At 36.6% G+C, this 72,089-nt stretch overlaps 1 protein-coding gene, 2 long non-coding RNA genes and 10 other non-coding genes across 13 annotated transcripts; 2 read left to right on the top strand and 11 right to left on the bottom strand.

Annotated features, from left to right (window-relative positions):
- Positions 1-5,911: 5,911 nt before the first annotated feature.
- TRNAT-AGU (transfer RNA threonine (anticodon AGU)) lies at positions 5,912-5,985 on the bottom strand. Its single transcript has one exon. It is a non-coding gene; the product is annotated as a tRNA-Thr (tRNA).
- A 7,396-nt stretch (positions 5,986-13,381) lies between these two features.
- Positions 13,382-15,920, top strand: LOC145063030 (uncharacterized). Its single transcript, XR_013687809.1, has 2 exons — positions 13,382-13,584; positions 15,514-15,920. It is a non-coding gene; the product is annotated as an uncharacterized LOC145063030 (long non-coding RNA).
- On the bottom strand, positions 14,425-14,498 carry TRNAT-AGU (transfer RNA threonine (anticodon AGU)). The gene has a single exon. It is a non-coding gene; the product is annotated as a tRNA-Thr (tRNA).
- On the bottom strand, positions 14,865-14,938 carry TRNAT-AGU (transfer RNA threonine (anticodon AGU)). Its single transcript has one exon. It is a non-coding gene; the product is annotated as a tRNA-Thr (tRNA).
- On the bottom strand, positions 15,274-15,347 carry TRNAT-AGU (transfer RNA threonine (anticodon AGU)). The gene has a single exon. It is a non-coding gene; the product is annotated as a tRNA-Thr (tRNA).
- TRNAT-AGU (transfer RNA threonine (anticodon AGU)) lies at positions 15,693-15,766 on the bottom strand. The gene has a single exon. It is a non-coding gene; the product is annotated as a tRNA-Thr (tRNA).
- A 16,661-nt stretch (positions 15,921-32,581) lies between the features above and the next one.
- On the bottom strand, positions 32,582-32,655 carry TRNAT-AGU (transfer RNA threonine (anticodon AGU)). The gene has a single exon. It is a non-coding gene; the product is annotated as a tRNA-Thr (tRNA).
- Positions 32,656-36,834: 4,179 nt separating this feature from the next.
- LOC145063091 (uncharacterized) lies at positions 36,835-39,334 on the top strand. The gene is made up of 2 exons (XR_013687839.1): positions 36,835-36,999; positions 38,928-39,334. It is a non-coding gene; the product is annotated as an uncharacterized LOC145063091 (long non-coding RNA).
- Positions 37,839-37,912, bottom strand: TRNAT-AGU (transfer RNA threonine (anticodon AGU)). Its single transcript has one exon. It is a non-coding gene; the product is annotated as a tRNA-Thr (tRNA).
- On the bottom strand, positions 38,279-38,352 carry TRNAT-AGU (transfer RNA threonine (anticodon AGU)). Its single transcript has one exon. It is a non-coding gene; the product is annotated as a tRNA-Thr (tRNA).
- On the bottom strand, positions 38,688-38,761 carry TRNAT-AGU (transfer RNA threonine (anticodon AGU)). The gene has a single exon. It is a non-coding gene; the product is annotated as a tRNA-Thr (tRNA).
- TRNAT-AGU (transfer RNA threonine (anticodon AGU)) lies at positions 39,107-39,180 on the bottom strand. Its single transcript has one exon. It is a non-coding gene; the product is annotated as a tRNA-Thr (tRNA).
- A 13,183-nt stretch (positions 39,335-52,517) lies between the features above and the next one.
- LOC145063269 (Tetratricopeptide repeat (TPR)-like superfamily protein) lies at positions 52,518-55,807 on the bottom strand. Its single transcript, XM_079010858.1, has one exon. The coding sequence runs from the start codon at positions 55,617-55,619 to the stop codon at positions 52,557-52,559; it is 3,063 nt and encodes a 1,020-aa protein (XP_078866984.1). The 5' UTR covers positions 55,620-55,807; the 3' UTR covers positions 52,518-52,556.
- Between the last annotated feature and the right edge of the window lie 16,282 nt (positions 55,808-72,089).

The raw sequence follows: 72,089 nt of genomic DNA on the forward strand, positions 1-72,089 counted from the left end.
ATGCTTTGAATCCAAGACTAATAAACTTAGATCTAACATATTATAAACTGAATTAGGGTTTAGAGAATTACCTTTGATTGTTATATAGCAATAACAATCAATTCCTTGCTTGGATTGGCCTTAGAAAGCTTAGTGCCTCAAGTGCTGCACCTCTAATGGAGTCACAAACACCATGTGCAACTTGGATGAAGAGGAGAAGAAAGGAGGCTGCCCAAAAACGACTAGAAACCCTAGAGAATCAGTTATCCACGTTTTTGGAGCCTAAGGGGTCCTTTATATACTTGTGTGGGCTGCTAGGGTTTCAGTCAAAACCCTAATGGACAGCTTAAACTCTAAGCAGCCCATGGAACTTTCTGGATAAGGCCATGGACGAAAATATGATGGGCTTCCATCATAATTTCGTTCACCCCTTATTCCTTTAGCATTCCTTAGCCCAACAACTCAATTATCCAATAATTGCAGTCCAGTCCCCTAAATTTAATTAATCTCTTTTAGCCACAAAATTAATTATCAATTAATTCTTGACTAATATTAATTAAACAATATGATTTCTCCTTTAATATATTATTCTCATAATACATTAATAAATCATATTTAAACCCTTCTCTCCTTAAATCACCCTACATATTGCTATGGTGTAGGCAACCTAAAAGGATCATGCTCATAATCGGGTCAAGTACATACCAAAATAGTTATGGACTTAGACACTAATCCAACAGAGTTGACTTTGGCCAGGAGTAAAAGAGTCATTTTACCCCAATATAGTTATTAGTATTTGATTGAGTGTGTTTGTGGAATTGTAGCCGGGGAGATACCGGAGCAGCAACAGATAGCTTCCAGAGCCATACACTCAGCAGCCAGTTCACGAGGTGAGTTCCCTTCCAGTAGGAACGGGTCTAAGGCCACAATGCTGGCCCGTTCAATTAGTAATAGTTTTCGGACCTCGGTCTGATGCAGTAGTTAGTATGTTTGACGCCTTCGTGGCTCAGACAGGTTTGCGTGTTATGTGTTCCGGGTTATGGCCCGAAGCAGTATGCAGTATATGCTGTTGTTGTTGGAATAGTGTCTAAGGCTGCAACTATATTAGGCAAGTATTTGACCCGGTTGTGCATGGTCCTTTTGGGTTGCCTTCACCATAGCAACTTGACAGGATGATTTATTATGGGAGAAGAAATATTATTAATATATTATGAGAATAATATAAGGAATAATAATATTGTTATTTGATTAATATAAGTCATAAATTAATTAGGAATTAATTTGGTGACTTAAAGAGATTAATTGAATAAAGGGGCATAAACTGTCAATTGTATGATAGTTGTACTTTGGGCTATAAATCCCTTATGGATAAAGGGGGATGGTTTTAAGGACTATGGACAGACCTTGAAATCGTCCAAAGGCTTATCAATTAGGGTATTGGATTGCTTAGGGCTTAAGTTATCCAATTAGGGTTTAAGGGTGAAACCCTAGGAGCCTCACTAGTATAAATAGACCCTAGGGGTCAAGGGAAATCGGCACCTATGCTTTAGAAGAAACCCTGGCCGATTTTGATCCCATTTCCTCTCTCTCAAATCATCCTCTTGCTAGTTGGTGTTTGTAAGCCATTAGAGGAGTGACAATTGTGACTCTAAAGCTCCAAGGACAAGAATATCAAGCAAGTGATTCAAGGTAATCTTCTAATTCTGATTTCTTATTGTTATTATACTCTATTATCCATTAGAAGTCTTGGATTCAATGTATGTTCAATTAGAGAAACCTAGATCCAAGCATTAGGGTTTGCATGTGCACATAGGAATGTTCATATGGCTAAAACCCATCAATTGTGTTAGTTGATATGTTTATGCTATGCTATGTTCAGTAGTTCCGGACTTCGGTCCGATGCAGTTAGTTTCGGACTTCGGTCCGATGCAGGAGGCAGGGCCTTAGTTTTTCCGGACATCGGTCCGATGCAGTTTCCGGTCTTCGGTCCGATACAGAGGGCAAGACCCTGGTTAGTTCCGGACTTCGGTCCGATGCAGTGGGCAAGGCCTAGTAATTGTTATATGTTTGTATCGTATGTGGTAATTTAGGGGAGCTCACTAATCTTCGTGCTTACAGTTTCAGTTTTGGTTTCAGGTACTTCCGCAAGTAAAGGGAAGAGCTCGGGATGATGACATAGCACACACCACAGCTTCAGTTTTTGTCCTGGGAGATTGTTTTGATACTTAGTTTGAGTTGATACAGTTGTATCATGACATTTTATTATGGTTTGAGATATTTGACGTATGGTTTTATGATATGACGTTCAGCATATGATTTTTATTATTATTAAAACAAACTTTTTTTGAGTTGTATTTTGGGATGTTACAGTTTCACAGGCCCGTTTACTTTTTCGTGGCCCATTAGCCCATAGTATATAACGAAAAAAATTTTAGATTAGTCATTTTCCTTTTATTTTCTTTGGTTGACTACTTTTTTCTGTCAATGGAGCACCCGAAGAACAACCCGGTTTGTCTATCAAATTTTATCGTGTTTGTGATTAGGAGTAGGTTTTGTATGTGAGGTTAAATTTTTTTTGAATAAAATTAAAAAAGAAAATATAAAACCGTAGGTTTCATACGAAACCTACGGTGTAAAAGTGCCCAATGGACAGTTTGTGCAGTGTTGACTTGTACATCTTATAAAAAAAATTAAAACCATAAGTTTTTTTCACAAAACAGTAGACGAAACCCCAAAAACAGTAGATGTCACACCCCGAAACCGATGGCGGAAACGTTCCGGGGCGGAGGACGTCATGTAGTATCGCAACCAATGTACATAGTAAGCGTAGTAAACACAACCATTACATTACATAGAAATATTTACATTGTCTGAAAACAAAGTGTTACAAGTGTTATACATATATATCATATGAACAAAAGCTAAGACGAGTCTTCTATACGCTCCGTCTTCTCCAAAAGATCGCAGGGTACCTGTCTAATGTGGACATGAGAATACAAGCAGTTTAAAAATCAGCATAAAGCTGGTGAGTTCATAAGCGGTTTATTTTCGTAAAAGAACAAGTTTCCTTTGGTTTTTCTGAAAAAGTCGTTATCCAAGAAAATCTCATATTTTCTTATAAGCAAAGTTTAGTTATCCGTTTGTTACACATTGTGGTTAAGAACAGTTATGTTATCCCAAGAAAAACCCTTATTTTCCTAAAAGTCGTGGTTAGTTCTTGGTTCGGAATGCAATATACTAGTATCTATCATACTTGTAGTATTAGATAAGTATTCTGAAAGCCTGGTTATCCTATACACGAATGTCGAATATCTACTATACTTATCCGAAATTTCGAATCTTTGGAGACACTCAGAGACATACACTAGCTGTATATTCGAAGTTCTGGTGACATCCAAAGGCGTGTTTTAGACGTATTTCCGAAGCTCTGTCGATATCCAAAGGCGTATATTTTCGAAACTTTGTCGATATCCAAAGGCGTACTTTCGAATTATTTCCGAAACTTTGGCGACACTCAAGGCGTACACTAGTTGTATTTTCGAAGTTTTGGTGCTATCCAAAGGCGTGCACTAGCTGTACTTTCGAAGTTCTGGTACTATCCGGAGGCGTATTTTATTAGTAATAATCCTAATTTATGATTAGCATGAATCCTTCGTAAATTATAAAATGTAACATAGATTATAACATGTTATAAAGAAATCTACAATTAGTCTGGAAGCTAACTCTGCAAGTCAAACTGTTGGTTAATACGGTTTTTGATATTAAAAGCATACAAAATATGAACATTTGAACTGAAATAATAAGTTTGAGTACAAGATTTCCTTGTACTTTTGCTTGTATTCCCCCCTAAAAACATTTGAAAAACACAGAAAAAGGAGTAGGGGTATGAACTCACCGGTCGAGAATTGTGTCGGCTAGGATGCTAAGTGTCAGTTCAGGGCTTGATTACGCGTGAGGTTCCTATGTAATATGAAGAGATACATAATTGTATCTAATTAGACTTTGAAATACTATTTAGAATAGAATATACACTCCGAGGCACGAAAGCACTTCATTTCAAGTGTTAGGAGTGATCCGGGTAGCATATAAGGGTGTGTATGGCCTAGACATGGAGTTTGCTCTTCAAGAGTAAACTCCTAATGGAGATTACGACCCTAAGACCATATCCCCATGAGTTTACGACCGTAAACTCATGGGTGGTGGGTTCTTGGTGTTGGATTAGGTGTCTAAGCCCATAACTATAATTGGTATGTACTTGAATTGATAGCAGCACAATCCTTTTCGGTTGCCCTCAAACCTAGCAACCAGACAAGGAAATTATGAGAGGAGAGATATTAATTTATTATAAGATTAATAAATTAATATAAATGAATTTATTAATATGTTAAAAGATTAATATATTAATAAGAAATCATTATGTTTAATTAATTGTCAGCCAGAAATTAATTGGAATTAATTTTGGGGTTAAAAGAATTAATTACAAGGTGTAGGGACTAGTATGCAATTAACTGATAGTTGAATGGAAGGTTCCAGAACCCCCTTGGAAGGAGGTGGACGAAAACCCTAGGGGAAACCTTAGAGAATTCGTCCAAGGGGTCCAAGATAAGGCCCTTGGGTTTTGCTTAGGCCCTAAGCAAAGGATAACTAGGGTTTCCCCTAAACCCTAGATCCTTCAACTATTTAAGGAGCCTCCTGGTTCACATTTTCACACACTGATTTCTTTGGAAGAAACACTGGCCGAATTGCATACTCCCTCCCCTCTCTCCTCTACTTTCCTTCTTGCTAGTTTGGGTGTGATTCCATTAGAGGCATTACACTTGTGGTGCTAAGCTTCCAAGAAGATCAAGATCAAGATCAAGGGATTTGTCAATTGTTTGCTATAACAATTGAAAGGTATGTAACTCCTAACCCTAGTTTATTTTTTTCGAAAATAGTCACCTCCTCTAGGGTTCTTGTTTTGCAATTCAAAGTTATATGTTCAATAGTTAAAATATAGATCCAAAGTAGGTTGCATGTGAACTTAGGAATTGTTTTCTAGTTTATTTGTTTTACCTAAAACCCTTTAGTGGTATCAGAGCTATTGTTTGTTTTAAATTGAATTGCTATAATTGTTGAATTGCAAATTAGGGTTTATAGCTTTTAAACCCTAAAGGCCGTTTTTTTGATTTTTAGGGTTGTGGATCAAAGGGTTTTCGAAAACCCTAGCCTCATCCCTTGTGAATTTCGAAAATATGCTACAAATTTTAGGGTTTCTTGTTTTGGATAATTGTTACTTGATTAGATTAATTGGATAATTATCCTTACCCTATTTTTCGAAATTTAGAGGGATAAAGATTAGGATTAAATTGATTGTTTAATTTAATTGGATAATCCTTACAAGATTTAATAAATTAATTAAAAGTTAATTAATAGATAAACATTAAATCTAAATAATTGGTTTATTAAAATTTAAAATTTAATAGTTTAAATTTCGAAATTTATATAAACCTTTGGAGTTTTAAAATGTTTTAAAACACACCTTATATATATATATATATATATATATATATATATATATATATATATTATAATTAAAAGTCTAATATTATATATGTATAAGAATATGGTCAGTCAAATCGCTAGTATGCCTCATTCACGAAGCTAATCTATAAGGGGGGTATAAGGAAACTACCTATAAAATGGTAGTTGAATGGGTGTCCACTCTCACCCACCGCTTCCTTGATTAGTGGAGGGTCGTTAGCAGAACGGATTTGATAGGACAACTACTTCTCATTAAAAGTATAATGCTATTAAAGAAAGTACTAGAACATTATTTTTAAAATCCCAACTCTAGCTACTTTAGGAAAAATGTGAAAAGTATGATCCAGCAATTTTCAAGAAGTTTAGTGTTTGTTGTACACAAAAGGTTTTGTAGACAAAAAGAAAATAGAATTGCTCTCGTTGAGAGTCGAACTCAAGACCTCCCGCTTACTAAACGGGTGCTCTAACCAACTGAGCTACAAGAACTTTTTGCTTTACATTTTTATGATATCATCTTCATTCCTTGTGATATTTAGATTTTTTGCTTTTGATAATAGGAATCTGTTTTCCTTTTTCGTCTATATTGGTCTTTCATTGTTCACTCTTTTTGAACTCTCTTATGTGGACTTAAATTAGGTTTATAGATGAGTTTATTAAGGTCAATAACTGAGCCACGAGAGCTTTTTATTTTACTGTTGTACAATATATTTATTTTGTTAGTTGGATATCGATTAAACTACATTTTCACTCATTGTGATATTTTGATTTTTTGCTTTTGATAATAGGAATCTTTGAGATCTATTGTGTGGACTTAAATTATGTTTATGGATGAGTTTATTAAGGTCAACAATGTGACATCCCCAAAATCACGGCCATAAAAGACCGGTTTGTTTATGCTTTGTTTAAAAATCAGAGTACTTCATTTCATAAAAATGTTGCGGAATTTGTTCCCAGAAAAACATGGTAAATACGTTATTAAAACATTTTCGATGAAACATATTTATTTCATTTTAAAACGTTTGGGATGTCATCGTTAATATAGAAACATAAGCATAAACAAAACTTACAATTATTTTCACTAGTGATCTACATCTCTTTAAATCTCTCAGTGTGGTGTCACTTCATATCAACACCTGTGATATAAATAAACTGAGTGGGTCAGGTTGGGAAACCTGGTGAGTACATAGGGTTTTCAACCCACAATAATATAATTATTATTTTTAAACATCAAACAATCAACCCAATTACCCATTCCCGTTATCCTCACATTACGTCCCTAAAACATCTAACACAAGGGACCTAGTCAAAGGACTATCATTGGGATGGAGTATACCTGGTGAGCACACAGTTCACATAGTTCGAATAAACACACAGTTCGAATAAACACACAGTTCGGTTAAACACACAGTTCGAATAAACACCTACAGGTTGCGAGCCTGCTAGTGTTCCACTGGACTGTCTAGAATAGTCCGTGGTCGTCATCTATACTCCGCTAGATGACTAGATCATCAAGAACAGCTATAACGAGGCCTCTCATTATTTTATTTTGTCACACAGCAACTATTATATCTACCCGTGTTTTACCCAGCACATTATGTAGATATAAAATACATATACAGTTTGAATCACTGAAAACATGTATAAAACGTTCTTCCAATATAGATAGCAAGTATACAGATAATATACACACACAACGCGTAAAATACTTCATATCTATGTGTAAGCTGAAAGTAACTATGCACTCACCTGAGTAGGTGGTGACTCAGCACTCGGACAGCGCTTCGATACTCTCAAAACGATATTCCTTCGATAAAACCTAGTACCGATACCACTAGGGTTTAGTTTAACGATAACCGCGACAAATTAATTAGTCTGACTATTATTAAGCGTTAATTATTTTAAGGACCTAATAACATTCCTATAATTATTTGAAAGCTATATAAAAAATTGCGTAAGCGTAGCACACTTACAGCGAATTTTATCGAAAACCGGGACTTAATTGGAGCGACGTTTCAAAACCGAAAAACTCCTTTTTCTCGGGACTCCGGGAGCCTCGGGGCTTCCCTAGGGTGCTAAGGGTTTAACTAGGGCTTAGGGGACTCCAAAAGGGTTAGAGAGAGAAAGTAGTTTAGAGAGAGAAGTGAAAATGTGTGAAAAATCCGGAAGAATTCGCATGGTATTTATAGGGACCGAAGCTCGGATTTACGCTGGGCGTACCGAGGGTACGCTGGGCGTACTCCTCGGATAAGATCACCAGCTCGGACCCAGCTGTCTCGCACCCATCGGATAGATCAGATTGGACCTACGCGGGGCGTAACCTCTTCGGACGTGGGGCGTACTGCGAGGCTTCGTGGCATGATCCGAAGCGAGATCTGAATCATCATCCGACGGCCCACAACGTGCCACGTCATCAATCCTCATCAGCCTTCGCAAATTCGATTATAAACTTTAAAAATTCGTAACTTTCGCGTACGAGCTCCGTTTTCGACGTTCTTTATATCCACGCGAAGGTGGGAACGTACTCTACAACTTTCGTTTAGACTTCGTTGGCTAATTTTGGCTCGATTTTAATTTTTATATTATCAACGGGCCGGGACACGATTGGTCCGTTAAATCCTCATAACTTCTTCATCCGACATCCGTTTTCACCCATATTTTTCTCGTTACGCTACTCTCAACGAGACCTTCGATTCTCGTTTAGGTCGTGTCAGCTAAAAACCGCTCGATCTAATATTCGAATTTCGGGTTGTACACTGCTAGTCCGAAACTTCGAAAAATCATAACTTCTTCATACGAAGTCAGATTTGGGCGTTCTTTTTATCGATGTTCTTAGTTTAACATATTCTACGATTTCCGTTTAGATCGCTAAGGCTAAATCTCGCTCTATCGTAAATTTACTATTTACGCTTCCCGGTGCCGTGCCGGTTTTGCCGTAAAACTTTGACGGGCCATAACTTCTTCGTTATAACTCAGATTTCGGCGTTCTTTATATGTACGGAAACCTCGTGACATATACTACAACTTGGTTAAGATTATTATTATAAATAATCTTTTGTCGAAAAGGCGTTTTCGACTCCTATTGCCTCTATTTTGACTAGCCCGGATCTACGGGCGTTACAAACAAGCTGGAAGCATATGCCAAAAAAAAGGACATAAAATTCGCAAATTGAAGTATTTGGTGATCATTTGGGCCCTTTTTGTACTTGTGACCCTTGATATAAAAATGACCTAAAGTTACTATAAAGGTCAATTTTTCTTTGTTGTAATAAAACTTATTTCAATTTCAACAAAGATGTGTAGTATTTTTTTTACAGGGTGTTGCTATGCATGTAAAATATCTAGTCCACAACTATTTTCTAGAATGTTTCCGCATTTGTTTTTGTATAATGTTGATGTTTCAAGAAGTTTCAGTTGGTTATATTTTCTATGTTTTAAGGTGTTACGGAAAACACCAACTCCTACAATACATTTTTATTACAAATGAGGAATAATGTGGTTGTATGACAATCTTATCATTTTTATCTACATCAATTTAAGTTTGATGGTTGAAATCATGGTTGATTTTTCTGTTCAACTTTACATTTTTTTTTCTAGTATTAATGTAGTCTTTAAGTGTTGCCTTTTCTACACTATGGAAAAACATAACACAAGTGATCACATCATCTAGTTCCATGTGTTTCTGGTGCAATTTGGGAGTGATAACTTTTCTTTTTTTCAACAGGTATTCATCACCTTGCAACAACGTGGTAGTCTCATCATCCTTGTTGACGACAATCTTCAAATTAAAATCTTGGTGTTGTCGATTGTTGGTAAGCAAGGTTTAAGAGCATGAAATAAACCTTCTTATAGGAAAGGATATTTGTATATATTAAAATGAATGATTTTTCTTACTTGGTTGTTGTTTTTCAAGGGAAATGGTAAAGGGGTGAATTTCTACATTGGGTAATGACCCAATTGCATTTTCACAAGAAAAAAAATCAAGATCAAGGAGGAAAAAAGCTAAAATCACACTAATTATTGTCTTTATATATTATAAGATGTTTCTTTATTTTGGGGGTGTTTGTGTAAGCTTATTTTTTTGGGCTTAAGCTTATGAGCTTAATAGCTTAATAACTTATGAGCTTATTAGCTTATAAGATAAAAAATGTTTGGATTAGCTTATGACTTATAAGCTAATAAGCTCTTTTTAAAATAGTGTTTGTGTTATTTTATTTTTTGTAAAATGACCAAAATGGACATGCTTACCTTACACAATTGGAAATAGAGTTCTAGTGTTTTGGGAAAAGAAGAATAAGGGTAAATATGTAAATACATATAAATAAGCTCATGCTGTTGAAAAAAAAAAGTTGAATTGAAATGGCTTATGAAAATTGACTTAGTTTTAGGTAAAATAAGTTCATAAGCTTAAGCTAATAAGCTAAGCTAAATACTAATTTTTTCATAAGCCCAAAATATAAGTTCATAAGCTAAAAGCCTGAAAAATAAGCTAAAACAAACACCTTCTTATACTTCTTGGACCTTGTCTCCACCTCTAACAAGTTGCTAGTTGTGTGAGAGTTTTTTTTAATATATTGCCGATTCAAAATATATAAACGGAATACTTCTTAATAATGTTGTTATTTTGCCAAAATAAGATAAATGTTATCATTTAAGATAAATACCTCATTTATAATAGTAATAATAATAATAGTTATATATATATATATATATATATATATATATATATATATATATATATATATATATATATATATATATATATATATATATATATATATATATGGAAAAGTGAATATGTGACTGTCATGTATGTAATATTAGGTATAGAACTATCAAAATTGACTTCATTTTGATTAAAAAAACACAATGTTTTTCATTGTTAGCTTATTCTTATTGCTTTTGAACTCATATTATTTTTGATTTAATAATTTATCCTCAACATCTATGTATTTTAAATGTGTTGTTTATATTATTAGACCCCTAGAAGGCTACATAACTTTCTTTGACACCACATTATTAAGAAGTATTCCATTTTGAATTGCGGATTTAATTATTCCGGAATGAGATAACTACATGTTTTGTTTTGTGATTGTGGTAAATCCAAACCTAAGCATCCGACACTATATTTTTAAATAGTAAATCGAGAAGTGAGATAACCAAATGCATTACAATAACATAAAACAAAATAAAATACAATATGCAACATACACAACACATACTAATTGTTTTAGGAAAATAACAACATAAATAAATAAATAATATTTTCATATATGTCTAAACAAATACATTATAATATGCAACATAAACCCTAAACCATAAATAATAACGAAATGCTATACACTATGAAACATTCTTCAAAGCTAAAACCTAGGATTGTTCTAAATATATTTTAGGTTCGGGACGAGAGGAAAAAATAAGCCCTTAAAATATACAAATTTCATGAAGTTTTTATAACAGCTCAATAATTGAAAGAAAATTACTTTTGTTATCTTCTAAATTTAACATTTTCCATAAAAAAATTGGGCCCCTTTAAAAGATTGGCTCTAGACGGTCGCCCCTATCGCTCACCCTTTGGGACAGGTCCGCTAAAACCTAAACAATAGCTAAATACATTACCTTTTGTATGCATATTTGGTCTATATGTATTTGGTTACTTGAGGCCAAAATAACAGGATAGCTATGTCTTTTGCAAGAGATGTTTGGATTGTTTAAAATGCACCCTAAGCCAATTGTAATTATATATGGAATAAAAAAACAACCTTTGGCATGACGGCTTTTTAGATTCCATCCCGCTGATCAACAAGTTTTTTAGATTCATTATTTTAGTATTCCTAACATGTTTAAATAGAAAAGGCCATACATATATGTTAATGTCGAGTATAATACTCAAATAAAATGTCTGTCAGACATACACACATCAATCGAAACATGTATTTATGTATGGAATACAACGAATAAATATAGAATATGACGAACTATTTCGGGTTCATAGACAAACTAAAAAAACTTATAAATAACCAAGTAAACTAAAATATAAAAACATCATACATTGTCATTTTGATGAATATTTAATCAATCTAACCGTATTCAGAGTAAGAGTAAGATTGACATAATTTTCTTGAAAAAGAATGATGTTAACAAAAATGAAATCAACACTAAATAAGTCACAAAAGGACTGTTATGTAATAGTCTAGAACTATCGTCCGTAATAATTTGATGTCAGTTTCACAAACTTTGCAACATGTCCAGAACAATATGAATGAATATAATTCTAAACATGTAAGATTTTAGATTGTTCTTATGTCAAATCTTACAGACCTCAAAACCAACATTATTATTTCATAATATAGTATCTAGAAAGAAATATGTTATCTTTTTAAAATAAATTAAACTTATGATTATTTTTATTATTCGTTAAAGGTGGATTAAGATTTATAGGTTTCTGTTACCAATTAATTTTATGGAAAAAGAAAACACAAAATTGCAAAAATGGTCCCTGTGGTATGCATTTTTTGGGGGTTTTAGTCCAAACCATGACTTTTTTGTATTGGTGGTCCTTTTGAGGTAGTTTCGTTGCGTTTTTGGTCCCTTGGCAAAGTGAAATGATTGTAATACCCTTGGGGTATTTATTTTTTATTTTTCTTTCATTTTTTTTTAAATCTAATAGTTATTTTAATAATTAAAAAAAGGCCCACCTCTCTCTCTCTCTCTCTATATATATATATATATATATATATATATATATATATATATATATATATATATATATATATATATATATATCTTTCTCTCTAGACATGAGTTTCTTCATCCTTGAACCTTTAAGCACATCGATAACCTACAATTAAAAACATATACATCGGTCCAAACGATTACTAAAACCACTCAACCCCAAATGATAAGTTAACTAATTTCAAAAATCATATTTAGGGTTCCAAAGTTTTACCTTCAATTTCTTTCTGTCCAAATCATGAAGAATCAAGAAAATGTGAATGGTTGACCACCACAATCACAATCAGGACCTCCGACCGTCGGCCTCCATTGCAACAACCACCAGTGATAGTAGCGATACCGCAACCACCGTCATCGATCTACACCAGAAACAACAACAACAAGTTCGCTTCGTGCATGCATCACCTCCTTCCTGCCGCTATCTCAAATACGATCCTTCTATGTGTGTCTATTTCTCTCAGTAATTGCTAGATATCAAGATATCACCCAATTTCACCTCTATCTAGAAGGGGAGCCATAAATCACAAAAAATAGACTTTTTACACAGTGTGTGTGCATGTATGTTTGTACATACTTCATAGTTGCACTTTCTAAGCATTCTCCAAGATCTTGAGAAAAATTGGCTCGTCATTTGGGGGTTGTTGCAATATCAGACCCAAATTGTATAATTATTTTTAGATAAAAAGACGAGACTAACCAAATTCAAGAAAATCAATAGAAATGGAAACAAATAGAAGATGAATTTATGGAAGATTTGGACTTTTAAAGATTTAAAAGAGAGAAAAAAAACGGGGAAGAAATCATACAAGGGTGTATATTTACACATGATTTTGTGCTTGGTTTCTTCATGAGAGAGAGAGAGAGAGAGAGAGAGAGAGAGAGAGAGAGAGAGAGAGAGAGAGAGAGAGAGAGAGAGAGAGAGAGAGAGAGAGAGAGAGAGAGAGAGAGAGAGAGAGAGAGAGAGAGAGAGAGAGAGAGAGCTATTATTTTTTAATTGTTAAAATAAATAAATAAATATTAAATTTAAAATGAAAGAAAAATGATAAATAAATACCTCAAGATATTATAATTATTTTAATTTTCAGAATGACTATTTTTACATAGAAACTAATAACCAAAACTAAATCCCTAAAAAAAAAAAATGCATACATTAAGTTTTTGCATTTTTGTGGAAAGAAAATACTTCGTCGGTTCGTCCCCTGTTGCTTTTTCCCTCCAACGCCAAAAGGAAATTGTCTCCCTACTTTCTCAGTGAATTACAAATCTCTTGATCCAAGCAATTCTGATTCAGAAGCACTACGCTGATCGTTCATACAAATTTTACTTCACATGAAATCTTGATTTGATCCACAGGTATGTAATGTTTGAATTCATATACCATTGACTTACTTAGAGGAACCGATCGCGCATCTTTCAAGAATTTTCGATCCAAAGTTTTCTGCTATATTTTTCGGCCACCATCTCCCACAGTTGTTTTCAGTTTTGAATTTAGGGTTTATCACTGATCACTATTTTTCATATAGTCCTGGATTTAGGGTTTATTGTTGGTTAAGGATTTAGGGTTGATTTTTGATCGAGAATTTTTTCCTTTTGATTGCATATATATCAGTTGGATGTAGAGCTGTATATTCCACCTATGAACACTTTGGAACTAAATATGTTATCGTGTAGATGATGGAAACTAAGAAGATTTACAATTCAGATATCATCTCTTGACCATATCAGTTATATCATTGTAATTGATGTGATTACAAGATTATGTATATGTGATTGTTGTTCAAACATGTTTTTATTGCTATGATTAAGTAGGCATCTTAAATGTTAATAGTTAATATATTTGATTATATCCATAGGTAACGTAGAACCCCTTTTGGCTCTAGGGTAATGCTGCTGATTGAATTCTGTAAAATGGACCACTTTTATGTTTTGAGGCCGAATCTTTCATCAAGGACAAGTAGACACTTGCTCCACCATATGGCAGATATATGGATTCTAACATCTTCCTGAATCAAATGCTTCACATGAATGATGAATCTACTTAAGTCCTATACTCAAGTCTCAAACATACAACTATTAGGAAGCCATGGTCAAAAGTTTTAGAAATTTAAGCATAAATGAGCTACCGATTGTGTGGTAAAAGTGTAACACACATATGGTTTTGTAAAAAAAGAAAAAAAAAAAGAAAAAACAAATTGCTCTCGTTGAGAGTCGAACTCAAGACCTCCCGCTTACTAAACGGGTGCTCTAACCAACTGAGCTACGAGAGCTTTTTGCTTTACTATATTACACCAATTTTTCTAGTAATTAGATATGGAGTAAATTACATTTTGGTCCCTGTGCTTTGTTAAATTTATGGTTTTGGTCCAAAAAAGAAACCTTTCTTCCTTTTGGTAATGTATTTCACCGTTTCATAACATTTTGGCTTACTAGGGCATTTTGGTCTTTTCCTTGTGTTCTCTTTTCAAGATTTCCTATGTGGACTTAAATAAGGTATTTGTTAATATGTTCTTCCATGTCTTTATCTTCTTTCGTCTCCTCAGTAATAATGGCCACATGTTCATGTGAAAGAAGTATCTGGTGATAAAAAATATATAGTATATGGTTTTGAAAAAAGAAAAGAAAAAAAAACAATTTGCTCTCATTGAGAGTCGAACTCAAGACCTCCCGCTTACTAAACGGGTGCTCTAACCAACTGAGCTATGAGAGCTTCTTGCTTTACTATTTGGGATACAACATTTTTTTTTATAATAAGTAATTAGATAATATGGATGCATTTGTTTCATGGTTTTTAATTTTTAGCTTCATATGACACTCTGCCTATTGTGAAATTAAACTTAGCAATGTCACTTCAAAAGAAACCTAAGGATGCTGATTCTTGCATATGTTTTGAGGCTCTACATGTATTTAAGAATGTTTGTTTATGTCTTAATTCTCATTCAATTCAATTCAATTCAATTCTTGAGCATATATATATGAGCCACAGGTTGTGTGGGGAAAAAGATAAGGTTTTGTAAATAAGAATTAAAAAAAGAAAAAACAAATTGCTCTCGTTGAGAGTCGAACTCAAGACCTCCCGCTTACTAAACGGGTGCTCTAACCAACTGAGCTACGAGAGCTACTTGCTTTTCTTATTTTACAACATTTCTTATAGTAAAGGGTTAAAGTTGAAATGCTTAACCAACTAATTGATTTGTCCCAAATTGGTTGCTAAATGTTTCTTTCAAGCATTTAGGGTCCTTATACATCAATTTTTTTTGCACCATTTTAACAATCTATATGCAGTTTGCAACATTGCCAAAGTGGATAAAAAGAGCCTAGGATAAAGTGGCATTGATGGGTTTTCAAGCAATGTTAGAAGGTGGAAATTTGTAATGAAAGTTGAAACTTCAGCATATATGAGCCACTGGTTGTGTGAGAAAGAGATAAGGCTTTTTAAAAGGAAAAAAAAAGAGAGACAAATTTGCTCTCGTTGAGAGTCGAACTCAAGACCTCCCGCTTACTAAACGGGTGCTCTAACCAACTGAGCTACGAGAGCTTCTTGCCTTAATATTTCACAACATTTTTCTTTAAGAAGCGTTGGAAACCTTAGAGCATAGATGAGCCACCAGTTGGGTGGAAAACAGATATGGTTATGTAAACAAAGAATAATTATTTTATTCATATTCTATAGATTATCCTTTTCTACTTAATAGGTTTACATAACTATTCTACGATTTAAATGCCATTTGTTTTGTAATAATAACATTTATAGCCACGTGACAGTGTAATATTTATAAATAATCTAATACGAAGTTGGAACGGAATGAGAAGAACAATTGATGCCCTTCAATGATAATTCTTAAATTTTTTTATCAAATCCCAAAATATAAAAACTCAAAAGGCAAGTTTGGTATAAATACGTCAAAACATTTTCCGGCAGTTGTATCAAAGGAATGAGAATCATAGAAAATTGATTGAATATGTTTTGAGAACAATCGTATTTTACTATCTTTTGGTTTTTATTTATGTTTGGGGGTAAATAAACAATAAAGGAATATTTAATAATATTTAGTAAGGGAAAATAGTATTTTACTTCAGACATAACTATAATGAAAGAAAAATACGAGTTGGATTTAAGGACCAAATGCGTAATATTTACCAAATCACAAGACGATTTCATTAATTTACTCTTTAGTGTTTTCTACATTTTTGTTTGTTTTTTTTTTTCCTTTGGAATCATAATTATAATTTATAAGCACTCTAGAAATACATTTTTGCATAATTTCCGAACATCTCCAACATATTTTTATTCATACAAATTAAGCTGCAAAACTTTTAGCTATGGAAAATGATGAGACAGAATAAGTTGGTGAGACAATGTACGTCATCAGTGACGAGTCTAGAATAGAAAACAACGTGATTCACAAATTTTTCAATATACATTTTTCTGCACAAATTCAAAAAAATTATAGGTAAGCTAGGTCATAATTTTTTTTTTAAGATAAGTCCCTAAAAATTTTCAATAATAATTTTATATAAATTAAAATAATTAGGTGGGTCCTAGAACCCACCTTCATTATACCTAGCCTCGCCACTGTATGTTATCATAGGTCTAAATGATTATAAATGATGGTTATTAGGGTATTTCATCAATATAACTAATCATACTGATGCATCATATACAAGTATTGCATGTCAAGGGTACAAGTTTGATGACATTATCATTAATATGATCTGAGGCTCGGTAACATCATTGCCAAAATGATTTTATAGTCTTAAAATTGGACGAAGTTCACAAGGTTTTTGGGAAACTGGTCAATTAACAAACCGGATAGCTATGCGATGATGTAAATTCTATCACTAGATCATGGAATAAGTAGTTTCAGAGTGATTATTATTAACCATGCTATTGTTTTTACTCAGTTAACCATTTTTTACTCAGCTATGCTATTGTTTTGGAAATTGGAGGATGAAGTACATTGCTCAAATAAGCAAAATGAGGATTTCGGGGTCGTGTGATGACCTTACAGGGTCACGTAAGTTCCACAGAGTAGCTAAACATGTGCGTGTGAAATCTGATTAAATGAAGTAGAATATGATGCCATTAAATAAATGTACTTTTTGGAGAAAAAGGCGGAACATGGGTCATGTCCTATGGAACATGGTTGTGTCCCATGTTTTAAGTCCAGAAAAGAGTATATAACATGTCCCCAGTCAATCCTTACTCCTTATTAAAAAAAATATCATTATGCCATAATGTAAGTTGGGTTTATAGTCTTGATGAAGTCATGTTAGATCATGTTATTAACCATGTTAACTTTTTTACTCACTTAACCATTTTTAACTTATAGATTTAAGATATAATGGATTAATGGGAGTGTTTAGGATCGACTTTTCAAATCTTATATCTATTTGATTAACATCACGTATAATTTTGTTAGTTTAGATTTTTCCTCTAAAAGTAGCTGTTTTATGCCAACTTCTTATTTGTTTATTTTTTTTTCATACTTTTATGAAAAAAGATATAGTTTGTCCTTTAAAAACAATAATTCGTTACATATTGTTTTCCCTCTAAAACAAATAGGGAACTGTTTTTCTGATTTTACAAACCTCTCTTAATCCTAACAATTGTAGTTTAGAAACTCCTTATTGATAATTTATACAACTGTTCTTTATATCCATCTTGATTTGGTTGACAACTATTATGACGATGTTAAGAAGAACTGCATGCCCAACTTGATCAAAAGTGTTGAAATCTTGAGCATAGATGAATCAGTGGCTGTGTGACAAATAAATAAGGTTTTGTAAATAAGATTTTTTTTCTTGCAAAAAGTCCTAAAATTTTGGCATACTTTACGTTTAGTCCCAATTTTTTATGAAATAATCTAGAAAACCGGCTAACATTTTCAGTTTAATCCTTTTTTACATTTTCCAAACGCAACCTGCTAAGTGGAAATGTGGTTGATGTTTTTTTATTTTTAATAGAAAAGCCCCAAATGTTTGGGCCAATTTACGTTTAAGTCCCAAATTACTTTTTTACGGAAAAGTCTTGAAAGCTAGCTAAAATTTCCAGTTTAATCATTTTTTACATTTTTAGTTTAACTTGTTGAGGCAGTGTGCCAAGGTTTGTGGTTGATATGACATGGCGTGGCAACATGTCACGTCAGCGCCATTGCTTACTTAAAAAAATCAGTTTTATTTTGGGAGAAAAGAAGGGGAGGGGGACTCGAACCTGTGACCTCCTCTCCCTTCCTAAGGAAGGGCGCTAATGTGACATGCCACATCAGTTGCCATGTCAAGCCACCTCAACCATCCTTCCTCCTTGGCATGCCACCTAAGCATATTAAATTGAAATGTAAAACAGGGTTAAACTGAAAATGTTAACCCGTTTTTCAGGATATTATCTTAAAATAATAATTTGTGACTAAAACGTAAAATGGTCCAAAATTTTGGAACTTTTCTACAAAAAAAATCAACCACCTTTCCACCTTGGCTGCTCACCTCAACAGGTTACTTGATGAAAAGGTAAAAAATGGTTAAACTGTAATGTTAGCTAGTTTTCATGTCTTTCTCATAAAAAATTAATATGGGACTAAAACGTAAGGTGGACCAAAATTTTGGGACTTTTCTACAACAAGTCTAGGAAAAGGATAACTGTTTGCACTTGCTAAAGAGATGGAAATGGAAGAGCATAGAGGAAATGGAAGCAAACAATATTTAAAAAGAGCATATAATGCTTACTGGTGAATGTTTTAAAAATCATAATCAGTATGTTTTGCATTGAGAGTCGAAATGGTAGTAAAAAATATCTAAAAAGGCATAAAATTGCTAATATGTCTTTTATTTAAACAACAATTTTTTTTTAAAAAGCTAGCTAATTTTCAGAACCAAAAATAATTTTTATTATGCTTTGGAAATGATGATACTTTATTTGTGGAAAATTTTCAATATATAAAAAATATTTTGAGTACAAAATTGTCTTAAATAAAATTCTAAGGATGTCATAGTTAATACATATACATAAGTTACAGTGTAAAGACATAATGGTCCTGAACACCATTGCAAGCTTTCTTTTAATCACTCAAAATCCTAATCAAGTTCTAGTGGCTTGAGTCTTGATACCTATGATGCATACAAACTGAGTGAGTCAGGTTGTCAAACCTAGTGAGAAACATAGGGATTTTAATCTCACAATGTTATTATATATATATATATATATATATATATATATATATATATATCTTAACCCTACAAAACCAACTAATACTAAACAACATATATAAATAATTCCGATTTGGATATTTATAAAACCTCATACCCATACATACCCACCCTAATCGATCCTCACAGATCCTATTCCATAATTATCAGGAAGATAAACCATTTAGAAAGGACTTGACTATATCGCTAGGGGTTTCCTTGGCTAGAAAAAGTCACAAAGGCACTCGTGCCATCAAAGTATCTGAAGAATATGGTATCCCATTTCATCTACGTCTGTAGGTTATAAAACCACACTAGCAACGTAATTCATAAGACCATCTAGAATGATCAAGTGTTGTCATCTTACTATGAGAGATGACCAGGCATATCATTACAGTTGCCTGATCTGGACCCACCATTTATGGTCATCCAAAAAGGAATACAATTTGTACTCCAGTATGTATTTTTGTACCATCAAATCTGAAAGTGTCAAGGAACATAACTCTACTCTCCATTCCTAACTTACACACATGCCTTGAATAAGACTACCCGATATCAAACATAATTGAACTAGGTATCTATAATAAGTCCTACCTTATTAACGAGCAAAACTAGTAGACTCCCAATACAAATTTTGTTTAGACAACACTATCCTAATTTAGTGTATATATTTTAACACGAATAATTAGGTATTAATATACTTTTATCCCTTTCCTTTAATAATACCTCTATTATTATTATTATTATTATTATTATTATTATTATTATTATCATGCAATAAAAGATATATATCTCTTAACATATTTAGAACCATATCTCGTTCGCATATCATATATCATCAAATACATTTCTAACACATAATCCAGACAATAAACATATATCTCACATATAAACTTTTCACTATATATTTAATACTTTAATAAATACTTGTATTAAAACCATGTTCATGAAAGAGACTATGCATTCACCTGACTTATGTAGGTGATTGGAGAATTCTGCAGCGCTCCGCCAAACACCTTGACTTTTCCTTTGATGTGACCTAAGTACGATTTATACTGAGTATTACTCATGGTGACTAATGATAGTCTGTAACATCCAAATTTCCAAACCAATTTTTTCGTTTTTAAATTCATATAAAAACATTGTTCAGAAAAACCATCTCAAGAATTTAACAAACATCAAATACAGATCATCATCAAAATTTTAAAGTGTCCCAAAATATCCGAAATCATAAACTGCATGAAGCTTAGTAAGTTCCCCAAAATACCGCATACAACACAACACAAAATAAACATGTATATGTTATCAGCAACCATGGAGACTACCCGAAGTCTCATCGCACATAATAACACATAGACACAACTGGTCATTACATATATAAATGTATTCTACCACATAGGTAAGAATGGCGATGAGACTCACCTTGCGTAGATGAGTGATAGAACTCACACCTGAACTGCCAGAACTAGACTCCGCCTATTAATTACACCAATTAACCCTAATTAATAGTTAAGGTAATTTTCCATACTCCACTAATCCCAAGCCAAGTCTAATCCACATTTAGGGCAAAAGACCATTTTGCCTATTCCAAACCCAAACCCTCACCAATCCACCTAAGGCATAATTGGTCAAAAAGTCAAACGAAAGTCAAAGGTCAGCACTCTGACCGTTACATGTTGCATACTTAGCTCTACATTAGGGGTAGAGCGCAAGGCAGGAAAGGTTTAGGTTGACTACGTTAGGCGTAGCCAGAGTTATGCTCGACATACACGACTTACCTCAAAACTCAACTTTTAAGGTCTTAATCATTAAGACACTTTACCCCAACCTCATATCTGACCCTAAAAGATATCCTAATCCACAAAGCCTCTGACTTTATGCCTTTGCATGGATAAAGAAAGCTTAATCCCAAAACCTTAACATTTCACTTCACCAAAAACTCCATAACTCATGCATGGATAAAAGGAAAGAGCCAAGTTAGCATTTTTATGAGTCTATGTACCCTAAAATGTCTGAAAGGAGATCTCATATGCTCTGGAGTATTCCGTACTCACCATCTCCATCGAAGATCCAGTCCATAATCTCAACCGGCTTCAGGCTTCCGTAAAGACTTGGTGGTTTTGCACTCAAGAAGTTCTTATACCTTCGCCCATCCTTTTCCTTTCCCCTCTCCAGACCATTCCTTCGTTCACCTTGAGTCCCTACCTGAATCACTTGGCGGTTGTAGTTCCCTTCCTCCGACTGCTCGGGAATCGGCTCGGTTTGCTCAATGGGCATGGTAGGTTCGTCCCTATTTTCATGCAACATATGTCTCATTTCCTCCCTTTGTTCAGCTAACATAGCACGAATCATGGCTTGTACTCCAGCCATGGTGACTGGCTCAGGTGCAGCTCCCATTACAACAGGTATTTGCTCAATCACCGGGGGCTGTTGATTCCCATTTCCGTTTGCGTTCCTGACTCCGCTTCGGGTTCTAGACATTCGATCTATAGACGTTTGGTGTATAATGACGAGAATTAAGATAGGAAAAATTTTATTTACGACCGATGTGTAAATCTTCCTATTATTCTGAAAAGTTACATGCCAGTTCTAATACCGTATCTAAACGTTTAGAAATCTAAACATATAAAATTTCCAGATCCGGTCGGCAACAGACCATAGATCCGTTCAGACATTTATCATCATAAATCATTTAGCACATAAAAGCATGTTAGGCATTTTCACTAAATAAGCTAGTGCTTGTGTCTATTCAGTTGTATTACCAAAGACACACTCCTCACAATCATTGCTTAGAATTCTAAGTTTAAGTCTGGAAATAAATCCATATTCCTAGTTCGCTTAAACTAATGCTCTGATACCAACTGTGACATCCCCATTTTTACGGCCAGAAAAGACCGATTTTGTTTATGCTTTATAAAAATCAGAGTACCTCTTTTTAATAAAAATGTGCGAAATTTGTTTCCAGTGAAACATGTTAAATACGTTATCAGGGCATTTCTGAAAGAAAAGTATTTTTATTCATTTTAAAACATTTGGGATGTCATCGTCAATACAGAAACATAAGCATAAACAAAACTTACATTCATTATCACTAGTGATTTATATCTCCTTAATCTCTCAGTGTAATGTGACTTCATATCAACATCTGTGATATAAATAAACTGAGTGGGTCAGGTTAGGAAACCTGGTGAGTACATAGGGTTTTCAACCCACAATAATATAATTATTATGTTTAATCATCAAACAGTTAACCCAATTACCCATCCCCATTATCTTCTTTACTCTTAAGGATCTACCCTAAGAACCAGCTATTTCTCATTCATTCATTCCTAAGGATTATCCTAAGGAATAGGTACGAAGTCCATCGTTGTCAATGACACAACTGTCAAGCACAGCTGCTAGTTCTATCACTTAGGTGCAGCTGCCAGAATTGTGACATTTTATGTGAGGCGCAGCTACCAGTATTGTCCTTCGAGCACAGCTGCTAGGGTTATCTCGTTTATTCACAGTATTGTTTTCGAGAGTCCACTCACAATACATGTCAATGGGTTTTTAGAGTACACTGGTAAACACATCGTTCACAACACCTACAGGTTGCGAGCCTGCTAGTGTTCCACTGAACTGTCTAGAATAGTCCATGGTTGTCATCCATACTCTGCTAGATTATGGGGCCAACATTTGGGAACAAGGCTTCTCACATCGTCCACCTCTCACCCTTACCTCATGGTCTATATCACCTCTCAACTCATCATCCAGCTCATATTTCATCTACCCATGTTTTACCCAATATATTACGTAGATATAAATACATATACAGTTTAAATCATATAAAACTTGTATAAAATCGTTCATCCAACATAGATAGCAAGTATACATATAATTTGCACACATAACACATAGTTTATATAAAATACTTCATACCTATGTGTAATATGAAAGAGACCATGCACTCACTTGAAAAGGTGGTGATTCCGAACTCAGACAGCGCTTCGCTTCTTAAAAATAATTTCCTTTGACGAAACCTAGTATTATTACTACTAGAGTTTAGTCTATTATTCGTCGAGACTAATTAATAGTCTAGCTATTATTACTATTATATAAGCGTTAAACAATACTTATATAACCCATAATAATAGCCCAAGTACTTATTATAAGTTCCTAATAACGTTACTATAATTAAATAAAAGCTATATTAAAAATAGCGTAGGCGTAGCTCACTTACAACGGGTTTTATAGAAAATCGGGCTTTGCTTAGAGCAGCGTTCCTGAGCCGAAAAACTCTTCTTCTCGGAGCCGTCGAGCACTCCGGGGCTTCCGCCTCGTGCTAGGGAGGTTCCTTAGGCTTTTCGGGGGGTTTCGGGGCTAGAGAGAGGTTTTAAAGAGAGAGTAAAGAGAAGAAAGAATGGGAAAGGTGTGATGAAAATGAGGGTGGGAGAGGTTCTATTTATAGGGTGAAAATGGCCGAACTTGGTGCCACATGTCACCATCTAGTGGGAAGACTTGGGGAGAAAACAATGGCCAAGATTGTGCCACATCACCCATTTTCGCACAACACACTTTCGACTTCTAAAATTCGTGACTTTCACATACGACCTCCGTTTTTGACGTTCTTTATATCCACGCGTAGGTAAAAATAAGATCTACAACTTTCATTTTGACTTTGTCGGCTAATTTGTAACATCGATAAATTTTACACCAAACTTAAACTTTTTCAATCATAAATAAAAAAGAAACCGTAAAGCATCGTTTACAAAATGTTTCCAAATCATTTTCCATCAGAGTGTCCCAAAAATCATAACATAAGGATGAGGAGAGGTACGGTCACGCCTTCGCCTTTCCATGGACTCCTGAAGTACATGAAACAATAAACTGAAAACTGTAAGCCCGAGCGCTTAGTGAGCTACCCCCAAAACACCAATACCACACTGACAATACTATATCAGTAATAATCAATCAATCATCATGCATACTAGGCCATCGGCCTGACTGGACCGCCCTACCGGGCCTACAGCCTGTCTGAATCTATCTCGTGCCTTCGGCATGAATGGTCCGCCACGTGGGCCTACAGTCTCCCCGGACCGCTCATAGGGTATGTTGGCCTTCAGCACAAAGCAGGACCGCCTCAACCCAACCAACAAGCAAATAACCATGTGCGCATAGCTATCATATACTGGCATATACAAACATCAAGCATATCTATCTCACTGATCATAATCATAGAATTCTCCTGTAACTAGAGTACCGACCTATCAGGTCACTAACATACCAATCCCTACGGATCATAAAGCATAACATACTGTCTACCTCGATTCCGAACTAACAAATCATAACCACATGCAACATACCATAAAAATAACAACTAAAGGGCCGACCTTGGTGCCTTAGACCCTATCGATATAGTGAGGATAACTCACCTCACAGATGTCGACACGAAAGGTAAACTCCAACTCTCGGATCACTTGACACAGGTTCCACCACCTATCATCATAGTACATCATACTCATAAGTCCTTAACCTTACAAGGTACGCCATAAACCACTAGTCAACCCCTGGTCAAAGTCAAAGTCCTCAACCAAGGTCAACAGTCCATGTTGACCTTAACTCGCCGAGTACCCTTGGTTACTCGCCGAGTACCCTGAAGTACATTCCAACTCGCCGAGTCATCGGAGTGACTCGTCGAGTTCCTTTGATCCTCGATCAAACTTAAGGTCACATATCAAGTTCCCTCCTTGCAACTCGACAGATACACACGCATACATAATCTAGGGAAAACTCATCCGACTCGCCGAGTTGTTCTTCAACTCGTCGAGTCTTATGGTGATCTTCATCGGACTCGCCGAGTTGTTCATCCAACTCGTCGAGTTCACGGCCATCTTCATATGACTCGCCGAGTCACTTTGCGACTCGCCGAGTCCATTCAGTTCTTTTTCCATACAGATTTGATTTGAGCCATGCAGCGGCCCCAAATCACAGATCCAAGCTTCTAGGGCATACATATCACGTAAAGTTGCAAACTTTACGTGCATGCATGGCTATAAAGGCTCTAAATGTCTATTTTAAGTTCTTAATGAAGCTTCAAGTTTAAGAGGGACCTCAATCACAACCAATACAACAACTTTATGATTCTAGCATCCAAGGAGGGTCCAGATCTGAAGTTACAACCTCTGATCTAGCCCATAACCCATCCTTTCAACTTAATACTTCACCAAAAACCCTAAAACTCAACAATGGAAGAGATTCACAAGAAGAAAGGCGATTTGGTTACCTCCAGAAGATGATGACTGAGATAAGAGCTAATTTCCACACTTCACTTGCTCCAATAGCCTTCTCCTCTAAGCCTTCTCTCTCCAAAATCCTCTTTTCAAGCTTCAATAACACAATGGCACACACACATATTTGGGTTTTAAGGGCTCTCAAAGACTGCAAGGAGGTCAAAGGAGGTTGAGGCTCCTTTAAATAGGGGTGCAAACCCCGGGATTTAGGGTTTCATCTGCCAGCTCCTACTCGCCGAGTCCCAAAGTAGACTCGTCGAGTAGGTCACTTAACACGCGGTCCCACCACGCTGCTAATCGACGAGTAGGTCAACCGACTCGTCGAGTAGGGCTTCATCCAATAATTATTATGTAATTAATACCTGAGAATCGGGGCGTTACGTAATTCTCGTCCGATCTTAAATTTAACAGTACGAGGAGATTATACTATTAAATGTCCGCGTAAAATTGATAACTTCTACATACGGACTCTGCTTTTGTCTGTTTTTTAGCGTTGAGTTACTATTAATGAGATCTTCAATTCTCATTTAGGTCGCGTAGGCCAAAAACCGCTCGATCTAAAATTCGAGTTTCGGGTTGTGCACTGCTAAGCCAAATCTTAGAAAATTCATAACTTCCTCATACGAAGTCAGATTTGGGCGTTCTTTTTTTCTATGTTCTCGGTTTAACTTATACTATAACTTTTGTTTAGATTTATAAGGCTAAAAAGTCCTCCATCGTAAATTCACTATTTACGTCTCCCGGTGCCGTGTCGGTTTTGCCGTAAAACTTCGACGAGCCATAACTTCTTCGTTATAACTCGGATTTCAGCGTTCTTTATATGTACGGAACCCTTGAGAAATATTCTACAACTTTAAGATTATTCATTCTAAATAATCTTTTGTATTATCTTTAAATTGACTAGCCCGAATCTACAGATGTTACAATTATCTTCCCCTTAGGATGATTACGTCCCGGAATCATCAACGAAACAAGGCTCACATGATGACTCCATACGTTATCTCTTCATCCTAAGTAGTAAACGTAACTTTGATGTTTCTTCGAACGAGTATCTAACTCTAAGACTTCCTGACTGCAGGCAGTGCCCGATCTTGGACCCGCTCTCTATCTCATGTTGGACTTCCAATCATGATCTTCACGTCACGATCTCGATCTTTATTGGATACTTCTTCTTTAACAAGCTTGAGATAAGCTTTTTCCTACAATTATCATAATAGACCAATGGGTCATGTTCTAATGACCTCTCATCGTATGATGCATTGCTTGGTCTCAGGTCTTTTAGAATCAAATTCCGGAACAGACTATACCTTCCTTCATGTTCTAATCAAATCTTAAAAGGTAGCATTTCTAGCTACAAGCAACTATCACGATACCTCTACCGATCGATTTGATTATCTTTTATTTCAATCTTACCACTTAAGTCAAATGCTACATCAAATTTGGTTCTCTGAACCACGTAACATACTTATCGTAGTCAGACTCAATTAAATATGACCACTAGGGTCGGAATAAAAATCATCCTCTTAGTCATTACCGAAACGATGGTAATGACAAATTTAAATAAAACGGTATCAATTACTAGCTTCTTGGTAACCTTGTGACTTTCCCTGATCCAAGCGTGAGTCATGTGCTTCCGGTAGTATAGGCCTCTACTACCATTCACACCTACTCATACTCGTCCCAAGTATTGTATCGCAGTTTTTCCAAGTCACCATACAAGAAAACCACAAAACAACTTAACACATCAGATAACAAAATGAAGCTTTTATATTATTTCTTGAAACGATTACATAGGTGTTCAAGTTCACCATAGACTATGCCTCTACTAGGCTACATCATACGAAACTATGGCTACTGCATAATCCGATCTTCATGTAAGAAGTCCTCATTCTTGATTCCTCGCATTGTTGTCTACTTCATCGAGGATCATGTGGAATGCCCTTGGTTTCGGCGGTGTATTTGGTCTTACAGCTTCGTTTTTCTTTGGACAATTCTTTGAAATATGCCCATCATTTCCATATTCGTAGCACTTCTTGTTGTCTAATGTACAATATCTGGAATAGTGACCGGTCCTACCACACTTATAGCACATCACTTCTCCATCGCATTTTCCGAAGTGCTTCTTCTTGCACTTCTCACACCACTTGGCTCCATTCCTTCGGTCGTCCATGTTAGACTTCGAGAACTTTCCCTTATTATCAGGTCTTGAGGATCCTTCTAGCTTCCTCTTCTCGCCAACTTCAACTTTCTCCATACCCTTTTCTCTTATTTGGGTCTCAACATTCTTGGCTGCCCAGATGACGGCTTTCAAAGTGGTTGCTTGTTTGACCATTGGACCAAAGTCCGCTGGTAATCCATTGGCAAACCTGTTCACCTTGGAAAGTTCCGTTGGAACTAGATAAGGAACAAGCTTCATCTTCTCCGTAAAACTTGTAGCGTACTCGGTGACACTCATTTTTCCTTTCTTTAGGTTCTGAAACTCTTTGTGGATCTTTAGTAGATCCTGCTCAGAGCAGTACTGCATTTTTAGTTACACCAGGAAATCTTCCCAAGACATCTTACTTGCTTCTCCATTGGGCATTGTATCTGCCAATATCTTCCCCCAGCTCAAGACTCCGCTCTTCAGTTGCTTGACTGCAAATATGGTTTTCTGCTTGTTGCTATAGTCGCAACTCTCAAACACCATCTCCATCTTGGAGATCCAGTCCATAATCTCAACCGGCTTCAGGCTTCCGGAAAGACTTGGTGGTTTTGCACTCAAGAAGTTCTTATACCTTCGCCCATCCTTGTTGTTTCCGCTCTCCAGGCCATCCCTTCGTTCACCTTGAGTCCCTACTTGACTCACTTGGCGGCTGTAGTTCCCTTCCTCCGACTGCTCGGGAATCGACTCAGTTTGCTCAATGGGCATGGTAGGTTCGTCCCTATTTTCATGCAACATCTGTCTCATTTCCTCCATTTGTTCAGCTAACATAGCCCGAATCATGGGTTGTACTCCAGCCATGATGACTGGCTCAGGTGCAGCTCCCATTACAACATGTATTTGCTTAATCACCGAGGGCTTTTGATTCCCATTGCCATTTGCGTTCCCGACTCTGCTTCGGGTTTTAGTCATTCGATCTATAGACGTTTGGTGTATAATGACGAGAATTAAGATAGGAAAATTTTTATTTACGATCGACATGTAAATCTTCCTATTATTCTGAAAAGTTACATGTCAGTTCTAATACCGTATCTAAACGTTTAGAAATCTAAACATATAAAATTTCTAGATCCGGTCAGCAACAGACCATAGATCCGTTCAGACATTTAGCATCATAAATCATTTAACACATAAAAGCATGTTAGGCATTTTCACTAAATAAAGCTAGTGCTTGTGTCTATTCAGGTGTATTACCAAAGACACACTCCTCACAATCATTGCTTAAAATTCTAAGTTTAAGTCTAGAAATAAATCCATATTCCTAGTTCGCTTAAACTAATGCTCCGATACCAACTGTGACATCCCCATTTTTACGGCCAGAAAAGACCGATTTTGTTTATGCTTTATAAAAATCAGAGTTCCTCTTTTTAATAAAAATGTGCGGAATTTGTTACCAGTGAAACATGTTAAATACGTTATCAGGGCATTCCGAAAGAAAAATATTTTTAATCATTTTAAAACATTTGGGATGTCATCGTCAATACATAAACATAAGAATAAACATAACTTACATTCATTATCACTAGGGATTTATATCTCCTTAATCTCTCAGTGTAATGTGACTTCATATCAACACCTGTGATATAAATAAACTGAATGGGTCAGGTTGGGAAACCTGGTGAGTACATAAGGTTTTCAACCCACAATAATATAATTATTACGAGAAAATCGATAACTATCGCCGATTGAATTAGAAAAAAAAAATCCAATTAACTACTGATATCAAATGATTCCCAACCTACCATCAATAATTACAAGCGGAAGACAAATCAACACATCAAATAACTAAATTTGGATATATTAATATGATCAAAAGCGGACACTTATGAAGAAAAGGGGCGCTGATTTTTGGGGTTTTTGGTTGAAGGCGAAAGACGAGACGAAACGATGTGCAAAGAGAGTTCTTGAAAGAAAGACGGATGCCATTTGATCAGAAACCGAGAGAAGATTCTATAAACACCATATATGAACAAGCAGAATGCAAAATTGAGAAGCCCTTTTGTAATCGGTTGATCAAACAGTTGATGATCAACGTAGCAGCGGTGTTTCACTCTTTATCTCGCCACTCCACCCAAAGCATACTTGTTTTTGGTATGATGATGAATCGATGATGAAGAAAAGGGTTTGCAACGTGGCCCCTGTATTTTTGAGTTTTTGTTATAATTCTTTCTTTTTAGAGTAAACTTTAGAAACGGTCACTTAATTCTTTGTATTAACTTGTTATTCACTTTGATATAGGATTAATGATTTAAAAATTAAAATACTAAAATTTTAATTTGTATCCGTTCTTAAATCATATGATGAGATGTTATGATGTCTTTTCTCCGTTAATGTCGTTACAACCAATATTATGACAAACAAATAGTACTTAATCTGATTTTGGATTATTTATAATGTAATCAATATGTTATTAAATTTATATTTATATGTAATTGGTCACTTAATGTTTTTTGGTTTCATTATATCATTATAATGAATTTCATTCGGGTAATTTTGTCATATATAAACCTAATGTTAGAGTCATATATACTTATATGAACCAATCATGTCATATTGAATGTCATGGTGGATATCATGTAGGATGTAGTACCATTTTATTTGGTTGAAATTTACTTCAATGGTGTAATAAGAACTTAAAGAAAACTCAATGTCATATTGAATACAATTAAAAGGAAAAGTATATATATATATATATATATATATATATATATATATATATATATATATATATATATATATATATATATATATAACAAATTGTTTACCATTGGTTGCCATTTTATGACATTAATATTTTTTCTTAGTCACCGATCATCTTACAAAAGAAGTCAAGCTTCTATACTTCCTACCTTCCTATTAACCATTTTCCTAGGATTAAGGCTTTGTTAATGTTAGACCATCGCATATACCGGCCACGAGCTGATTCGTGGTTGACGTGGCAACGGTTGTGGTCCGTGCACACTACCCCGACCGGTAGTGGTCGGCTGTTATCGTTGCACTTCGTGGTGGGGAAGACGAGTGAGTATGACGAATAGAAATCCTTGAGCTTCTTTCTCTCTCTACATTTTAATATATATATATATATAATTTTAATAAAAAAAATAAGAGAGATATAATGATATGTATCTCAACTTTTTAGTGATTGAATGTTGTGTTGAGTTGCCACTCACCACTATAGTAATTAGTAGATGTTATAAGGGATGCCCTTAGTGTATAACTTTTTATCAAACAACAAAAATTTGTTAGATACACAAAACACCTAATATTCTATAGCCAAAACACATCTCATTAGAACTAATTATGTAACTTTAATTATTAAAATCTTAAAAATATGTTTGTGTCCTTGGAGTATTTTTTTTAAAGGATGGCGGTATTTCAGATAAAGTTCTATTAATATAAATAATTATATACAATTACACATTAGAAGGCCACACCTATTGAAATAAAAATATCCTTTTGAGAGCCTATACATGGAAACAAACTATTTATGACAAAGAAAACAAATAAAGGATGAAAGAAGCTCTAACCCCTAATTCAAATAGATAAAGAACTTAAATACAACAAAACAAAACCAAATCATAAAGACAAGGAGAAAAACAAACATTGGATGAATAATCAAGACGGTGTTCAGTGACAATATTTTAATTCTGTTGCGTTTTGAAAAAAAAAGTTCTTTAATGACTTGCTTTCCAATACTTTTTTTATAGATATAAATTACTAATTGCGAATAAGACAACACAAAAGTATAAAAGGCTTAATTGATACAAAATATGGTGGATTTTATCTAAAAAGATAAAAGTATTTTATATTTTATATATTTTATCCATAAAATATTATGAAAATAATACTTTTATTATTTGTTTATGTCAACTCTTATCTTCTTAGACTTATTCCTACAAATTAAATTAAACATCAATTATTTTTAGGTTACTTATAATCTTGTGCCCTATAATGGTAATAGAAACAAAAAACCAGATATCTTTGAGTTATTTAATAAAATATCATATATATATATATATATATATATATATATATATATATATATATATATATATATATAGCTATCTTTTAGTATTTTATAACAAAATAACCATATAGATTGTTTAAAAGGTTGTAAATTTTAGATTTTTTTTCTTACAACTTCCTATTTTTAACTGATATTCACAATATATGAAAAGTCACAACATTAGGTAGACAAACTAAATAGAAAAATATAAACAAATGATAATATAGTTTTTTTTTGAAAAGAACTAAATCACATCAAATAAACCTTCATGACCACAAAAACAAAAAAGCAATAACCGGATTAAAGCTCGGGTAGATAGATATCATCCACATCTCCCAAAATGTTTTACTTATTTTAACAAATTTTGTTTTCATAAATATTAATTTTTATTCAATCGTAAGATTTTCCAACCTCACAAAAATAAAATGAATGTCATGATTTTTTTAACAAATTCACAGCTAAAATTTCCGAGTTTCTTTTGTCTTCGTGGCAAAAATACATATTCGTATAAATTTCTAGACTTTATTTATTTATTTAAACATTTAAGTAATCATTTTATGAAAGATGAACGACCACTTTTCAAGATAACTCACCTGATAAAAAGTTGCTTTACAATTTACTTATATAACCATGATCAAGCAATTTTCAAGAAGTTTAGACAAAAGGTTTGGTAGACAAAAGGAAAAAACAATTTGCTCTTGTTGAGAGTCGAACTCAAGACCTCCCGCTTACTAAACGGGTGCTCTAACCAACTGAGCTACGAGAGCTTTTTGCTTCACTGTTTTATGATGTTTAATTTAATTGTTATACATCGATCAAACTACATTTTCATTCCTTGTGATAGTTTGATTTTTTGCTTTTGATAACAGGAATCTATTTTTCTTTTTCGTATCTATTGGTCTTTCATTGTCCACTCTCTTTGAACTCTCTTATGTGGACTTAAATTAGGTTTATGGATGAGTTTATTAAGGTCAATAACTGAGATACGAGAGCTTTTTGCTTTACTGTTTTACAATATATTTATTTTATTAGTTGGATATGGATTAAACTACATTTTCAGTCCTTGTGATGTTTTGAGTTTTTGCTTCTGATAACAGGAATCTTTGAACTCTCTTGTGTGGACTTAAATTAGGTTTATGGATGAGTTTATTAAGGTCAATAACTGAGATATGAGAGCTTTTGCTTTACTGTTTTACAATATATTTATTTTATTAGTTGGATATGGATTAAACTACATTTTCAGTCCTTGTGATGTTTTGAGTTTTTGCTTTTGATAACAGGAATCTTTGAACTCTCTTGTGTGGACTTAAATTAGGTTTATGGATGAGTTTATTAAGGTCAACAAACTGGAAGCATATGCCAAAAAAAGAGGACATAACGCTCATAAATTGAAGTATTTGGTGATCATTTGGGCCCTTTTTGTACTTGTGACCCTTAATTTAAAAATGACCTAAAGTTACTATAAAGGTCAATTTTTCTTTGTTGTAATAAAACATATTTCAATTTCAATAAAGATGTGTAGTATTTTCTACAGGGTGTTGTTGTGCATGTTAAATATCTAGTCCACAACTATTTTCTAGGATGTTTCCGCAGTTGGTTATATTTTCTATGTTTTAAGGTGTTACAGGAAACACAAACTCCTACAATTCATTTTTATTACAACTGAGGAATAACGTGGTTGTATGACTATCTTATCATTTTTATTTGCGTCAATTTAAGTTTGATGGCTGAAATCATGGTTGATTTTTTGTTCAACTTTGCATTTTTTCTAGTATTAATGTAGTCTTTAAGTGTTGCCTTTTCTACACTATGGAAAAGCATAACACAAGTGATCACATCATCTAGCTCCATGTGTTTCTGGTGCAATTTGGGAGTGTGATAAGTTTTGTTTTTCAACGGCTATTCATCATTTACTTTGCAACAACATGGTAGTCTCATCATCCTTGTTGACGACAATCTTTGAATCAAAATCTTGGTGTTGTCAATTGTTGGCAGACAAAGTTTAAGAGCATTAAATAAACCTTTTTGTAGGAAAGGATTTTTGTATAGATTAAGGGGGTGTTTGGCAAATCTTATTTAAAAAAATTTATGATTTTTTGACTTATAACTTATTTGGTAAAATAAGAAGTTTTTAATAAGTAAGGGGTATGTTACTTTATCACTTTTTGACTTATTAGAATTTACCAACAACTATAAGTTGTTTTTTACCCCAACATTCTTTTTGGCTTATACCGGTATCAAACCGGTAATAAGTCAAAAAGCTCATTTTTTAAGCTTTGCCAAATGTTTTTCCTTACTTGGTTGTTGTTTTTCAAGGGAATCCGTCAGGGGTGATTCTACATTGGGTAATGACCCAGTTGCATTTTCACAAGAAAAAATCAAGATCAAGGAGGAAAAAAGCTAGAATCACACTAATTATTGTCTTTATATATATATATATATATATATATATATATATATATATATATATATATATATATATATATATATTATATGATGTTTCTTTACTTAGGGGGTGTTTGTGTAAGTTTATTTTTTTGGGCTTAAGCTTTGTTAGCTTATAAAGTAAAAAAAGTTTGGATTAGCTTATGACTTATAAACTAATAAACTTTTTTTAAAACAATGTTTGGGTTAGTTTATTTTTTATAAAATGACCAAAATGGACATGCTTATATTACACAATTGAGAAAGAGAGTTCTAGTGTTTTGGGAAAAGAAGAATAAGAGTAAATATTTAAATACACATAAATAAGCTCATGCGTTGAAAAAAAAAGTTGAATTGAAATGACTTATGAAAATTGGCTTATTTTTAGGTAAAATAAGTTCATAAGCTTAAGCTAATAAGCTAACCAAAATACTATTTTTTTTATAAGCCCAAAATATAAGTTCATAAGCTAAAATAAGCTAAAAGCTTCAAAAATAAGCTAAAACAAACACCCTCTTATACTTCTTGTACCTTGTCTCCACCTCTAGCAAGTTGCTAATTGTGTGAGAGTTTTTTTTTTAATATATTGTTGATTCTATATATATATATATATATATATATATATATATATATATATATATATATATATATTAAACTAACTATTATTATTATTATTATTATAAATGAGGTATTTACCTTAAATGACAACATTATTAAGAAGTATGCCATTTTGGATTGCGGACTTAATTTTTCTCTTGGATCAGTCTAAGCATCTGCATCACCACTACGAATATAGGGATGTCAACGGGGGCAAACGGGGCGGGGGGTGCATCTCCCGCCCCCGCCCCCGAAATTTCCCCGTCCCCCCGCCCCCGCCCCCGCCCCGAGTCCCCTTTATTTACCTTAAATGACAACATTATTAAGAAGTATGCCATTTTGAATTGCGGACTTAATTTTTCTCTTGGATCAGTCTATGCATCTGTATCACCACTACGAATATAGGGATGTCAACGGGGGCAAACAGGGCGGGGAGTGCATCTCCCACCCCCGCCCCCGAGTCCCCTTTATTTACCTTAAATGACAACATTATTAAGAAGTATGTCATTTTGGATTGCGGACTTAATTTTTCTCTTTGATCAATCTAAGCATCTGCATCACCACTACGAATATAGGGATGTCAACGGGGGCAAACAGGGCGGGGAGTGCATCTCCCGCCCTCGCCCCCGAAATTTCCCTGTCACCCCGCCCCTGCCCCCGCCCCCCGTTTCCCCGCCCCCGATTGATTTTGGGCTACTTTTTTTTTTGTCTAAAAGAAGTTGTTATTTAGGCTTAAAAATTTTATATGTTAAAAATTATACTAACAGCTTAAAAACATGTTTTTTGATGAATTTTGGAAGCTCAAAATCATGTTATAGGTTATTATATTTATATAATTAATATATGTAAATATATGTGTAATTTATTAACGGGGTCCCTATGGGGATTTCGGGACGGGATTGCCTACCCCCGCCCCCGAAATTAAAATGGGGGTTAACCTTGCCCCCGCCCCCGATTTTTTAAAAAAAATCTCCCAAACGGGACGGGGCCCCCACGGGAACGGGGTCCCACGGAACTTTTTGACATCCCTATACGAATAGACCACCTGGTCGCCGGAGATAGAGACCTCATCGGAGCACGGGAATATCAGATCTCCTTCTTCTTTCTAAGTCTGGAAACGACGCCGACAATGAAAGAAAGGATTCTGATTGTTACTGGAGTTTTGTTGCAAGTTTATTTCTTGTTCTTCAAAGATAATTCCAAGAGGAGACTGTGCTTGAGATTCAAAATCATTTGATTCCCATCCTCAGTAACCAAGGCTCAATCACCATTATTGAATGCTTAACGTCCCCAAACTTCAAGTCGCTAGAGATGGTGACACTGTGGGTTCTTGATCTTCTTCTCTGGTGACCTTTGATTTCCCTAGCCCACTATGTCTTACTCTCACCCATAGATCTGATCCATTTATACTTCACCGACACTTGATTTTTGCAAGTGGGTTTTTAGATTTGAGGTTTGGATTTTCCGATTTGATGTGGTTTGATTTTAAGGTTTCGGGTTTTAGATTTGTTGTTTGATTTTGAGATTTCTAGAAGAGGGAATGATAGATGACATGATATAAGGGATGACTAGAGTTTGCTGGTGACCGGAGATGGCTGGTGGTCGGAGGTGGTTGATGGACTGTGGTGGTAGATGTTACAGGAGAAATGCGGAAATGGAAGGGGGTTGGGGATATTTGTTTTTTTTTTTTTTTTTTTTTTTTTATAATTTAAAACTGATAAATAAATAAAAGAAAATAAAAAAAATTATTAAGGGAAAAATAGTCATTTCATGTCAATAGGGACGAAACATGCAAGTTGTAGATAAACGAGGGTCGGTCCGAGTTAATTTTTGAAAATAGAGACTAATCAGGCTTTCTATGCACCCCAGGGACTACCGGTGTAATTTACCCAAAATAATACTGTATTTAAAGAACACTTCTTCGTCGGTTCGTCCCCTGTTGCTTTTTCCCTCCAACGCCAAAAGGAAATTGTCTCCCTACTTTCTCAGTGAATTACAAATCTCTTGATCCAAGCAATTCTGATTCAGAAGCACTACGCTGATCGTTCATACAAATTTTACTTCACATGAAATCTTGATTTGATCCACAGGTATGTAATGTTTGAATTCATATACCATTGACTTACTTAGAGGAACCGATCGCGCATCTTTCAAGAATTTTCGATCCAAAGTTTTCTGCTATATTTTTCGGCCACCATCTCCCACAGTTGTTTTCAGTTTTGAATTTAGGGTTTATCACTGATCACTATTTTTCATATAGTCCTGGATTTAGGGTTTATTGTTGGTTAAGGATTTAGGGTTGATTTTTGATCGAGAATTTTTTCCTTTTGATTGCATATATATCAGTTGGATGTAGAGCTGTATATTCCACCTATGAACACTTTGGAACTAAATATGTTATCGTGTAGATGATGGAAACTAAGAAGATTTACAATTCAGATATCATCTCTTGACCATATCAGTTATATCATTGTAATTGATGTGATTACAAGATTATGTATATGTGATTGTTGTTCAAACATGTTTTTATTGCTATGATTAAGTAGGCATCTTAAATGTTAATAGTTAATATATTTGATTATATCCATAGGTAACGTAGAACCCCTTTTGGCTCTAGGGTAATGCTGCTGATTGAATTCTGTAAAATGGACCACTTTTATGTTTTGAGGCCGAATCTTTCATCAAGGACAAGTAGACACTTGCTCCACCATATGGCAGATATATGGATTCTAACATCTTCCTGAATCAAATGCTTCACATGAATGATGAATCTACTTAAGTCCTATACTCAAGTCTCAAACATACAACTATTAGGAAGCCATGGTCAAAAGTTTTAGAAATTTAAGCATAAATGAGCTACCGATTGTGTGGTAAAAGTGTAACACACATATGGTTTTGTAAAAAAAGAAAAAAAAAAGAAAAAACAAATTGCTCTCGTTGAGAGTCGAACTCAAGACCTCCCGCTTACTAAACGGGTGCTCTAACCAACTGAGCTACGAGAGCTTTTTGCTTTACTATATTACACCAATTTTTCTAGTAATTAGATATGGAGTAAATTACATTTTGGTCCCTGTGCTTTGTTAAATTTATGGTTTTGGTCCAAAAAAGAAACCTTTCTTCCTTTTGGTAATGTATTTCACCGTTTCATAACATTTTGGCTTACTAGGGCATTTTGGTCTTTTCCTTGTGTTCTCTTTTCAAGATTTCCTATGTGGACTTAAATAAGGTATTTGTTAATATGTTCTTCCATGTCTTTATCTTCTTTCGTCTCCTCAGTAATAATGGCCACATGTTCATGTGAAAGAAGTATCTGGTGATAAAAAATATATAGTATATGGTTTTGAAAAAAGAAAAGAAAAAAAAACAATTTGCTCTCATTGAGAGTCGAACTCAAGACCTCCCGCTTACTAAACGGGTGCTCTAACCAACTGAGCTATGAGAGCTTCTTGCTTTACTATTTGGGATACAACATTTTTTTTTATAATAAGTAATTAGATAATATGGATGCATTTGTTTCATGGTTTTTAATTTTTAGCTTCATATGACACTCTGCCTATTGTGAAATTAAACTTAGCAATGTCACTTCAAAAGAAACCTAAGGATGCTGATTCTTGCATATGTTTTGAGGCTCTACATGTATTTAAGAATGTTTGTTTATGTCTTAATTCTCATTCAATTCAATTCAATTCAATTCTTGAGCATATATATATGAGCCACAGGTTGTGTGGGGAAAAAGATAAGGTTTTGTAAATAAGAATTAAAAAAAGAAAAAACAAATTGCTCTCGTTGAGAGTCGAACTCAAGACCTCCCGCTTACTAAACGGGTGCTCTAACCAACTGAGCTACGAGAGCTACTTGCTTTTCTTATTTTACAACATTTCTTATAGTAAAGGGTTAAAGTTGAAATGCTTAACCAACTAATTGATTTGTCCCAAATTGGTTGCTAAATGTTTCTTTCAAGCATTTAGGGTCCTTATACATCAATTTTTTTTGCACCATTTTAACAATCTATATGCAGTTTGCAACATTGCCAAAGTGGATAAAAAGAGCCTAGGATAAAGTGGCATTGATGGGTTTTCAAGCAATGTTAGAAGGTGGAAATTTGTAATGAAAGTTGAAACTTCAGCATATATGAGCCACTGGTTGTGTGAGAAAGAGATAAGGCTTTTTAAAAGGAAAAAAAAAGAGAGACAAATTTGCTCTCGTTGAGAGTCGAACTCAAGACCTCCCGCTTACTAAACGGGTGCTCTAACCAACTGAGCTACGAGAGCTTCTTGCCTTAATATTTCACAACATTTTTCTTTAAGAAGCGTTGGAAACCTTAGAGCATAGATGAGCCACCAGTTGGGTGGAAAACAGATATGGTTATGTAAACAAAGAATAATTATTTTATTCATATTCTATAGATTATCCTTTTCTACTTAATAGGTTTACATAACTATTCTACGATTTAAATGCCATTTGTTTTGTAATAATAACATTTATAGCCACGTGACAGTGTAATATTTATAAATAATCTAATACGAAGTTGGAACGGAATGAGAAGAACAATTGATGCCCTTCAATGATAATTCTTAAATTTTTTTATCAAATCCCAAAATATAAAAACTCAAAAGGCAAGTTTGGTATAAATACGTCAAAACATTTTCCGGCAGTTGTATCAAAGGAATGAGAATCATAGAAAATTGATTGAATATGTTTTGAGAACAATCGTATTTTACTATCTTTTGGTTTTTATTTATGTTTGGGGGTAAATAAACAATAAAGGAATATTTAATAATATTTAGTAAGGGAAAATAGTATTTTACTTCAGACATAACTATAATGAAAGAAAAATACGAGTTGGATTTAAGGACCAAATGCGTAATATTTACCAAATCACAAGACGATTTCATTAATTTACTCTTTAGTGTTTTCTACATTTTTGTTTGTTTTTTTTTTTCCTTTGGAATCATAATTATAATTTATAAGCACTCTAGAAATACATTTTTGCATAATTTCCGAACATCTCCAACATATTTTTATTCATACAAATTAAGCTGCAAAACTTTTAGCTATGGAAAATGATGAGACAGAATAAGTTGGTGAGACAATGTACGTCATCAGTGACGAGTCTAGAATAGAAAACAACGTGATTCACAAATTTTTCAATATACATTTTTCTGCACAAATTCAAAAAAATTATAGGTAAGCTAGGTCATAATTTTTTTTTTAAGATAAGTCCCTAAAAATTTTCAATAATAATTTTATATAAATTAAAATAATTAGGTGGGTCCTAGAACCCACCTTCATTATACCTAGCCTCGCCACTGTATGTTATCATAGGTCTAAATGATTATAAATGATGGTTATTAGGGTATTTCATCAATATAACTAATCATACTGATGCATCATATACAAGTATTGCATGTCAAGGGTACAAGTTTGATGACATTATCATTAATATGATCTGAGGCTCGGTAACATCATTGCCAAAATGATTTTATAGTCTTAAAATTGGACGAAGTTCACAAGGTTTTTGGGAAACTGGTCAATTAACAAACCGGATAGCTATGCGATGATGTAAATTCTATCACTAGATCATGGAATAAGTAGTTTCAGAGTGATTATTATTAACCATGCTATTGTTTTTACTCAGTTAACCATTTTTTACTCAGCTATGCTATTGTTTTGGAAATTGGAGGATGAAGTACATTGCTCAAATAAGCAAAATGAGGATTTCGGGGTCGTGTGATGACCTTACAGGGTCACGTAAGTTCCACAGAGTAGCTAAACATGTGCGTGTGAAATCTGATTAAATGAAGTAGAATATGATGCCATTAAATAAATGTACTTTTTGGAGAAAAAGGCGGAACATGGGTCATGTCCTATGGAACATGGTTGTGTCCCATGTTTTAAGTCCAGAAAAGAGTATATAACATGTCCCCAGTCAATCCTTACTCCTTATTAAAAAAAATATCATTATGCCATAATGTAAGTTGGGTTTATAGTCTTGATGAAGTCATGTTAGATCATGTTATTAACCATGTTAACTTTTTTACTCACTTAACCATTTTTAACTTATAGATTTAAGATATAATGGATTAATGGGAGTGTTTAGGATCGACTTTTCAAATCTTATATCTATTTGATTAACATCACGTATAATTTTGTTAGTTTAGATTTTTCCTCTAAAAGTAGCTGTTTTATGCCAACTTCTTATTTGTTTATTTTTTTTTCATACTTTTATGAAAAAAGATATAGTTTGTCCTTTAAAAACAATAATTCGTTACATATTGTTTTCCCTCTAAAACAAATAGGGAACTGTTTTTCTGATTTTACAAACCTCTCTTAATCCTAACAATTGTAGTTTAGAAACTCCTTATTGATAATTTATACAACTGTTCTTTATATCCATCTTGATTTGGTTGACAACTATTATGACGATGTTAAGAAGAACTGCATGCCCAACTTGATCAAAAGTGTTGAAATCTTGAGCATAGATGAATCAGTGGCTGTGTGACAAATAAATAAGGTTTTGTAAATAAGATTTTTTTTCTTGCAAAAAGTCCTAAAATTTTGGCATACTTTACGTTTAGTCCCAATTTTTTATGAAATAATCTAGAAAACCGGCTAACATTTTCAGTTTAATCCTTTTTTACATTTTCCAAACGCAACCTGCTAAGTGGAAATGTGGTTGATGTTTTTTTATTTTTAATAGAAAAGCCCCAAATGTTTGGGCCAATTTACGTTTAAGTCCCAAATTACTTTTTTACGGAAAAGTCTTGAAAGCTAGCTAAAATTTCCAGTTTAATCATTTTTTACATTTTTAGTTTAACTTGTTGAGGCAGTGTGCCAAGGTTTGTGGTTGATATGACATGGCGTGGCAACATGTCACGTCAGCGCCATTGCTTACTTAAAAAAATCAGTTTTATTTTGGGAGAAAAGAAGGGGAGGGGGACTCGAACCTGTGACCTCCTCTCCCTTCCTAAGGAAGGGCGCTAATGTGACATGCCACATCAGTTGCCATGTCAAGCCACCTCAACCATCCTTCCTCCTTGGCATGCCACCTAAGCATATTAAATTGAAATGTAAAACAGGGTTAAACTGAAAATGTTAACCCGTTTTTCAGGATATTATCTTAAAATAATAATTTGTGACTAAAACGTAAAATGGTCCAAAATTTTGGAACTTTTCTACAAAAAAAATCAACCACCTTTCCACCTTGGCTGCTCACCTCAACAGGTTACTTGATGAAAAGGTAAAAAATGGTTAAACTGTAATGTTAGCTAGTTTTCATGTCTTTCTCATAAAAAATTAATATGGGACTAAAACGTAAGGTGGACCAAAATTTTGGGACTTTTCTACAACAAGTCTAGGAAAAGGATAACTGTTTGCACTTGCTAAAGAGATGGAAATGGAAGAGCATAGAGGAAATGGAAGCAAACAATATTTAAAAAGAGCATATAATGCTTACTGGTGAATGTTTTAAAAATCATAATCAGTATGTTTTGCATTGAGAGTCGAAATGGTAGTAAAAAATATCTAAAAAGGCATAAAATTGCTAATATGTCTTTTATTTAAACAACAATTTTTTTTTAAAAAGCTAGCTAATTTTCAGAACCAAAAATAATTTTTATTATGCTTTGGAAATGATGATACTTTATTTGTGGAAAATTTTCAATATATAAAAAATATTTTGAGTACAAAATTGTCTTAAATAAAATTCTAAGGATGTCATAGTTAATACATATACATAAGTTACAGTGTAAAGACATAATGGTCCTGAACACCATTGCAAGCTTTCTTTTAATCACTCAAAATCCTAATCAAGTTCTAGTGGCTTGAGTCTTGATACCTATGATGCATACAAACTGAGTGAGTCAGGTTGTCAAACCTAGTGAGAAACATAGGGATTTTAATCTCACAATGTTATTATATATATATATATATATATATATATATATATATATATATCTTAACCCTACAAAACCAACTAATACTAAACAACATATATAAATAATTCCGATTTGGATATTTATAAAACCTCATACCCATACATACCCACCCTAATCGATCCTCACAGATCCTATTCCATAATTATCAGGAAGATAAACCATTTAGAAAGGACTTGACTATATCGCTAGGGGTTTCCTTGGCTAGAAAAAGTCACAAAGGCACTCGTGCCATCAAAGTATCTGAAGAATATGGTATCCCATTTCATCTACGTCTGTAGGTTATAAAACCACACTAGCAACGTAATTCATAAGACCATCTAGAATGATCAAGTGTTGTCATCTTACTATGAGAGATGACCAGGCATATCATTACAGTTGCCTGATCTGGACCCACCATTTATGGTCATCCAAAAAGGAATACAATTTGTACTCCAGTATGTATTTTTGTACCATCAAATCTGAAAGTGTCAAGGAACATAACTCTACTCTCCATTCCTAACTTACACACATGCCTTGAATAAGACTACCCGATATCAAACATAATTGAACTAGGTATCTATAATAAGTCCTACCTTATTAACGAGCAAAACTAGTAGACTCCCAATACAAATTTTGTTTAGACAACACTATCCTAATTTAGTGTATATATTTTAACACGAATAATTAGGTATTAATATACTTTTATCCCTTTCCTTTAATAATACCTCTATTATTATTATTATTATTATTATTATTATTATTATTATTATTATCATGCAATAAAAGATATATATCTCTTAACATATTTAGAACCATATCTCGTTCGCATATCATATATCATCAAATACATTTCTAACACATAATCCAGACAATAAACATATATCTCACATATAAACTTTTCACTATATATTTAATACTTTAATAAATACTTGTATTAAAACCATGTTCATGAAAGAGACTATGCATTCACCTGACTTATGTAGGTGATTGGAGAATTCTGCAGCGCTCCGCCAAACACCTTGACTTTTCCTTTGATGTGACCTAAGTACGATTTATACTGAGTATTACTCATGGTGACTAATGATAGTCTGTAACATCCAAATTTCCAAACCAATTTTTTCGTTTTTAAATTCATATAAAAACATTGTTCAGAAAAACCATCTCAAGAATTTAACAAACATCAAATACAGATCATCATCAAAATTTTAAAGTGTCCCAAAATATCCGAAATCATAAACTGCATGAAGCTTAGTAAGTTCCCCAAAATACCGCATACAACACAACACAAAATAAACATGTATATGTTATCAGCAACCATGGAGACTACCCGAAGTCTCATCGCACATAATAACACATAGACACAACTGGTCATTACATATATAAATGTATTCTACCACATAGGTAAGAATGGCGATGAGACTCACCTTGCGTAGATGAGTGATAGAACTCACACCTGAACTGCCAGAACTAGACTCCGCCTATTAATTACACCAATTAACCCTAATTAATAGTTAAGGTAATTTTCCATACTCCACTAATCCCAAGCCAAGTCTAATCCACATTTAGGGCAAAAGACCATTTTGCCTATTCCAAACCCAAACCCTCACCAATCCACCTAAGGCATAATTGGTCAAAAAGTCAAACGAAAGTCAAAGGTCAGCACTCTGACCGTTACATGTTGCATACTTAGCTCTACATTAGGGGTAGAGCGCAAGGCAGGAAAGGTTTAGGTTGACTACGTTAGGCGTAGCCAGAGTTATGCTCGACATACACGACTTACCTCAAAACTCAACTTTTAAGGTCTTAATCATTAAGACACTTTACCCCAACCTCATATCTGACCCTAAAAGATATCCTAATCCACAAAGCCTCTGACTTTATGCCTTTGCATGGATAAAGAAAGCTTAATCCCAAAACCTTAACATTTCACTTCACCAAAAACTCCATAACTCATGCATGGATAAAAGGAAAGAGCCAAGTTAGCATTTTTATGAGTCTATGTACCCTAAAATGTCTGAAAGGAGATCTCATATGCTCTGGAGTATTCCGTACTCACCATCTCCATCGAAGATCCAGTCCATAATCTCAACCGGCTTCAGGCTTCCGTAAAGACTTGGTGGTTTTGCACTCAAGAAGTTCTTATACCTTCGCCCATCCTTTTCCTTTCCCCTCTCCAGACCATTCCTTCGTTCACCTTGAGTCCCTACCTGAATCACTTGGCGGTTGTAGTTCCCTTCCTCCGACTGCTCGGGAATCGGCTCGGTTTGCTCAATGGGCATGGTAGGTTCGTCCCTATTTTCATGCAACATATGTCTCATTTCCTCCCTTTGTTCAGCTAACATAGCACGAATCATGGCTTGTACTCCAGCCATGGTGACTGGCTCAGGTGCAGCTCCCATTACAACAGGTATTTGCTCAATCACCGGGGGCTGTTGATTCCCATTTCCGTTTGCGTTCCTGACTCTGCTTCGGGTTCTAGACATTCGATCTATAGACGTTTGGTGTATAATGACGAGAATTAAGATAGGAAAAATTTTATTTACGACCGATGTGTAAATCTTCCTATTATTCTGAAAAGTTACATGCCAGTTCTAATACCGTATCTAAACGTTTAGAAATCTAAACATATAAAATTTCCAGATCCGGTCGGCAACAGACCATAGATCCGTTCAGACATTTATCATCATAAATCATTTAGCACATAAAAGCATGTTAGGCATTTTCACTAAATAAGCTAGTGCTTGTGTCTATTCAGTTGTATTACCAAAGACACACTCCTCACAATCATTGCTTAGAATTCTAAGTTTAAGTCTGGAAATAAATCCATATTCCTAGTTCGCTTAAACTAATGCTCTGATACCAACTGTGACATCCCCATTTTTACGGCCAGAAAAGACCGATTTTGTTTATGCTTTATAAAAATCAGAGTACCTCTTTTTAATAAAAATGTGCGAAATTTGTTGCCAGTGAAACATGTTAAATACGTTATCAGGGCATTTCTGAAAGAAAAGTATTTTTATTCATTTTAAAACATTTGGGATGTCATCGTCAATACAGAAACATAAGCATAAACAAAACTTACATTCATTATCACTAGTGATTTATATCTCCTTAATCTCTCAGTGTAATGTGACTTCATATCAACATCTGTGATATAAATAAACTGAGTGGGTCAGGTTAGGAAACCTGGTGAGTACATAGGGTTTTCAACCCACAATAATATAATTATTATGTTTAATCATCAAACAGTTAACCCAATTACCCATCCCCATTATCTTCTTTACTCTTAAGGATCTACCCTAAGAACCAGCTATTTCTCATTCATTCATTCCTAAGGATTATTCTAAGGAATAGGTACGAAGTCCATCGTTGTCAATGACACAACTGTCAAGCACAGCTGCTAGTTCTATCACTTAGGCGCAGCTGCCAGAATTGTGACATTTTATGTGAGGCGCAGCTACCAGTATTGTCCTTCGAGCACAGCTGCTAGGGTTATCTCGTTTATTGACAGTATTGTTTTCGAGAGTCCACTCACAATACATGTCAGGTGCAGCTCCCATTAGAATATGAATATATATATATATATATATATATATATATATATATATATATATATATATATATCTTAACCCTACAAAACCAACTAATACTAAACAACATATATAAATAATTCCGATTTGGATATCTATAAAACCTCATACCCATACATACCCACCCTAATCGATCCTTACAGACCCTATTCCATAATTATCAGGAAGATAAACCATTTAGAAAGGACTTGACTATACCGCTAGGGGTTTCCTTGGCTAGAAAAACTCACAAAGGCACTCGTGCCATCAAAGTATCTGATGAATATGATATCCCATTTCATCTACGTCTGTAGGTTATAAACCCACACCATCTAGATTGATCAAGTGTTGTCATCTTACTATGAGAGATGACCAGACATATCATTACAGTTGCCTGATCTAGAACCACCATTTATGGTCATCCAAAAAGGAATACGATTTGTACTCCAATATGTATTTTTGTACCATCAAATCTGAAAGTTACAAGGAATAGAACTCTACTCTCCATTCCTAACTTACACACATATCTTGAATAAGACTACCCGATATCAAACATAATTGAACTGGGTATCTATAATAAGTCATACCTTATTAACGAGCAAAACTAGTAGACTCTCAATACAAATTTTGTTTAGACAACACTATCCTAATTGGGTATCTAAAATAAGTCCTACCTTATTAACGAGCAAAACTAGTAGACTCCCAATACAAATTTTGTTTAGACAACACTATCCTAATTTAATGTATATATTTTAACACGAATAATTAGGTATTAATATACTTTTATCCCTTTCCTTTAATAATACTTCTATTATTATTATCATGTAATAAAAGATATATATCTCTTAACATATTTAGAACCATATCTCGTTCGCATATCATATATCATCAAATACATTTCTAACACATAATCCAGACAATAAACATATATCTCACATATAAACTTTTCAATATATATTTAATACTTTAATTAATACTTGTATTAAAACCATGTTCATGAAAGGGACTATGCATTCACCTGACTTATGTGGGTGACTGGAGAATTCTGCAGTGCTTCACCAAACACTTTGACTTTTCCTTTGACGTGACCTAAGTACGATTTATACTGAGTATTACTCATGGTGACTAATGATAGTCTGTAACATCCAAATTTCCAAACCAATTTTTTCGTTTTTAAATTCATATAAAAACATTGTTCATAAAAAACATCTCAAGAAAATAAAAAATGTCAAATACAGATCATCATCAAAATATTAGAGTGTCCCAAAATATCCGAAATCATAAACTGCCTGAAGCTTAGTAAGTTCCCTAAAATACCACATACAACACAACACAAAATAAACAGATATATGTTATCAGCAACCATGGAGACTACCCGAAGTCTCATCGCACACAATAACACATATCACAGTAATAACACATAGATTCAACTGGTCATCACATATATAAATATATTCTACCACATAAGTAAGAATGGTGATAAGACTCACCTTGCGTAGATGACTGATAGAACTCATACCCGAACTGCCAGAACTAGACTCCGCCTATTAATTACACCAATTAACCCTAATTAATAATTAAGGTAATTTTCCATACTCCACTAATCCCAAGCCAAATCTAATCCACGTTTAGGGCAAAAGACCATTTTGCCTATTCCAAACCGAAAACCCTCACCAATCCACCTAAGGCACAATTGGTTAAAAAGTCAAACGAAAGTCAAAGGTCAACACTCTGACCGTTACACGTTGTATACTTAGCTCTACACTGGGCGTAGAGCGCAAGGTAGGAAAGGATTAGGTTTGCAACTGGCTACGTTAGGCGTAGCCAGAGTTACGCTTGGCGTACACGACTTATCTCAAAACTTAACTTTTAAGGTCTTAATCATTAAGACACTTTACCCCAACCTCATATCTGACCCTAAAAGATATCCTAATCCATAAAGCCTCTGACTTTATGCCTTTGCATGGTTAAAGAAATGTAACACCCAAAATCTGGAAGGCCAAGAAAGGAAAGAAAACCCTAATTTTTAGGGGCAACTCGGCGAGTCCAAGGAGGAACTCGGCGAGTCCGAGCGGGATCCGGGTCGAGGAGTAAGTGACCAACTTGGCGAGTCGGCCAAGTGGACTCGGCGAGTCTGTTCTGTGCGAGGAAAACCCTAAATTCGGGACTTGGAGCCTATTTAAACGTCTCATTCTCTCCCCTAGGGTTCCTTTACTGCCTCTCTCACCCAGAATACGAACCCTAAGCCTCCATTGTTGTGCATTTAAGCTTCCAAGCCATTTTTGGGTGATTTGAAGGAAGAAGAAAGAGGGGAATCCGTGAAGCTTCAAGGACTGGCTTCAGATCTGGAGTTTGTGGAGCCTTTCTGAGGTATTGAAGGTATTAAGTCATTTCCTTCCTTTAGATCTTCTATGGTTGTGAGATTTGGGGCCTTTTAAGCCATGATTAGTTGTCCATTTGAGTTAGAAGCCGGATCTGGAGTTGCTACTTCAGATCTAAGCCGATTTTGGTCTTGGGAAGCATAAAGTTTCAGCCCTTGAGTTGATTATGGAGCCTCCTTGCCTTAAACCCTAGTTTATGGTATATTTTGCCTAGATCTCCTTCTCTACACGTAAAGTTTGAAACTTTACATGAGGAATGAGCTTGGGAATGATAGATCTAGTCCATGCATGACTCAAAAGTCCTCTGCATGTATAGAGATCTGAATGGACTCGGCGAGTCCTTTGAGTGGACTCGGCGAGTAGCATGGAGATGAGGAGGAACTCGACGAGTGGGATGAACAACTCGTCGAGTCAGATGAAGTTGGGTAGGAACTTGGCGAGTTGGATGAACAACTCGACGAGTCTGTTGAAGGTTGTCTTGGACTCGGCGAGTCAGGTCGCGAAACCCCAAACCCTTCGAGTTGAGACTCGAATCAGTGAGTCGAATGGAGACTCGGTGAGTTGGACAGGTCAGGACTCGGAAATCGGTAAACTCGGCGAGTCATGGACTGACTCGGCGAGTCGAGTCGCGAATAGAAGGACTCTGAACATATGAACTCGGCGAGTCAATAGGGTGACTCGGCGAGTAGGGTTGACCTGGAATGTTGACTTTGATCAGGACTTTGACTTTGACCAGAGTTGACTTGGTTGTCTTTCGAAGGTCAGTTAGACTCAGTGTTGCATTGATATTGGTAGCTCGGGGAGCGAGTGGAGCAGGAGTTCAGAGAGTGCCGGGCAGCAGCTAGGGGGTTCATCAGCCAGTTCAGCCAGTATAGGTGAGTTTCCCTTTGTGTGAATGGGTCTAAGGCCATAATGTCGACCCATGTAGTTATGAGTAGAAGACCCGGGGGTTAGCCCTAGGCACAGTATGCTAGTATGATGTTCAGGACGAGGTCCAATGATAGCGGGCGGGTGCCCAAGGATTGGTTTATATGATAGTTTATACTTGTTGTCTGTGTGATACATGTATGTGCTTGATAGGGAGGTGGGTGTGGGCGAGGTCTCGTATCTCACCAATAGCAGAGTGTGGATGGTGTTCCACATCTCATTAGCAGTAGAGCAGAGGCGAGGCCCAAGTTAGGGAAGGAGTGAGTGTGGGCTGGGCCCGTATCTCACTATCAGTAGGAGCATGGACGGGGTTCCATGTCTCATCAGTAGCAGAACAAGGGCGAGGCCTAGGATAGGCGAGGCCTTAGGACATGATCCATTGTATATGTTTAGCTTATGTTTTGCAGTATGATTATGTGCTATTATATGTTAGCGGGCGAGGCCCTATGACAGGCGAGGCCTAAGTGAAACAGATCTGTATCCGAGCGGGGCTCGAAGCCAGGCGGGGCCTGGAGCGGCGGGGCCGTTGTAGCGGGCGAGGCCCGAGGTAGGGGGCGAGGCCCAGAATAGTGGGCGTGGCACAGTATGTGCAGTATGTGGTTATGTATGGTATGTGGTAGGGTGGGGAACTCACTAAGCTCCGTGCTTATGGTTTTCAGTTTTGGTTTCAGGTACTTCCGGTAGCGGAGGGAAGAGCTCGGGGTGATCGCATGACACACACCATAGATTAGACAGCCTAGGAATGTTTTACTCTGATAATGAGCCTATGTTTTGGAAATTAATACTCTGATTATGTTTGGATTGATGGTTTTGCTTAAGTAATGTTTTATTAAAAGAAAATTTTTAATCTTGAATTTTGGGACGTTACAAGTTGGTATCAGAGCCTTGGTTTGAGGGATTCGGGCATACTCTCGGGTGTGCCTGAACTCAAACTGAGGGGTCGGATAAAAAGTTTTCAAAAATGAAAAGACAGTTTTGTAAAAAGAATTTTGAGAATGAAAAACAGTATTAGAAAAGCAAAAAGAATTCAGAAAGAAAAGAACTTTGAAAAGAGAAAAGGGGTGTGGTGCGTGCAATCAGCCGAGCTCGAGTAAGTACCCTAAAATACCCATACATGTTTATGTTATGATTATCAGTTAATAGAACAGCATGCTAGATTAGGACTAAGGATCTAGGGATGATGCCTTATGTGCCTGTTATATGTGCTTTTGCGCCGCATGATAGTGCTGATTAGACAGTAGTAGGATAGCCTGTTTAGGTTATGCCTGAGTTTATGAGTTTGTATGAGTCTATGAGTTTGTGTTGCATGCTAGTTCAGTTTCTTACTATGTTGATATGATTGCTTGAGTATGTCATGGTTAGATTTTCCCTTGTCTGAATGCTGCTTGCTCTGTGCATTGTGGGATTCTGAATAATGGGAGTTAGCCCTTAGGTGGATACGACACGTCACATGTGATCAGGGTTGAATAATCTCAGAGTGTTGGATTTGGTCCTATTGCGCAGCTTTCGTTTGAGTCCAACCGTTGTAGGGACGAGTCCTTCACTTGAAGGATTATCTGAGCCTCGTCACATGTGATGGTATCCAGGTGATGGTTAATTGGCATCGCAAGGAGACCTTCAGCAGCTGAGGACTGGTTTGAGTTGAGTCAGAGGTTTCCCCAGGGTAAGCCTAGGATGAGATAGTGCTGGGAGCAGTAGTAGTGGATAAGGGACCTGGTGGAGTCAAAACAATTCCTAAGGAAAGTACGGATAGATGTGGAAGGTAGTATGGGCCCGTACTACTGAAAGCAGAGGATCCGTACTCGATTCGGGAAAGGCCAAGACAAGACCGGGAACCTGGTAGGGTGTGTTTGGTCTCGCAGTAGTGATCAATATTTTGATTGAGGATGTATTATATTTTCAGCATGGTGACGTTGCGTGAGAGACCAGCGGACGGATCACGCGCCGGAGAGGGATCAGGCTCGGGTTCAGGGGCCGAGCAGCTCGAGGAACGAATGAGGGAGTTGATATCAGCTGAGGTTACGCGCAATATTCTAGATAAGACTCCTGTGATCTTTGGCACGGTCAAGGAGGGTATATTGGAGATTTTGGATGAGAGGTTGGGAGCCTTTCGTACTGAGATGATGGCATTGATGGGAACGCGTACCTTGACATTTCGGGAGTTCAGGGCTTGCGGGACACCAGATTATCATGGGGCTAGGGACTCCATCGCTAGCAGCAGATGGTTGGCTGATGTTGCCAACGCGTTTCGTACGAGCCGGTGTCCTGAGGAGGACAAGGTCAGACTTGCTTCCTGTCTTCTGAAGGACAAAGAAAATGGCTAAAATGAAATTTTTTCTGAAAAACAATAGCAAATGGGTAACAAAAAAAATATTGGGGCTAAATGCAAAATTATACATAAATGTTGGGGCGAAATGCAAACTGAGGAAAATGCAAAACCGACACATCATGACCCGGTTAAGGGCTTGAAAATGAAACGTTTTCTAAAATATAATGGCAAATGAACAAAAAATAAAATTGGGGTTAAATCAAAACGAAGGTGTATAAATAATGGCTTTTAAGGTATTAACCCTTGTTTAAAATTCAGTTATGATTAGTATAAATATGGACTATGTTTTGGTAAATTCAAGTTTTAGATTTCCAACAATAAATTCTTTGGTTAGCAAGACTCTCCTTATTATTCCTTTGTTTCTCATGTTTCTCCTATTGCATATTTTTCTTGGGCATCAAGGGATAACCAGATCAATACCTTATAATGGCCATTATTCCCAACATCGAGATCCCAAATTCTATGAACATTTTGATATATTTCACATTTGTGAACGATAATTAATAATATTTTGAACAAAATTTACTACCAATAGTCACCACAAGAACACTTACCATCTCTAAAATGATGAAACCTAAAAGGATCTCTAAGTATAATTTTCCGCCTCACAATCTCACTTACAAACTTAAACACCTCATGACAATCACCACAAACACGAAGATTCTTAAATATCTGCAAATCCGAACCTTCCGGCGTACTAATCAATCCATATGCAAGTGCCAACCTCTCACTATGCTTCCATAAATGATCCTCCTTTTGTTCTTCATCAATATCTTGCAATGCAAACTTCATATCACAAACATAACCACTTTCTTTAACCATTTTCTTAATCTCATCTAATTTCCCATATATCTTTCCACTCTCAGGGTGCGATTTATCCCCTATCGCAAAAGAACTCACCTTTCTTTTCATCTTAATCCAACTACACGCGGGTTTCTTCTTAACATTTCCAAATTCCATTTCTGATCTAACATCATGAACAAAGTCCCATTTCCCAATACTTGCACATACATTTGAGTAAAGAACAAAAGCCGAATCATCTAATGGATTTGATTCAAGAAGATGTTTTAACGCTTGTTTTCCCAATTCTAAATTCCCATGAATTCTACACGCAGCTAACAAGCTTCGCCACACAAAGTCATTTGGTGGGACCGGCATTTTCTTGATGAAATTTTCAGCTTCTAGAAGCTTCCCGGATCTTCCAAGAAGATCAATTATACAAACACAATGTTCTATACCAATAGGAACTCCAAATTTTGTTGTCATTAAAGAATAATATTCAAGACCCTTGTCTACTAAACCTCCATGACTACACGCAGATAACAAAGAAACAAAAGTGACATGATCAGGCTTAAATCCCATTTTCACCATTTCATGAAAAGCTTCTATTGCTTCCTGAAACAATCCTTGTCTTGCAAATGATGATATTAGAATATTCCATAACACTATTGGTCGAATCTTTGCTTCTGGAAGCATTTTCATCACATCATTTATCTCGCCACATTTTCCATACATATCCGTGACAGCTGTCGTAACATATTGATGCGAGTCAAACCCGGATTTAAAAGTCAAACCGTGAATCTGTTGACCTTCTTCAAGAGCAGACAAGGTAGAAGCAGCAGAAAGAGCCGAAGAGAGAGTAAACTGATCCAAATGAATTCCATTTTTCTTCATCTCTGTGAATCTTTTTAAAACCTCTTCTCCATGTCCATGAGCATTTGCAGCAAGAAACGCGTTCCAAGAAACGTAATCTTTGTTAACAAACCCATTAAAAATACGTGTACTTGAATCCAAATCGTTACACTTTCCATACATTGTAATAAGGGAATTTTTCACATAATCATCCGAATCAAAACCAGAAAGAATCAGATACCCATGTAATGGTTTCCCATGGCTGAAAAGTTGATTTGGAGTAACACAAGAACTAAGAACTTGAATCAAGGTTATGTGGTTAATGGGTTCATTTTGTTTTCTCATAAAGTTAAAAGCTTTGATTGTTTGATTTGGTTGTTCACATTCGGTGTATCCTCCAATCAGAGTGTTCCATGTCACCAAGTCTTTTTCGGGCATTCTTTCAAAGACTTTTTCAGCTTGCCACATCATCTTTTGCTTTCCATACATTGTGACTAAAGCATTTCCAACAATTAGGTTTCCATGGAAACCAGATGTGAATACAAGTGCGTGAAGGATTTCGGCTTCTGCTAAAAAATCATGGTTTGAACAAGCAGATAATGCGCTAGAAAAAGTCACATGATTTACAGGTCTTTGTCTCTGAAGCATTTTAACGAACACTTTCAAGGCATCAAGGTGCACCCCTTCTTGTATATAACCAGATATTATTGTATTCCATGAGATTAAATCCTTATCTGGCATCTCTTCAAATAACTTTACCATGTCCTTGAGCTTTCCGGTTTCTGAATAAAATAGCAAAAGGGTATTGCATAGAGATAAGTTTAAATCAAACCCTAGTTTGTGGACCAAACCATGAACAGCAGCACCATAGAGGAGATTGTCCATGGAGCTACATACTGATAACAGTGCAGAAAGTGTAATTGGATCAAGATCTTCATGGAGATGACGCATGAATTTAAAGCATTGAAAGGACTCCTTGAATGAATGATTGCGTGCATATGCAGAAATCATGGAGTTCCATGAAATAGTGTCACGTGTACTCATTTGATTGAACACATAGCAGGCGTCTTGTATGCTACCAATATTACCAAACATGGATATAAGAGAATTGGACACTGAAAGATCATATTCGAATCCAGATTTTATGACATGTCCAAGAACTTGAAGACCCAATGACTCGTTTTCCAAAGATCCACAAGAAGTTATCACAGTGGTGAATGTGTTCTGGTTACATTTGACATCTTCATGCTTCATTTTGTGGTATAAGTTTATGACCTCCATGGGATTTCCATTATCAGAGTAGCCAACCATCAATGAAGTCCAAGATACCACGTTCTTTTCTGGCATCTTGTCAAAGAGACTATGAGCACTGGAATGGAATCCATATGAAGTATAAAAGTTTAGAAGGGCTGTTCCTGCATACACATTATATAATAAACCGTTTTTCAAAATTAAACCATGGATTTGAAATCCTTGATGTAGCATAAAGCCTGAACCAGTGCATCCGGTTAATAAACTAGCGATAACGAAGCCACTTGTCTCAAATCCTTGAGCACGCATTTGACTTAACAAAAGAAAGGCGTCTGAGTACAATGAAACTCGAACTAAAGCAGAGATCATGGTATTCCATGTAGCTTCGTTTCTCTGAGGCATTTCATCGAACACGTAGCGAGCAGCTTCGAATTTGCCGTGTTTTGAGTACATATTGATCAACGTATTTGTATGGAATATGCTTAGACGGAGGTAATTCTTTATACAAAAAGCATGTAGTGATTTTCCAACAGTCTCGTTGGTGATCTCCGAGAAACCCTTCTCTAAAAAAACTGAGATAATGGTTCCTCCAAATTGGTGCATCCCACGATGTAGAGACTTGAGGCTTGAACATGGCGTCAAAGCGTTCCAGTAGAGAAACTGATTAGCTATGACACCAACTCGGTGCATACCCAGGAACAGCATCAGAGTTTCCTTGGCGAAGCCAATTTAAGTATATACTCGGATAATAATGCAGTCCAAGAAACCATCCTTCTCATCGTTCATTTTAACGATCACATCACATCACGGGCGCCTTTCATGCCACCAGCTTGAGAGCAGTCCATCTCCCGAATGTCATTTTAATCTGTATTTTCTCTCCTATTCTTCTCAAACTTTATCCTATTTCTTCAAATATGGAGATATATTGTGATGAAGTTGTGTAGGTTTTATTCTATCTTTTTATATATTTTATATATTTACTAGGTGTGAGACCCATGTATTATATGAGTTTATTTTAAAAAAATTAAATATAAAATTTTAACAATTTGAAAAGTTTGAATTTATATAAAAAATGAGAATTTTTTTGAATTATTAAAATTAATGAGACTTTAATGTATTGAATACATTACATATATAAATCATTTCTAATAAATACCTTACATATATATTACCTTACATATTAAATTTGGAATTTTAATTTAATAAAATGAAAAAAATACAATAAAATGGCAAGTGGAAAATAGAAAATTTAAAAATTCTAAAAAATGACATATGTCCAAATATAGAAGAAGTGGACATGTGGCAAAAAAAACCTTCATTTATTAGAGTAGATATATTTATAGTTTATTTTATCTCCTAGATTTTATTTAAATACTAATATTTATAATATTATATTAATTAATCATCCATATAAAATTTATTTTTATTTATCGAATTCATATAAAAAATTAAATACATATTAAAATCATGAAACATGATAATATATTTATTTATGAGTGTATTATAAATATAATTTTATTTATGTAATATTATTGTAATGAAAAAAATATATATTATATATTTGTTAAAACCAAATTAGTAGAAGAGTGTGTTTGACAATCTATGTAAGTTGGAAGAATAAAATATACAAAAAATATATTTTTTGGGGGTAAAAAACAGAGTGAAAAATGAAATAGGGTTGGAGATGAAATACTATTTACTCCATTTTTTGGAAGAAAAAAATAGAGGTAGGTTGGAGATGGTCTTAAAGAATTTCGTCCGCTAAACACTCCAAATTATAGAGATTCTTTTTTGGGAGAATTTGGTAAGATTGTCAACAAAAATAAGGGAAATGTGTATTAAAGTCCTTAAAGATTGATTCCATTAACGGAAAAGTCATCCCTATTTTTTTTTCTTTTTACAATTTTACCCCATATACCGGCTATCGTTTGCATCTTGTCTCCAATACTAGGTTACCACTTACGTAATCGATCACTTTGGCTGATGTGGAGGACATGTAATTTAAAAAGGCGTTTAGGGGTAAATTCTAACATAATTCATCAAAAGTAGCAATAATCGATCAAGGGGGAAAAGGAGAATGGCTTCATCTCCTTCGGTTGAAAGTATTCGTCGAACTATGACAACCCAAGTTATAAGAGAGACGTGCTATTATGGAGATGTATGTGGAAGGTGGACTTCCGGACAACAAAAAATCCATGTCGAAGATTTGTGGGATGGCCTAATTATAAGGTAAAGGCTTTACACATTACTTAGATGAACAAATTATGATTTTGTGGTTTTGGTTTTAGGATGAAGACAAGGATTGTGAGCACTTTGCTTGGATAGATCCTCCACTACCCACGAAATGGTACAAAGACCAAAAGTTTGAATTGTATAACTTAGCAACTGCTTAAAATGTAGGAGTACAAGCAACATTGGGATGTAGTGATTTGGGAAATCCAACTCAAGGTCTTCACGTAGCAGCAACAGTGCAAGGTGGTGGTGGTATATCACTTGGACTTTTGAAGAATGCAATATATGTTCTTGTAGTTGTTGTAGTGGTCCTGGTATGTGGTAAAATGGTGTAATATTGTATTTCTCAATGTATTGTGTAACAACCCAAAATTTTCAATAAAATTTTTCATTTTTAAATAATGAAATCATATCCATGAATTATAAAACCCCAATCACAATTGTTTTCAAAACCCATAACATCAAATAAATTATTCATAAATCAGAGTGTCCCCAAACAAAATACCAGAGAGTGCATGCCGTGCCATTATGCCTAGCCCTTGCCCTTAGATCCTGAAGTACTTGAAACAACCAACAAACTGTAAGCTAACACTTAGTGTGTTCCCTAGAGCCTACCCCACATAACACACATAATCATACAATCCATATAAATCCCATAATCCATGCATGTAAACATATAGGGATGTCGTGGGCTCCCACCAGGGTCTTACACCTATGTGTCATGGGTTCCTCCATGGTCTTTACCTGGAATGCCATGGGCTCCCCCACATGGTCTGATATCTAAGTGTCATGGGCTCCCCCATGGTCTTTACTTGGAATGTCATGGGCTCCCCCACATGGTCTGATATCCAAGTGCCACGGGCTCCCCTGGGTCTTCCATGCAAGTATCCCAAAGACAACTAACATATTACATACCACATTGTAACATCCTAAGTCCAGGTATACCTTGTAACCCTTGGTATTTTGTGTACTTGTCCATTTCCGCCCTTTTTGAGGAAAGGTGGTGAATAAGTACGCATGACGTATGCGAGTATACGCTCAATGTAGTCATGTGCGTGCTTTTGATACATAATCCACCTAGTATGCTGGCCATTGCTGCATTTCATGATTATGAAATATGGAAAATGGATGTCAAAACCGCTTTCCTTAATGGGAAATTGGTTGAGGATGTTTACATGGCTCAGCCAGAGGGTTTTGTCAATGCGAAGCATCCTAATAGAGTGTGCAAGCTTGAGAAGTCCATTTATGGACTTAAGCAAGCGTCTCGCAGATGGAATCTTTGCTTCGATGAGAAAGTCAAAGACTTTGGGTTTATACGAAGCGAAGATGAATCATGTGTATATGTCAAAGCCAGTGGGAGTATAGTTAGCTTCCTCGTATTGTATGTCGATGACATACTACTCATAGGAAACGACATCCCGACACTACAGGAAGTTAAATCCCGGCTCGGGAAGTGCTTCGCTATGAAGGACCTCAGAGAGGCTTCCTATATTTTAGGAATAAGGATGGTGAGAGACCGAAGTAAGAGAGTAATAGGAATTAGTCAGAATACTTACTTGGACAAAGTACTAAAACGTTTTAGTATGGAGAACTCAAAGAAGGGAGAGTTACCAATCCAAAGTAATGCCAAGTTGAGTAAGACTTAATGCCCGAGTATCGAAGTCGAGATAGCAGAAATGAGCCCAGTACCATACGCTTCCGCAGTTGGCTCAATTATGTATGCTATGACTTGTACTCACCCTAATGTGGCCTTCGCTTTGAGCATGGTCAGTATATATCAAGGGAACCCTGGTAGAGCGCATTGGACCACAGTCAAGAATATTCTTAAGTACCTTCGGAGGACCAAGGAATGGTTTCTAGTCCTCAGAGGGAGTGATGACTTAAAAGCGCGAGGGTATAGTGACGCCAATTTTCAGATCGACAGGGACAACTACCGTTCGCAGTCGGGCTGGGTCTTTACCCTTAATGGAGGAGCAGTGACTTGGAAAAGTTCCAAGTAAGAAACCATAGCCGATTCAATGTGCGAATTAGAGTACATTGTAGCGAGCGAAGCATTAAAGGAGGCGATATGGTTGAAGAACTTCATTGGAGACCTTGGAGTTGTACCTGCCATAAAGGAGCCTATGGAAATTTTCTATAATAATGAAGGAGCGGTTACCTTGACCAAGGAACCGAGGGATCATGGTAGATCTCGACATATCGATAGAAAATATCACTTTATTCGACATCGGGTAGAAGAAGGACTCCTCGTAGTGAAGAGGGTATCGTCAGAAGATAACCCAGCAGATCCGCTTACAAAGGGACTTAGTAGGGTTAAGCACTTGCAGCACGTTAGGAGCATTGGGCTGAAGGACGATATTAGTTTAGATTATATAGTTTAGAAACGTGTAATAGATAAATGTAATTGACATTTGATGATTAAATAAAGGAGTATTATTTATAAGTAAAGTTACTGTCTTATGTTGATTGTTTAACTATTGTTTCACTTTGCATGTTTTGACTTCCTGAATAATTGAGTTATTTAAGAATAATCGAATTATTCGAACGGTCCACAGTCGTTCATATGTTGGAAGTAGATATGAATGAAGACTGTCATGAATAGGTGTGTAGATTGTCTAAAAGGTATTAGACATAGCAAAGGTTTGCTACAACGTTCATGAGTGCTTATGAACAAGTTTTGAGCATTGGAATAAACCCGTGCTTGCTGGAATCACTTCATGGAATTTATCACGAGTGATCGCGAGACGATAATATCATATGGTCTTAAAACCTAGATATATGGTTTATTGTTGGCTGATTGGTTGTGCATTGATAATGCGAAAACGCATCACTAACTTGATGTCATAAAACACATTGTTGTGTAAGATTTGATTAGTGAGTAGTAAATGCATATAAGTCGAAGTTTATCTGTTCCTTTTATCCTAAGAGGGTAAAAGCGATATCAGGGCCCCTCGATCATTTGATTTGACTTATATGTTGGGCCCGGTCAGGACTGAATTGATGTGTTCAATTAAGTTATATGTCAAATGAATCTGAGATCGAGAAACAAATTGTTGGACAATAAGAATGACTATGTTCCATGTAATTGTCCGCACGATATCTAGAACAGAGGACTATACGATTCCTTATCTAAAGGACAGGTTACTGATAAGATTAGAGTTCGACAACGTCTTTGAGAGCTACGATTGTTAATCGGAATATGCTTACATTATAGTTACTAGACTTATCCAAGTGGGAGACTGTTGGATTAGTGTCTAAGCCCTTAACTATATTTGGTAAGTACTTGACCCGGTTGTGCATGGTCCTTTTGGGTTGCCTTCACCATAGCAACTTGACAGGGTAATTTATGGAGAAAGAGAGAAGATACTATGATTATTAATATATTATAAGAATAATATATTTAAGGAGTAATCATATTATTTAATTAATATTAGTCATAAATTAATTAAGAATTAATTTGGTGACTAAAAGAGATTAATTAAATAAAGGGGCTTAAACTGTCAAATGTGTGATAGTTGGATTTAGGGTTGGGAAACCTTATTGATTAAAGGGGGAACGAAATTATGATGGGGATCCATCAAAATTTCATCCATAGTCCCTATTCCATAAGGTTCCATGGGCTGCTTGGTGATTAAGTTGTCCATTAGGGTTTTGGCAGAAAAGCCTACAGTATAAATAGAGACCCCTATATGTAATTTTCGGCCACTTGATTCCAAGAGAAACCCTAGGGATGATTTTAGCATCCTCTCTTCTCTCTCATAATTGCCTTCTTGCTAGTTGGTGTTTGTAAGCCGTTAGAGGAGTTACACTTATGACTCTAAGCTCAAGGAAGAAGAATATTCAAGCAAGTAATAAGACGTAATCTTCTAGATTTGTTTTGGTCATTATAATTTCGAGTTATTATCATTAGATCTAGGGTTAAAAATCCTTGGATGAATGCATGTACAATTAGAGAAACCTAGATCCAAGCATTAGGGTTTGCATGAGCACATAGGATGTTCTTGTGGCTCAAACCCATCAGAAACACCAATCCTTGATTTACCCGAAAGAGTTGAAGACTTTGTAGTTTACAGTGATGCATATGGACTTGGATTAGGTTGCGTTCTAACCCATAGAGATAAAGTGATAGCATATGCATCTAGACAACTGAAAGCACATGAACATAACTAATGCACTCGTGATTTGGAGTTGGTAGCAGTGGTTTTTGCGTTGGAGATATGGATACATTATCTTTATAGCATGAGGTGTAAGATTTTCACTGATCATAAGATTCTTCAGTATCTCTTTGAGCAAAAGGAGTTGAACATGAGAAAATATGATGACTAGAATTACTCAAGGATTGTAACTGTGAGATATGTTACCACCCTTGAAAAGAGAATGTCGTAGCAGACGTTTTGATTAGAAAAATAAACCTAGAGAGGAAAAGGCCAAGAACGCTAAGAATTGAAATTGTCTCAATGATTGTAGAAAGTATCAAGAAAGCTCATAAGGAAGCCTTAGAAAAGAAGAAAATTGAAAAGAAGAATGTTTGGGAAAATATTAGTGTTTGGAACAAACAACCAAGGGTTGAAGGTATTCCAAAACAAAAATTGGGTGCCTAAGACGGGAGGTATAAGAGATCTTCTCATCGAAGAGTCTCATGAAACCATGTATGCTACTTATCCTGGAAGCACCAAGATGTATATGGATTTGAAACCATATTACTGGTGGTAGATGATGAAGTTCAATGCTACTAAGTATATGGATTAGTGTGTGACATGCACAAGAGTTAAAGCGCAACATCAGAAACTGTATAGGAATTAGGAACCTTTACCAGTACCTATGGGTAAGTAGGAAGACATCACCATGAATTTTGTGACTGAATTACCTAGGATGAAGATTGGTCATAACATAAATTGGGTGATTGTGGATCAATTGATGAAGAGTGCGTATTTCATAGCATTCAAAGAGAGATTGTCTATGGAAAAACTCGCAAAAGTTTACATGAAAGAGATAGTGAAAGATCATGGTGCCCCTTTGACAATTGTTTCAGATCGTGATAAGTTTTGTACTTATCGATTTTTGAGGAGTCTACACGTAGAGATGGGTACAAAACTATGTTTGAGTAATCCTTATCATCCACAAACTGATGGTCCAAGTGAGAGAATGATTCAAACACTAGATATATGTTGAGAGCTTGTACGTTGGAGTTTGTGGGTAATTGGGATGAGAATTTACCATTGGTGGAAGTTTCTTACAATAATAGTTACCATTTGAGCATTAGGATGGCACATTATCATGCACTGTATGGATATAAGTGTCGTTGCCATCTTGTTGGCTTAAAGCCAGAGAGAAGTAGTTTATGGGTCCTGAGATTGTCCATCAGACTGCTAAGAAGTTAAAAGTGATCAAAGAAAGAATACTAGCAACTCAAAACCATCAAAAGAGTTATGTTGTAATGCCCGCGTTTCTCACTAGGCATTAATAAGATGATGTAATAGTTATGGTCAACAATTGTAACCTATTTGCTGTAATAAAGAAGAATTATGTGAATATTATGTGTTTCATGATTATAATAATATAATACAATAGGAAAAATCAAACGAATCGCCAGTAAATTGTAAAAATAAGTGCGCCAAAACATATATATTATTATATATTTAGAAAATACATGTCGTCTTGATCCCGAAAATATACATTTCGTAGAAATCCGACTCATAATTAATTATATGATTTTTATAAGATATAAAACTCAGTCGCGCACAAGGAATGTGTGACATAAAAGTAGGCCTGGCAATGGAGTGGTGCTTTGACCCTGATCTGATCCAAACCCTTAACAATTATATGAGTTTGGAGCATAGTTTTTGATCCATTTACCCGTTAACGACCCGTACCCGCTAACCCTTTTATTAAAAGGGTCGGGTATGGATCATTACCGATCCACTCCATTTATAACTCGCCCCGTATAAATTTTAGAATTATACATTTATATTTTATACTGCCTAAGTTTTACTTTAAATTCCAATCAAAACTCCAAAGACTAAATTGTTTTTACATAGGACTCGAGGACTCAACTTATAGACTTCCAGTCTTCTCCCAAGAATCATGATGTCATTTCATTTATATTTCATCATATAATCACCAATTTCATTTATGAGTCAATAATTTTTTTTATCAATCAAAAGAAAGTTTGTAACTGCTATTCTCTATTAATGCAATCGAGGGTCAAAAACCAATTGGAAGTAACTACAATAATGATTTAATTCCAATCGAAACTCTTCGAGTACATAATGTGTTTTTTAAATCAAAATTTGTTCTATTTAACAAATGTGATTTTATGATTTAAGTAAAATGAGTTTGATTATTCAAAAAACCTACGGGTTACGAGGCGGGTTTGGATATCTGTTGATTCGGTGGATAAGGGTATGGGTTTGATTATTTAAAACCCTACGGGTTACGGAGAGGGTTTGGATCGGGTTTTGGAATTTGTTAAAAGGGTTTGGATTAAGGTCGATTCGCTCCAAACCCACTCCATTGCCAGGTCTACATAAAAGCTACAAAGATAATGGTTTTGGAATTTTGTTTCGTGCGTGGTGCACGCGAGGTACACAATGCACGCTTGTAAAAGGTGAAAACGCTGACCATAGAGAGGCCGACACGTGGCACAAAGTGGTTGGGAGACGTTGCCTTAAAATGCATGACGTGCACCTCATTTGCACACCATGCATCCCAAATTTAGCTATAAATAGCCTAAGATGCCCCATCTAAGGCCAAAATCCCAAAATTTCCTTAGTTCTAAGTATCTGGTAAAGACATGATATCCCTTAAAGCCCCACATCTAAGGTGCTAGTAGGATGGAGTTCTGCCATTACAATTTTCGAACTTTTGTCTAGGGAATCTCTGTAAGTTAAATTACACTCGACCTTATCTTAGTGTAATTTATATTTATACGTCATAGTCGTTATTATGAACCTATAAATAAGATTTATCAGTAATTCCAAGTCATAATATTGATCAATCTTCTTACGGGAGAGGTGTCTAGAATGGTCACGTTGGCTTGGTTGTTGGATTTTAGAATGGCTATACGTTGAAATGGTCCTACCTCCCAACTGTCCTCCTGGCTGATCCTTATTTGATAAAACTATCAATATTCTTTGGAATAATTGATAGGTCTAGACTATTTTCAGTCACGTAGAATATTAGGCTAAGACATAGTTATAATGATACTAGGGTATGTCAAAGGAAAAGTTTGCTGCTAGAAGCGAAATGTTGTCTGAGTTTTGAGTCATCACTTTAACAAGTGAGTGCATAGTTACTTTCATCTTACACATAGATATGATGTACTTAAGATAATGACATGCTATATATACCTATTATCTGTGTTCCTAAAATCTATGCTAGATGAACGATTATACATGTTTTACTTGATTTAAAATATATATGTATATATATATATATACCTATGTAGAGATGGGTAGATGAAAGATGATATAGATGAAGAGATATGAAAGATGTAATAGATTATGAGAGGCCTTGACTTTAAAGATGATCTAGTCGTTTAGTGGAATATAGATGACGACAGACTATTTTAGACAGTACAGTGGAATGCTAGCAGGCCTGCAACCTGTATGTGTTTTTGAACTAAGTGTTCACCAGGTGTAATCTTGCAACCGACAAACTTTGGTCCAATGGTAAAGATAGCAAGGACTCTAAAGGAGGACATATGGTCAGCAAGGAACATGGAGAACCAAATTAGGAAGAAGGGTTTGGAGAGAGCGAAGGTAGGAGAGAAGAGAAAGTTTGAGGGACCATCAAGGTCCAACAAGAAGAGTAGATTTTCAAAATCTGGTTCCAGAAATTTTGTAGGTGGAGGAGAAGAAAAATGGCACGAGAAGTGCAAAAAGAAGCATTCTGATTTTGTAACGCCCCGATTTTCAGGTATTGACTTAGTGTGTGAGTCCTTGATTTCAAGGGCTACTCGACGAGTTGATTGCCCTACTCGTCGAGTAGCAGCGGGTTGGCCACGTATTTTAATGAGCTACTCGCCGAGTTCAAGAAGGGACTCGACGAGTAGGAGCTGGCAGATGAAACCCTAAATCTCGGGGTTTTGCACCCTATTTAAATGATCATTGGCCTCCCCCAGCCTCCCCTCTACTGCCCTTTGTCCCTCTCAAGCCCTAAATCGTGTGTGTGTGTGTGTTCTTTTGGTGTGTTCAAGCTTGGAGGAGGAACTTTGAAGAAGGAAACACTTGGGGAAGCAAGGAAATCAAGGCTAGGAACTCGTGGGGAGCTAGGAGGTTCATCAGTTGTCACTCCCTGAAAGGTATTAAGTTGTTCCTTTAGCTCATCTCTCTTTTGACCTCTTTTGGATGGGTTTTATGAAAGGCTCCCCATGTTTAAGCTAAGATCTGAAGTTGTAACTTCAGATCTGGACTCTCTTTGACCTCTAGATCCATAAAGTCATCAGCCTTGCCTATTACGAGCCTTCCCTCAAGTGTGAGACTTCATTGTAAGCTTAGTTTTGCCATTTAAGGGTCTTAAAGCCTTGCATGCACGTAAAGTTTGCGACTTTACGTGATAAACATGCCATAGAAGCTTGGATCTATAATTTGGAGCCTTGCCATGGCTTTAAAAGCGTCTGCATGGATGAAGGTCTGCAAGGACTCGGCAAGTTGGATGAACAACTCGGCGAGCCCGTTGAAGATAGCCATGAACTTGACGAGTTGGATGAACAACTCGGCGAGTTTGTTGAAGATTGCCTTGGACTCGGCGAGTCGTTCGAAGACTCGACGAGTCGGCTAGGGTTTCTCCCAATTATTGGACAAATGAACTTGGCGAGGTAAAAGGGGACTCGACGAGCCAATAAGGGATTTCACGACTTCTCGAGTTCAGGAAGGACTCGACGAGTTGGTGAACTGCACTTGACGAGTCGAGTCAGCATGGACTGTTGAATTTGACTGTGGACTTTGACTTGGACCAAGGGTTGACCAGTTGACTTCTGAGGGTATTCTGGTAATTTGGAGACTTATGAAAAAGGGTTCTATGGTAACTATAGGTGGTGGAGTTCGTGTTGGTGATCCAGGAGTCGAGCTTTCTAGTTTCAGACGACAGTTGCAAGGTGAGTTATCCTCACTATACTAAGGGGTCTAAGGCACCAAGGCCAGCCCATTGGATATGTTATCCTAGAAGTGTTAGAGGTTGAGTACGAGTTAGTGTTGCATTCTAGTGGTTATGCCAGTTAGGTAGATCTGTAGGACTACCTATGACGTTATGTGATTATTGCTTGCTCAGTGGTTACGTTATGTGTTTGTTATATGAGATGGGTTGAGGTTGTACTGCTTCGTGCGGTAGCCAACAAACCCTAGGAGCATTCCAGCTACGGGCTAAGGGAGACTCGTACTGTGGGCTCGAGAGCATTCCAGCTACGGGCTAAGGGAGACTTGTACTGTGGGCTCGTGGGTATTACAGTCTGTAGGGCTGTAAACTCGTTATGTGTTATTCTGTTCAGCTTGTTATGATATGTTATTACTGACATGGTTATGTGGACTGTATGTGTATCGGTATTTTGAGGGGTAACTCACTAAGCTTTCAGGCTTATAGTTTTAGTTTATTGTTTCATGTACATCAGGGGATCGCAGCAAGGCGAAGGCATGACCGTACAACTCCTCATATTATGTTTATGTTTCTGGGAATACTCTGATCAAATATATTTTGAAAACAAAGTTGTAATATTTTGATGAAGTTGACATGTTTTAAAAGTTTAAATTGGTTTGAAATTTTTGGGTGTTACAAGTGTGTATCAGAGCCTTGGTTTGAGTGAATTGGAGAAACACCCGTGTAACTCCAGTCTCAAATCAAGGAAAGGAGTTTCAAAATGATTTTTCTAAAAAGGTTTTCAAAATAAATAAAGGAGGATGCAGGGTGTACGATCAGCCGGAGCCAGTAAGTAGACCCCCAAAATACCATACAAGTTATTTGATTATGTGATATGTTAGAACAACATGTTAGTACTAGGCTAGGGATCTTCAGAAATTGCATGGTAGAATTGTCTGATTTCATGATGCCTGCTAGCCTAGGGTTTCCTTTATATGAAATTGACATCATTACTGTAGTTGCTTAGTGTATGCATCACAGTTATATATAATTAAGATCTTATAGCCTGAGAATGTTTGATTTGGCCTTATGTTCTGTTCTTGTTTGATTGGGAGCTTAGGGTAGGATTGGATATTCGAAAGTCTATAGGGTCCAACGTTATGTATGGCTAGCATACACTAGTGCTACAGGGTTGGTGGAAGTTTCATGGATAGGTGGGTTGAGTGAGGCCAGGAGGTCAGTTATGAGATGTTTATCACTCCTCTAGGGTGAGAATTGAGCGCTCGCCATGTTGTGTATTCAGTTAGGGAATTGTGACGATGATTGAGGCAAATATGGGTAGGTGTGGAAGGTAGTATGAGCCCGTACTACAAAAAGCACAGGACCCATACACGTGTCAAGTAAGTCACAATCTCTAGGATTAGTAGGGAGTTGGCTCCCAGCTATTTATAGGGATTATCTGATATTTTGTGGTATGTTTAAGAATGGTGATGACGAGGCGCTTTGTGGTTGGATCCGGTTCGGGATCAGGATCAGGGGACAGAGGCCAGGAGGGGTCGACAGCACCTGAGCTGGTGGTGCAGATGGGTACAGAGGAGTTGGATGCCAGGATTCGAGAGATCCTACATGATGAGGTTGCTGCTGCATTTCGGGCTCATTTACCGGAGATGTTCGGGTCGATTAAGACCGCCTTGGTGGAGTATTTTGATGAGTGCTACGCAGCCCTTGCAGAGACAGCCGCCGCAGCAGCTGCATCAGCTGTATCAGCGGCAGGGGGAGGAGTTGGTAGAGGTTTTTAGTACAGGGACTTCGATAACACGAAGCCCCCTACTTTTGATGGGACACAAGATCCCATCAAGGCTATGAGATAGATTTCAGATGTGGAGGGGTGTTTCTTCACTTGCTCGTGTCATGCTGACCAGAAGGTCAAGTGTGCTCTGAACCTGCTTAGGTTTGGGGCCAAGGACTGGTGGAGACTGGCGACTGGGTCGTACGCTGATGATCAGAGAGCTGTTGTTACATGGGAGCAGTTCAGAGACATGTTCAACGCCCGTTACATTCCGTGGGTTGAGCGGGAGCGGTTGGCATAGGAGTTTCTGAGTTTGAGACAGGATGGGGAGTCGGTGACGGAGATCACCCGTATGTTCACTGAGCGGGCGATGTTCTGCCCATAGTTTGCTTCTGAGCAGTCTCAAATGACCCGTTATCTGAGTATGCTCAAGACTGATATCCGACAATTTGTATCTACCTAGCGATGTGATACTCTTCTAGAGTTACAGGAGGCCGCTAGACGGCGGGAGTTAGAGATTGAGTTGCAGCTGAGGGAGCAGCGGTCGGCCTCGGCACAGTCACAGCTGGTGCTGAAGCGGTCAAAGACCGCTGATTTGAGGTCTGGGAGTCAGCAGAGCCGCTCTTGTGGAAAGTGCGGCAGGGTTCATTCCGGGATTTGTCGAGCCATTAGTGGGTGCCACAGGTGTGGCAAGGAGGGGAACTATGCGAAGGATTGTCTCCAGGCCGCTCCGATACCGAGTATGAAGTTATGTTACCATTGTGATAAGGTTGGCCATTTGAAAGCCAACTGCCCGTTACTCGCCACCAAACCGGCGCAGGCTCCAGCGCCAACTTCTTTGAGGATCACGGATGGGAGACCAGTCAAGGCAGAGCCTCCGAAGGCTCAGGGTCGTGCTTTCCAGCTTACAGCGGAGGAGGCCAGAGCAACACCAGTTGTGGTTGCTAGTACGTTTCTACCCTTTATCTCGTTTTCTATATCTGTTGTACCTGTGATTAGGTACGTTTTTAGTGAACTCTTTGCCTGCTTTTGTCTTATTTGACTCGAGGGCGAGTCGGTCCTTCGTATCTCAGTCTTTTAGTAGGGAGTTCAGTGCATCAGCGGGCGAGTTAGAGTGTCCGTTGCGAGTATCTATCGCCAATGAACACGGGGTTTCTGCTTCTTCAGTCTATCGAGGGTGTGACTTGGAGATTTTTGGGGTGTCCTTTCCGGTAGATTTGATTCCGATTCCCATGGGGGAGGTGTGTGTGATTGTAGGCATGGATTGGCCTAGTCGGTTCGGTGCCATGATCGACTGTGAGGGGCAGCGAGTAGTAGTTCGAACCCCAAGTGGGGGAGAACTGGTGATATATGGCGAGGACACCAGAGTGGGATCAGGGTTTTGTTCAGCTGCCAGGGATCGGCAGTACATTCAGCACGGCTGTGCGGGTTATTTAGCGTATGTGGTAGATACGCGGGTTAGGGATCAGATTTTGGTTTCCGATGTATCAGTGGTCAGGGAGTTTGCGGATGTGTTTCCGGAGGAGTTGCCAGGGATACCTCCGGAGAGGCAGGTCGAGTTCAGGATCGACCTGGTGCCAGGTGTGGCCCTTATCGCTAAGGCGCCGTACCGATTGGCACCACTAGAGATACAGGAGCTGTCGTCGCAGCTATAAGAACTGCTGGGCAAGCAGTTCATTCGACCTAGTAGTTCTCCATGGGGAGCGCCGATTCTTTTTTTTTCCGGAAGAAGGGCGGTTCGCACCGGCTGCGTATTGATTATCGGGAGTTGAATAAGTTAACGGTGAAGAACCGTTACCCACTCCCGAGGATCGACGATCTCTTCGATCAGTTGCAGGGCGCATCTTGGTTTTCCAAGATAGACTTGAGGTCTGGGTATCATCAGGTCAGGGTCAAAGAGGAGGACGTGGAGAAGACCGCGTTCCGAACTCGTTATGGACATCATGAGTTCGTGGTGATGCCATTTGGGCTCACTAACACGCCAGCGGTGTTCATGGACCTGATGAATCGGGTATGCAGACCGATGCTTGATCGCTCGGTCATAGTGTTTATAGATGATATCTTGGTGTATTCCAAGACCCGAGAGCAGCATGAGGAGCATCTGCGAGAGTTGTTAGGAGTTCTGAGACGAGAACGGTTGTACGCGAAGTTCTCAAAGTGCGAGTTCTGGTTATGAGATGTCTAGTTCCTCGGGCATCTCGTCAACCAGGAAGGGATTTTGGTCGATCCGGCCAAAATCGAGGCGGTTATGCAATAGGAGATTCTGAAATCTCCCTCAGATATTAGGAGTTTTCTGGGATTGGCAGGGTACTACCGGAGGTTCGTACGAAATTTCTCCAAAATTGCAGTACCCCTCACTCATCTGACGAGGAAGGGGGTGGATTTCTGGTGGGGCCCCGAGCAGCAGAGGGCGTTTGAGACCCTCCGTCAGCGTTTGTGTGAGGCACCAGTCTTGACACTCCCGGAGGGAGTTGAGGATTTTGTGGTGTTCTGTGATGCATCCATCACAGGTTTAGGGGCGGTCCTCATGCAGAGAGGACGAGTGATAGCCTATGCATCGTGGCAGCTGAAGTCGCATGAGACAAGATACCCTACGTATAACTTGGAGCTGGGGGCGGTGGTTTTTGCCCTCAAGATATGGAGAAATTACCTCTATGGGGTCCGCTGTACCATTTACACGGATCACAAGAGCTTGAGACATATCATGGATCAGCCGAACCTGAACATGAGGCAGCGTAGGTGGCTGGATGTAGTCAAGGACTACGATTGCGAGATCCTTTACCATCCTGGTAAAGCGAATGTGGTTGTGGATGCCTTAATCCGCAAGTCAGCCGGGTCTTCCACTCCCGCGGTATGTATGAGAATAGCGGTGGATTCTCCACTTGTGAGTTTGATCAGAGATGCCCAGGTGGAGGGCATGCGACCGAAGAATTGGAAGTTAGAAAGGATCAAGGGTGAGAATACCCGGTTCGTGCGGGATAGTCGGGGACTATTAACCCGATGTGGTCGGGTTTGGGTTCCGATGTCGGTTGGGGTTAGGCAGACGGTTATGGAGGAGGCTCATAAGTCTCATTTCTCTATTCACCCAGGGGCCACCAAGATGTATCGGGATTTGAGTTTGAACTATTGGTGGTCGTGCATGAAGCGAGAGGTCGCATGGTACGTCGAGAGGTGATTGACATGTAGGATGGTCAATGCCGAGCATCAAAGGCCGCATGGAAAGTTGCAGCCTCTAGAGATTCCCATGTGGAATTGGGAACAGATCACGATGGATTTTATTACCAAGTTGCCAAGGACGGCGAAGGGGTTTGATGCTATATGGGTCATCGTGGATCGATTGACCAAGAGTGCCCATTTCTTGGCTATACGGGAGAGCTCATCAGCCGAGAAATTGGCCGAAGTGTACGTTCGCGAGATCGTGTCTCGCCATGGGGTTCCCGTTTCCATTGTATCTGATCAGGATGTCAGGTTTACCTCCCGCTTCTGGAAAAAGTTTCATGAGGAGCTGGGCATGCGGTTTCACTTCAGCACAACATTCCACCCGCAGACAGACAGCCAGAGTGAGCGGACTATTCAGACCCTCGAGGACATGTTGAGGGCGTGTGTCATTGATTTCGGTGTACTCTATCCCCCATGGTTGCCTTATTGACATATATTGCTAAAGGAACACCCCAAGCCGTATTGTCTACTCGTTGCTGATAATGATCCTTAGGATAGGTCCCTTGAGATCGGTATTTTAGGATCAATATGTAGGAATAACGGGAATGGATAATGGGTAAATTATTTGATGTGAAATACATAATTAAAGAACTTAATTATTGTGGGTTGAAAACCCTATGTGCTCATCAGACTCCCAAGCTTGATCCACTATGTTTCTGTGTATCACAAGTAGTGGTACGAAGGCACAAGGGTGATGAGTGATTCGAGGAGTTGTTAGGCCATAGTATAATAAACTGTTGTAAGGCCTATTAAAACTAGTTTATGCTTATGTGTCTGTATTGACGATAACATTCTAAAGTTTTTATATAATGAAAAATGTTTCTTTGGAAATATTCAAATATATGATTTGGGAACAAATTCCG

This window comes from Lactuca serriola, chromosome 7, assembly GCF_051521515.1.
Source record: "Lactuca serriola cultivar US96UC23 chromosome 7, Lser_US96UC23_V15, whole genome shotgun sequence".
Classification (NCBI taxonomy): domain Eukaryota; kingdom Viridiplantae; phylum Streptophyta; class Magnoliopsida; order Asterales; family Asteraceae; genus Lactuca; species Lactuca serriola.

Coding starts and splice junctions, on each gene's coding strand:
- LOC145063269 (XM_079010858.1), bottom strand. CDS start 55,619: ATGCTGTTCCTGGGTATGCACCGAGTTGGTGTCATAGCTAATCAGTTT.